Genomic DNA, 72,089 nt, shown 5'->3' on the forward strand with positions numbered 1-72,089 from the left:
TGAATGCTACAATGAACAAGGACCTTCTTATTCTCAGCATCACTTTATACAGTATGATTTTCAGATTCAATATTAGATTTTTTTTAATTAAAAAATCTATAACTTTTTAACGCTATTATAGCTAGTAATAGGCTTCAAAAATATTGACTAGTTTTAATTGCTAGTTATTTTCAATATCAATTCGGTCGTTGTATGTGATTGTTTAACAAATAATTTATATAAGCAATGAGACTAGTTTTTTTTACATTATTCGATTATCTTAGTAGACCCGTAGATCCGGCTTCGCATGGCCCAATATTTACTATACTTTTAAACTGTTCGATACTAATTATTTGTATAAGAATTAATATCATGTTTATAAATATAGCTTTACAAATAATGCATTATTTTCTAAGAAATTTGATTACCATAAAAAAGATTATAGTGAATGGACCCTAACACCTATGTTGTTGCGTTTTTTTTTAATTTTTAAATGAAAATAATTCCGTCATTAATGTTTACTCAACGCATGCACCTGAAACACTCAAAATGAAAATTTTGACACGTTTTTCATTGCTTCTCCACTTCTATTGGTCGTAGAGTAATGATATATAGGCTGTAGCACTCGGGGATATTATACATTTCTAATAGTGAAAGAATTTTTAAATCGGGTGAGCAAAACCAGAAATTACATAATAACAGAATAATTAATAAAGTAATATAATTACAGAACAAACAAACATACAAATTTTAGCTCTTTATAATTAAAAAAATATTATATGACTCTATGTGATTTCTAGATCCATTACGCACATAGGTAATTACTACTTCACTTTTATTTAACATTAATTTATTTAAATTTGATTTCATCAAATTTTTTACGATTGTGATGTCTCATGAGTTTCCATCATTTCCAAATTATTTCTTCTTCACTCTTGTCAGTGTGGTCGTGGCTTTCATGATCGTATATTTTGTGATATGGTATCGTTGTGGTTCTTGGCGAAAGAGATCCTTACAATTTGCCTCCACCTGGTACGGTTTTTGGCTGCACGAGAATATTGTACCATGGACTGCTGTGTAGCCGTTCTTATAATGTCAGTCCATCTCGTTGGTGATCGACCCCGAGGACGTCTGTCCTCAACCGTACCTTGGATAATTAGCCGCTCCATACAGTGTTCGTTCCGACTAATGTGACCAGGAGGAGGTGTTGAGGAGGTTATTGCTATATGTATACATATATGAAACAAATATAAATAATGGAAACAAAACATAGATTAGCTAAATGAACATACGTATTGTGAGTGATGGTAAGGTCTTCAAAATCATCCTGTATAGTAGAAACATTATTCACGGCCCTTTTCGCGTTATTGCCATAATAAAATCTGCGGAAATAAAAAGTGTAATTTGACACAAGCGTCTTGTGGTGTATTCCGTACTTATATGATTGCTATAAAAAACAAGTAGCATGTTATTTATTTATATCGACTACTTCAATAGTATCTTAAGGACTATAGGAAAAAATTTGAAAGTAGGTAATTATAAATTCTTAAGTAGGCAAAAGTATATTTCTTAAAGTGTCGAAAAACTTTATTTAGACTGTCCACAAAAACTTACACACAATACAACCAAATGGCAAGACGACTTCCGGTAAAGGATTTTAAAATGTTAAACCATCAAACCACTAAGGTTGTCTCAAAACGGAAAGTATTATATTTTATTTGCATAAAAATAATACCTTTATACTCTCTATAAAAGAATTCTAACACAACGTACGTTTCTAACGTGATATTGTGGTATAATAAGGTACATAAAATAAGTCTGATATTGACTAACATATAGTCTGAAATTGAATATATTACAATAATCCCAGTAGATATTTAGTGCAATAAAAAATCTGAATTGGTGAGAATTTCATATCTTCATCTCCATAGAATACGTGCTATAAGAATATTTTTGAGAGAAATTCAGTACTTTAGTCACAGTGGTGGAATACCGAAAGCATTAGTAATAAACCGAACACCTGCTCTCCTGGTTTTTTTACTAGTACCAGTTGTATAGTAATTTTGGTCGTTAGTCCTAATTAAACCCTTGCAATATCCAGCCAATAAGTAGATATTTAATAAATCGAAAGTCGAAAGCTACGCGTTATTTGATTTGCAATCTCTAGGATAGTTATTATCCATTTTTACGAGTTCTCCGTTAAATTTTTCCGTGCCTGCCAATTGCTGCATAAATACTTATCCATTTTATGATTTGTAAATAAACGTCACATTTTATTGCCAATCCATATCGAATACGGACTAGATTTATATATCTATTTGTAGCTTAGCATATCTACATATCTAAAGGGTGACAGTTGTTTGTACTAAACAGTTAAGTAGGTATTTGTAAAGTAAGATTTGTGAAAAATTCCACATTTTTAATAATAAGGAACGAGGGAATAAACACATTCACAAACAAAAAATATAGGTACATTCAAACAGATTTAAAATTGACAAGAATTACAAACTAAAAATAAAAAAGAAGTCATATATGCTGATATGCATATGACTGAAATAGTTGAGCAGAGCTTGTATTATGATTAATACTAAACAACTGATAGAATTTTTTTTATGAATATATACATACGTAACAAAACAAGCAGTCGTACTCATTAATAAAAATGTTTATATAGTGCGAGAATCGAGCCTGCGACTTAAGGCGGTGTGCTTGCTAAACCACTACACACCAAGGCCGTCTGCTTATTGCATAGAGGTCCAAATTAGTCTAGATAATTATGTATAGTTAAGTAATGTTAACAGTAAGTGTGTAACAGTAGCTAATTATGATTTCTGGTACAGCATCAGAATATCTCACAATAATTGGGTTGCCAAAATTCAAATATCATTCGGATATTTCAATTTTACAATAAATTGTTTTTGCCATTTGATAGTCATCACTTACGATAGAAAATGTAAAAAAATATTATTCATTATGTTTCCGTTCATTCATTATTATCGAAGGTACTGAATGCGGAAAGAAAAAACGGTTAATGAGAAATCATCGAAAATGCTTCACGTTGGTTGCAAGTTGTTTATAGAAAAAAATAATGTTTCTTTCTAAATAAACCAGCAATGAAAACCGATTCCAAAAACATTTTCATAGATTATTGAAATCGGTTTTCATTGATAGTATATTTAGAAATCGCCCTCGATTTCTTGTTTGTCAGTGTAGTTGGTGTCAACATCCATAATTCTTCACATAATGTCTTAAGTAGTGTGCTTCATTCATTCGAGCTGTTGTCCAAAAAGGTGGAAGCAAATTCTTACTACTATTATTTATACTACGGCCTGGGTGATCTAGCAATTTACCACATCGTTATACTTCCAATGGTCGCGGGTTCTATTCCTTGCACGTTATTTATAAAAAAAAGTATCAGAGTATTCATATCAATTGTCTGGTATCCAAAACATAAGCTCTGCGTACCGTGGGAATAGATAGCGTTGTGTTGTCCAGAGTTATTTATTATGTATGTGGAATTGTGCACTTGCACTAACGTTATACTAGAAACAGTGGAGAATGAAAACATGTAGTAAACCCAATGCAAAACCCAGGAGAGACTGTGTGTAGATCTATCTGACATATTACATTGTAATCAATGAGAGCACTAGTAGTATTACCAATAATTCACTCATGATTCTGTCATGATAGGAAATTGATTTATAATAACGGTATCATTGAATAGTTTGATACAACGATACGATACGATTAAAAGGACCGCGTCCATAACTTAAATGTGCAACAGAAAAAACAGTACATATAAAAATAGAATAGTTTTTACTAATAACCATTTTATGAACAACGAAAATAATAATGAGATATAATAAATATAAATGCAGAAAGTCTCAAATAGACAGTTATCAGAAGAGGCCTTCTCAGCCAGTTAGTCAGTGACCCGAGTAGGTAGAGCTATTTTATGTACTTACCATATGATAGAATAATATTATCAGTGGGTTTCGGACAATATTATTCTATCATTATCCGAAACCCACGGATTCGTTTAAGTAGAAAAATAATAAAAAGCTATTTAGGGAGATTACTCCCTAATGCTTAAATACCTTTTTATTCTTTTTACAGAGAGAGAAAGAAAACATATACTTCCTGTAAGTACATAGTATAAGGACGGTTTAAAGTATAGTCCAATAAATATAAATACTTGATTCATTAGACCACATATATTTTTAATGTAACAATTTCTTATAACAAGAATCAACAATCATTTAACATTATCATTCTTAAGTTGTAAAAAACATATTATTTATGGCATACATATTATTTACGCCTCATAAATCGAAACATGATCGAAAAGAACTATTTGTATTTAATTGAAATTATATCTTAATTAAAATTAGCAACACGTTTAAACAATAATTTACTTATTGAAACAAAATAAAACAATGGTCTGTTTCTTGGTCTGGGGCGTCTTATCCATATTAACATTAATGTTTGATGTCAATAATCCTAATTAGCTCCACCTACTCCGATCAATGATTATAATACTTATAATCATGCTTTAAAAATACATTTTCCAGTGTACTAGTGATACACCTTTTGGATCTAACGTTCAGATAAAAAACTAATTATAGCACAATGTTCTATTAAACCTTTAAGTTAATTTATTTGTAAAATGTGCCTATAGACATATAAATGTATTTGTTTACAACAATTTAAATATTTAGATTGAGTGAGTCAGTAATTTAAACATTGAAGTCATGTGCAAAAAACATGATAATTTTAATTTCGAAACATTTACTAATTAGCCTATTACAATCAGATCCAATCTAAAAACAATTGAACATCAAATTAAAACATAAATTTTCCACAGTTTATTTAATACAGGTAGTGCTACTTAAATCAATAAAATCACACATATACACATAAATTAATAGTTGTAACAAGGACTGATAATTATTTATCTTTTTCGTTATAACGAGTAATATATGAGTTTCATAATTCATACTAAACTATGCATATCCTGTAATTCATTTGATATTTTCTTAACTCTTCTTCTCTGGTACTTGATTAATTGGTACCGTATCTGATTCCATATTTTCGCACTTAGTCGTCGCTTTCTTTTCTTTGATTTCATTTTCTTCAGCTTCCATATTTTCTGTTTCTTTGGCGCCATTTTTATTTGAATTTGTTTCTAATGACTTAGTCTGAAATAAATCAAAACTCTATATATATATACTTCATTTGTTCGGACTACATACTGTTTATTTATTTTATATTTATATTCAGATCAGGCTACAAGTCTGTACAATTTAAATATTTTATTAGTCAGTATTTTTATTAAGGTAAGTCATTTCTTTAACCAGCTGGTAAATTAAAAGGGTTGCAGACTGCATTAAATTAAAATTAAAATAATAATATTTAAACCCATTCATTATATTTATTAGCTCACCCTATTAAACTACATTAACTGAAAATATGTTTTTGGGAAATGGACTGAATGTCAAACATCAACCTCTATTTTCTCTAGATTTAGTTAAGATAATATATAATGCTAGCTGTACACGCGACTTCGTCCGCGTGGAATTTAACTTTATTTTTCTAATATGAAAGGGTTTTTCTAAAATAAAAGTAGCCTAACTTACTCATTATTACCTGTCAAAAAAGTCCCGTCAAAATCGGTCCAGCCATTTCAGTGATTACCAGGAACAAGCAGACAGACAAAAATTGTAAAAAATGTTATTTTGGTGTATGTATCCTATTAATATTCATATGCATGTAGTAAAAAACGGTTATTTCAATATTCTTTATTCTTTATTGTACACACACACACATAATAGAAAAAAATATACAGAATAAATGTAATGTACAAGGGCGAGCTTATCTCTAAAAAGAGATTTCTTCCAGCAAACCTAGAAAATGTTATAGGATCGTGTATTAAATAGAATAGTCATACATACGTGTACGAAAAGAGGAGATATTAAAATATTGTTTTAATGATATTAACTATAAGTATAAATAGACATACATAAATATATATATATATATATATAGACATACTTAAATGGTACATAAATAAATTATAAGACATAAGTTAAAATGTAAATTATAATATATACCTAAATATATAAATATAAAAATACGTCAGCATTGTGAATGATAATACGCTTTTAATCGGCATTTGAATATTTCAATACTAGAACTGGCACGTATTTCGTGAGGTAAAGAGTTCCACAATCGAATAGCCGTCACCACAAAAGAGCTGGAATATGCCTGCCCAGAGTGTACTGGAGTCCGCAAGAGTAATTTATTCTGAGATCGAGTGTTCATTTCTGTCGGATAGAGAAAATTAAAACGTTCGCGGAGATAGGAAGGTGCAGAAGGATTATGCAGGATGTTGTACAGAAGACTGAGAGTGTGAACATTCAGTCGAAAATGAAAGGGCAACCATTTTAACTGATTACGGTATTGAGTTATATGGTCAAACTTACGCAAACCAAACACAAACCGAATGCACATGTTTTGGAGACGTTCCATTTAGTTGAGCAGTTCACCAGTGGCATCAAGAAAACAAACATCTGCATAATCTAGGAGAGGTAAAAGGAGTGTATGAGATAATTCGACCTTCGTTTTAAATGGAAGAAATCCCTGAAGACGCCGTAAGGAGTGAATGGTCCCATATATTTTCTTACTCACATGTTTAATGTGAGAAAACCAGGAGAGGTCACTATCAATGTAAAGACCCAAATCCTTTACTGTTTTAACGTAAGAAATTATATCCCCATTGTATATTATTGAAGGAATGTGCATTGAATCTAATAAATTAAGCATATATCTGCTGCCAATTATAATCGATTGTGATTTTTTGGTATTAACAAGCAGACCATATGCCTTAGCAAAGCCACAAATACACTCGAGTTCCGTATTGATCAAGGAGATAGCATTATCAACAGATGGTAGGTCAAAACTGCGGTACAGTTGTAGATCATCAGCATAGAGATGGAAGTTGCAAGAGATCACTTTCGTCAGTGAATTGATGAAGACAGAGAAAAGTAAGGGAGAGAGAACACCACCTTGAGGGACGCCGGCAGTCAGTTCGCACCAATCTGAAGTATTCCCATCCAGGTACACGCACTGCCTGCGGCCCCTCAAGTATGAATCAAACCATTCTAAAACCAGTGGAGATACGTTAAAAGAGTCAAGGATGCCAAGGAAAATATCGAAGTCAATAGAGTTGAAGGCGTTACTGAAGTCTAATAAAGTGAGGATTGTGAGCTGTTTATTATCTTTAGCAAGGTGAATGTCATCTAGTACTTTAATTAAAGCCGAAACTGTGCTATGGGCAGGACGAAACCCAGATTGAAAAGGAGATAGTAGGTTATTACTATATAGATAAAGGGATAATTGTTCATGAACAATATTTTCTAAAATTTTGGATAATACAGGTAGAATAGAAATGGGACGAAATTCGTTAAAAGAGCTAGGATTATTGGTTTTAGGAAGAGGAATCACGCGAGCATTTTTCCAGGCAGCCGGAAAAGAACAAGTGACCAAAGAATGATTGATTATGTGAGTAATTATGGGCACAAGTTCGTCAATTATTAGTCGAATCATTTGTATACAAATATTGTCATCACCGACTGCCTTGGAGGAAATGGTAAGGATACTCTTTTTAACGTCACACTGGCTAATGATTTTGAAGGAAAAAGGCTCGCAATTGGGTTTAGACTGGCGGCGAAGACTATCAAGTGTTAACGCTTTGATACTGTCAGCAACGGTGACAGGAGGCGAGGAGAAATGCTTATTAAGCGCATTATAGTCCAAATTAGAGGGACAAGTTGAAGAAGAAGATTTGCCAATACCCAATGATTTAAGAAGTCTCCAAATCTGAGCTGAATTATAGCTATGAATGGATTCATGAATATGGCGTCTCTTTGCATCTCTACACATCCGATTACACCGATTCCGCAGCTTTTTATAGTATAATAAATTATCTTCAGACGGAAAACGCTTATATTTCCGTTTAGCCTTATCCCGCCTCACCATCATATTTCTTATATTTTGGGATAACCATGGAGCAGGTAAATGCTTGACTTTAACTTTTCTGATAGGAGCATGCTTGTTGTATATTTGAAGTATGATTGAGTTAAAGTTTGCAATCATATCCTCCACTGAGTTACAATTTAATACGCAGGACCACTCAATGCCCGCAACGTCCTTCCTTAGCATTTCCAAATCAATTCCCTTAAAATTACGAAGGTCAAGAAGTTTAGGTTTGATTTTGGGAGACTGTAATCTGTACGATAAAAATATAAGGTCATGGTAAGAGAAAGGAGCCGTAAGCTGGCCGAAATTACAGACTTTATCAGAGTTTGAGACTATAATTAGGTCTAACAGAGTTGGTGTGCTGTTAGGGGGATAGTGAGTGGGTTTGAGAGGAAGTAAGTTAAGGTTTAATGAGGAAACAATAGAGGAAAGTTTATGAGCACGTGAATCGTTCTTGAGAAGACAGGTATTGAAATCACCAAGAATTAAACTGTGTTCATAAACAGGACAAAAGGACTCAAGGATGGATTCAAACTGCTGAAAATAGTCCACCCGAACAGAGGGTGAGTAGAACACACCTATTAAGAGCTTAATAGTATTCACAACTACCTCAATAAATAAATACTCCGCGGAGTCAATAACCGTGGCATCGGATTTTACTATTATGTTACTTGGTATGTTGTGACGCAAATAAATGGCTACCCCTCCACCTCCCCTGCCCATTCTGTCATTTCGAAGAAGGCGGTAACCAGGTAGACAGCACATTGTTGAAGGTAGTGACGGTTTCAGCCAAGATTCTGATACGAGAATAATGTCTATACACTGGTTATCAAAACTGTCTAACAAATCGTTATAATGAGCCATTATACTTTGTGCATTGATATGTGCTACTTTTAGAAATTTGTTGTGACGGCTAAAAGACAGGGAGAGTTGATCTCGAAGCTTTGGTGACTCTGTGTCGCTATTTGCACTAAAATATTCATCCGAGGATGTATTATAAAACGAATAATCACTACAAATATGTGACGTATCCATATATAAAAATAATAATATAAATAAAATATAATAAATGAATAAAAAAAAAAAATTTTATAACGTTTAAAAAGAAGACTACAGTTTAGTATGGGCCAACTCCGTACCCTATAACACCTCAAGCCAGCCGGGAAGAAACACATACCTAATATTACTACATTGCAATATATAATAAAATATACTACGAGTTACACTTTTCTTATTAAAATGCAAAATACAAAGAGACACTATCAGAATGATAACTTACAGTTTGTTGTTATACAGTGAAACAAGATAAAAAAAGGAACATGTTAATAATGTACTTGAATGATATTTTTCATTACAGGCAACATTACAAAATTATTAAATAAATACTACATAAAAGAATTAACATAGTGATTACCTACTCAGACGTGACAATAATGACAGCTGACAGCTTAGACAGCTGTCAACAGCATAGGTGACAGAATAACTCTAATCTATTCCATTCAGGTAAATGACAAGCACAATTTAAAACATTTCATACAAAGTTTTAGTATATATAAATTTAAGGATTGGCAAATAGTTCTATAATAAATCAGTATACTACCTACATAACAATATAAGTAAAAATAAGACAACAAAAAAAAAATGGCCTCACGTAATCATAACGGCCGAAAATAAGAAATAAATTACTAATAACTATAACTGAAATTTAACCTATAAAATTAAAGAAGCAAATAAGGTCACAGCAATTCTTATTTGTTGCTCGGTCCCTGGCGCCTAGTGGTCATCATTGCTGCTTTTTTGGTGGTTTTATCGGTACCTGCTGCAGGTTTACTTTGCGTCGAGTCTTTAACTGGGAACTTGGTGGTTAATGGATGCAACTCTGACTTCAGTTCAATCTTACGCCGCGACTGATCCGGTAGCAATATAACCACTTTTCCTTCAGATGTCCAACATTTATTAATGCCAAAATGCTTTCTAGCCTCAACAAATAGATCATGTCTAGATTTAATAAGAAATTCGGATATTGATATGCTGGTGCCCTTCAATGCAGTTTTTTTACTCCACACTTCATTACGAGCAGAATAATTATGAAAACGAACCAGTATTGGCCGAGCCTTTGCTTGTTTACTACCAAGACGATGGCTGACGGATATGTCTGCAGAACATTGATTCGTTACCTTTAACTGCTCATTTAGTATTTTAGCAATACTTTCTTTTAAATTCTCATTTGGAGACTCGGGAACACCATGTAACAATAGAACCTTCCTCCTGGAAGCTGTTTCGTGCCGATCTAAACCCAAGGAAAGGAGTTCAATCTGTGATTTTAGTAAGCTGACAGATTTCCAGATAAACGTCTTGAAGTCATGGTACTCACGGTTCAAAGCAGTGATATCCTGTTGTCTGGAAGGGGAGCTAGACATCTGATGTAGGCTTTTCTCCATATCTCCCATCCGCGATTGGAAAAGCTGGACAATATCTTCCATATTGGTGCTTAATTTTGAGTAGAGGTCCATTTCAATATATAACTTGATTATGTGTTTGATGATGTGTTTGATGTGCAATATAGTGAAAGTGAGAATAGGCTCAGAGTAGGGACGGAGTCTGGCTAACTTTTAACAGTAATTAATACATATAATAGTGAATAAATTATAAATTTTAAATAAATAATTTGGAGGAGCAAAATTTTTGTGTGCTATATGTATGACTACCCACAAACTACTCCAATATCACAAACAGACTCTCCAATTTTACTTATATGTATATCTATATTCAATAGTCAGCTCTATTATCTAATAGAGCTGACATCTAGGTGTCGCAGCGCTCATAAAAGTGATGCGTTCCATGTGTCGTGACACATAAAGGTGTCAGTGCCCTTCAAGAGACATCACGGAGCTCATAAGAATGTTGCGGCGTATATGCATAATGCCGCCACGGCGCTCATTGAAACCCAATAAAGTGTCTACACTAAAACGCCCGAAATAGCTATCAAAAGGATTAAGAAATGTTGTAACGTAAATGACAAATACTTTGACAGTATAGGAAGAATGAAAAATATAACAGACTTTCATTATAATATATAATTTACGTCTACACCAAATCTTTTTTTAAACCAAGACATTGACACTATAGGAAAAAAATATTCACCTGAGTATGATGACTGTCTGAAGTATCCATAGAATTTCTACAGAAGTATCGGCTTGTATTCTTCTTTTGATATTTTGCTTCAAATTTCTCTATGAAATCTGCTTGTTTTACATAACCCAGTGGTTTTTCTATTATGTATTTAATATTAACTGTTATTTCTGGAATACAATAAGCATAACAAATTAATATTGGAAGATGTACAGAAATATGTATTAAATATTATATAGAAAACACTACATATGCCACTGCACTGCATGTAACCAGATTATTTTTATTGATTATGTTAAACACCTATGAATTGAACAACCACAATATCATTAAAGTGTAGAAAACAATAAGTATTACAAATAATAAACCCTTGAACAAAATACATTTTAACAAGTAAAGAAATACACAAAACATAGATCATTGTAAATAATAACTATCTCTATAGTACAAACAGTGCTACAGACCATATAATATGCACTACAATGATAGTGGTAACACTTTGTTTTGATTACCATGATTTCATTGCCTTAGTTCACAATTCCAATCAAAACACATAAATACATACACCAAGACAATCTGAGACGACATGTCAGTTGACTGCAATGTTTTTGTTTTTATACTATAAAATCTCTATACAAAATATCCTTTACACTCATAGAACTATTAAGATTGAACATACCAGAACCCAACACTTCTTGCACCATGTAAGGAAATAGCCAACCAACCAATGGTGTTTCGCCAGCTACATAATGAGCTCTCTTGTGATAGAACAATAAGCCATCTATCGGCGGCGTATTATCAGGAAAGGCCGGGTAATTGTTCATAAAACTGACAAATGAAATTAATTTATTTGCAGAAAACAGCTGATGGTAATATATCCAAATAATAACTACTATTGGCAACTGTTTAATAACTCCAATTTATGGTCATGGAAATTTTAAATATGTTACAATTTAAAAATAATATTTACAATGATATTTTCTTAATATCTTGCAAATGTCACAATGATTATTATATATTATTACATAGCAATTATACAATATAAGAATGTTATCAATCATCAAATATATATATTTACCTAGATTTGCTGTGAATATAGTTTTAAGGAAAAATCTAAGTTAAGAGGATAAAAAGGACAACTTTGTTTATTTTTAATTGTAACAGTATTTATGGCAAGATTATTTATACAACGATCACTAAACAAGAGATGAAAACAGAAAATCCATCTAGGGGAACTAAGCATAGAAAATCAACAACAACAACACTATTTAATCCGCCTGATATATTCTTCTTTGTAAGCAGTACAATCTATCAACTATTTTGTCAATTTTTCTTAAAAAAATAGTGATAGTATAGTACTATTTATAATATGTTAACTCACTTATTAAATAAATCCGGAGTACATGGAACTTTAGGCAACAAACTAAAAAGAACTTTGTTTCTCTTATTTATCATATTTAGATCAGGCGTCTCAGCAAGTTTGGTCTCCAGCCAAAAATATCTGAATTCTGTCTGAAATAATGTAATATTTATAAAGTAAAGGTAATGTTACAAATAAAAAATTGCATGAGATAGTTTTTTGGGATGCTTACTTCACAATCAGTCATAGGTTGATTATTCCATGCAAGTAAATCCAATATATACATTGTATTATTCGGCTCATGGTAAAAACAGTCTAAAACACAGCATTTATTTCTAAAAGCATTACACCTGTTACCCCCAGGAAGTTCAGTCCGAAATTCATATCTAAACTGTCCATATTTTGAGTAACATTTTGTTGTACCCTGTAATAAAGAATTATAATAATTAATGAAGGATTGAAGACACCCAAAAATTAACTAGAGGTATTTTTTACTTTGTCTGGGTGTAAGTACATTCATAGAGAGCTAACTTTGTAATTCTTTATCTCTATTGTTTTAATAGAAAATAAATCATCAAGAGCATGATGTATATAAAGAAAAAAATCCTATTTTACTTCTTGAGCTATTTTTGTAAGATATTTAATAATATATATATAGTAAAACTTTGACCCTAATTATGCCACTCATTAAAAACAAACATAGTTTCCACCTGGTCATGGTTTTAACATTTTAACATATGTAATGAAAAATAAATAGACATATAACACTATTTACTCCTAAACTAAGCAGAGCTTATACAGTCACTAAAAGTTGTACATAAGGACACCAATGTTTTGTAATAGTGACAAAATAAATGATGGAATACAAAGTTTTTTGATTTTTTTACTGTAAAAGTAACACAAGCTAACAGCTTCCTTGATGGTAAGTGATAACAGTTGCCAATATACATGACCAGCAACACAGATATCACATTACCATGTGACACCCATGACCCACTCATTACCCTGAAGGCCTATGATATAGTGCCTCCATATCATATAATTTCACTGCTCTATATCCAATATAGTTTACAAAGCGATTTACTGGTCAGCTAAAATAGGTGAGTTAGAGGAATACATGTACATGTTTAAAAGTTCAAAAATAAGATGTTTCACATGTAAAGCAGTGTATGTTGTGGTACAGTTCTACATTATACTATAACTATGTCCAGGGTTGTCCTATTTTAATAAGTAGAGTATATCTCGAAGTTTAATTTAATTTCCATCTTTTATTAAGAATAGTTAGAAAATTGGGAATAAACTTTAACATTACCTGATGTGCAACAACTAGCATTCTGATTCCTTTGGGGCAGGGTGTCACATACCAGTTATCATTAAAGTCAACTGGTTTCTCTATTAACCACTCTGATAGCATTAAAACATTGCTGTATGACGGGGATGTCTGGTTAAATCCAGCAACATAGATATTGGGCCTATAGTATACCTGTAAATTATGAACCACTTAATAATTAGTCAGATTATTACTATAAAGATAATTACTAAAAAAAATGTTTATTAATAGTACATAGTTTTATGTACTTACTAGCTGTGCCTGCAGATTAACCCACATAAAAATTACAGGCTATATGTTTTTCTGATGTATAAGCTATATTGCAGTAAAGTTTCATAAAAATCCATTCAGTAGTTTTTGTATGAAAGAGTAACAAACATCCATCCACTCACAAACTTTCGTGTTTATAATATTAATAAGATTAAGATAGTACAAGCTTTGCAATAGCATTGTATGAATTAAATCTTTTATAGTCCTTGTACTAGGCAAAGTTCTCTAAAAGTACTGCAGAACTAACTGTAAATATAGATATCAGAAAAAGACTTGCAACTTACTCTACTAGTTTTAAAAATAGTTTCCTCTTCCACAGCATTTACAAGCTCCAAAATACCCCGAAATCTGTCCACTTTGTCATTCCGATTGCTGTGAATTTAATGTAGACTTAATTAAAAGACATTTCATTATTTTATATTAGAGGTTAATTTTACAGCTAAAGATTAATTATAAAATGTTTAAATCCAGGATAGGACTTATTTATGGGCCAAATAAAAATACGAATTGTTAATTTAAGAATTTGTTATGGAGTGACTATCATAATAATAGTAGTAACATCATAGTCCTCCGGACATTGCAAGATAAACAAACATTATAGTCAACAAAATAGTAAACTGTTTCTTCCAATACAATATACACAACAATTGCGAATTACATTGAAATAATAGAAATTGTAACAGATTTATATGATTGATGTAGAGTCAGCTCTGGTTTACCTTTTCTGAATTTCCAAAATTTCTTTTCGTCTTTCTTCTTGATTTCCCAATCTCCCAGAATATTTATATAGGTTTTCGAAATTAGTTTTGGTACCGTTTTTTTCATCTTCACTGATGAGTGTTGTCTCTAATCTTTCAAGTACTTCATCCATTTTGTAACTATTGAAATACGTTAAATTAAAATGTATTATTAATGAATATATATTATAGTACAATTATTTAAAAGATTATACTCAGTGTTTCTTTAAATCTTTAGCAAATGACATGTCGTTGTAAATTTGACAGGAGTGAAGCTGGTACTGTCAAAATGATAAAATTGACATCTTATGGTCTGTATCAGTCTGGCCCGTGTGAAAATAAACGTAGTGATTGCTTGCTCAGTGGGGTATAATGGTGTTCGAAAAAACTTTTTTACAAATTTTTTTTTCAGTATTATTAAAGGACAAATATTAATTAATTCAAAAGAAAAAGTCAAAGTGACGGAATTCAGTATAAAACTCTATTAACTAACTCTATTAAATCTAAAAACTGAAAGTATGTCATCTGTATAGAAAACATTAATAAATCCGATGTTTATTAATGTTTTCTATACAGATTCTTCTTCTATCCGATGATCGCTTAAAGTACATAAGTAGGAGCTTGTGTGGTAGGTTCTTTTTTAAGTTCATACTGTTATTCATTATTACGTTTGGTCTCTAACCATCCTTGGGTGCCCTTTATTGATTCCTGTGATTTTTCTTAATAATTACATTAAAAGAGCAATGCCTAAATCCAAAGAATAAGCTGAACAAAACTGTAGGGAGGTGTAACGAAATTAAAAGGAACATTAATCGAAACAAAACGGTCTACAACTCAGTGAAAGCAGGGAATCCACAAGCTCTTTATTCGTAAATTAATACAATAAAACGACAACTTATCCTATGCTATGCATTCAAGTTTTAATTGTCCTCTGTTGACAGATTAGGTAGGTACCTAATCTGTCAACAGAGGATAACCTTATTTTGTATAAATCACGAAAATTTGAATCAACATAATTTGGATCACCTACTGATCCTTTACAACCTGTTTGGCTTTACATATTGGTTTTATTTTTTGAACTTCATCATTATCGAATAACAGACTAGGGTATGTCACTTAAGACGTATCTTAGATTATCAGTAGATACCAGTTTCTATTTAGAAATGGCTGATTTTTAATATTATTTATATAGTAGCATAATTGTTAATGTTATTATTTTTTATACCTACTAAGGTAGTGTACTATAATACTACTTAAATACTATATTATTGTACAAAAAATAAGTTCAACCACAACTAACTCAATGAACTAAATGTTCCTATTTAATCAATATGTACGCAATGGATTTATATCTCTTGACATTTAATCTTATACTCATTTCGAACTACCTACATATATATATATATATATATTATATTAGCTGATCCAAATTAAAAAACCCCTCGAAAATTGCTATTTGATACGCAACTAACTATTACCCGATTTCGTCTGCTTTTTTGCTACAAAAGATATGTCCACCGTCGTGACACAATTTAACAAACATATATACATACTAACGTTTATAATATTTGTATAGATTTATCAGGCACCATTTCGGTTTACGTAATCTTAAATCAACCTGTAACTTTTTTTTGTCCAAATTAGTTTCAGACATAAAACTTTGTTACAAAGACAGTAATTACTTTTTTAGATCAACGCTTAGTTGCAAGTGCCTGTAACTCCTATTTATCTTGACATTTGCCCTTAGAAGCTTCGAACCCATAACTTAAAAAATGATTCTATTTTTAAATTTGCCGCCCTTTTACGATGCGCAATATAATTGTGATTGGAATATAGATTGTCTTAAAAAATAACTAAAGAATTCATGTCTGCATGTAGAATATATGTTTCAACATAAATTAAAGTAACTCACGTAGAAACTGTTTTCATTAATTAAAATGATATAATTAATAATGTGTTTTTTTAATATAACCATAGATAGAGATAATAGATAAAACATTTCAGTGTAGCTGGTTAAAATAATTTCCCTATTATAAAGTTAAAATTTATAGTACTACTTTAAAGAAATAAATAAAATAGTAATTTTATAAAGAATTATACAATATTACAACAGTATAGTATTAAAATACTTCACATTATTATAAATAATCCTTTCATATTCAATGAAGCTTAAAATAAGATTAATTATAAAAATATGATTTTATGGAAATATTTACCAAAGTGAAATATGCAGTATACCCTGAAATTATAACTGCGTCAGCTTTGAAATAACCTGAATTACGTTTATAATATTAGTGTCAGCATATAAATACAAATTGGAATCTAAAATAGGTAAAGGTATCTCTATTAAATTTAAGAAATATTAAAAATGATCAATGTACAGTCAATGATATGTCATTGCTGTTTGATATAATACAATAACCATTTATAATTTCAATAGGGTATGACATTAATGTGTTACTTACTTTTACTTCAGGAATTAATATTTTTTCCAGGGTGGTTCTTACTGTGATTATGGTAACATTATGGGTAGAATACGAGTTTTACCGAACGTTATACTATTGGTGGCCGAGAATAACCGAATGTATGATTAGGTCACGTGGTACTTTTGGAGTCTTCGTGGCGTAGCTTGTTCAGCTGCTCGTCGAAGCGGCTGTCGGACGGTCGTTTGTCAGCGAGCCTGTCTACGATGTAGCGGCCATTTTTGTTCTTAGTTCATAATAGCGTGCGCATATTTAATGTATTTAGAGGGATATTTAGGATTTTTTCACGATGACTATTATAGTCTTTTTAATAGATACATCTGCTTCCATGAATCAAAGAGCTTATTTGGGCGGACGCCCAACATTGCTCGATGTAGCCAAGGGCGCTGTGGAAACGTTCGTAAAGGTACGTGCAGTGTCATCGACTCGTCAACCGCCTAGTTTTTGTGATCGATTTGTTTATCGCGTGTGATCAACTGATAAATTGTATTTCCTAGGTACGTCAGCGTTCTCCTGAGAGCAGAGGGGACAGGTATATGCTTCTAACTTTCGAAGAGCCACCCGCGAACATCAAGGTTAGTATATCAGAGTGAACACGTTATTGGGGGATTTCTTGTTGTATGAACATATAATGACATATCCAAGCCGGTTCAGCGGTGTCCACCTGTAAACCACTGTAATCTGCAATCCAGAACATTTACATACTTTTAAATGTGCGAAATTTACTGAAATAGCACGACGTAAACAGGACAAACCGCCGCCACCGTAGCTTGCTGCTCTCCGCGATAGCGCTCGCGACTGCGTTCTCATCGCATTCCTATTGGTCACGCTGGTACACACAGCGAAATGGCGATTTGGGGGGGAAATTCAAACATCAGTATGACATTATTTAATAATAATATTCATAACATTTGTGTTCTAAAGAAAATTTCATTAGTGAGATGACTTATAGCCCTACATTATATGCAATTAAACATGAATGTGACTTATTAGTTGTCTAAGTAACTATTGAAATAATTTAATTAGTTGATAAAATAACCCTACTCTTACACCTTCTCATTATGATTCCAGGCAGGCTGGAAGGAGAATTTAGCAACATTCATAAATGAATTGAAAAATTTACAATGCCTAGGCCTGACAACTATGGGAGCAGCTTTGAAGCATGCATTTGATGTTTTGAATATTAACCGCATGCAAACTGGAATAGATACATATGGACAAGGCCGGTGTCCCTTCTACAATGAGCCCTCTGTTATAGTTGTTATTACTGATGGAGGAAAACTTTCATGCAATGCTGGCATTCAGGAAGAAGTGAGTATTACTGTGAAATAATAGAAAATTAGTTAAATTATGTCTTAAAATGAACAAGTTCATTGTAATAATTGATTTATAAATCATGAATGTGTGTATAATTATTCTTTTTTATTATTTTATATATTTAATTAATACAACTAATACAATAAAGATATAAATTTGTAAGTTCGATGTAGAAGGTAATGTCTGATTACAAAATTTCATTTACCTGGACATGGAATATTTGGATGACATAGGCTTTATATTTTGTAAGTATGTGCTATATTTGTGTATAGTTTGTAATTTACCAATTTAATTCTTATTATTATTTCATTATAATTCTATATTATATATCATTAGGTAAAGTTTATGTTGTGAACTATGCATGTTCCTCATATTGTTATCTTATCTAAAATTGGTTTTATGTTGTGCTTCATGATTTTTTAACTGGAATTGTTAAATGGAAGCAAACTTGTGATATCTTATTATAGGGGACAGTATGATGCTCACAATTTATCTTCCTAAACCACTGTCATTAAAGCCACCTATTAATATTCTACTTAGAAATTTTCCTCATATGAAGAATGTGGTCTAACTCTAAATCATTGAATAAATATATGGATTTTTAAAGTTATGTGAATATCCTTGCTATATAATACTATAAATGCGAAAGTAACTCTGTCTGTCTGTCTCACTTTCATGCCAAAACTACTGAACTGATTTAAATGAAATTTGATAAATGGATAGTAGAGACTATCCTTCAACCAAATTTCATTTGAATCAGTTCCTTTCATTTAAGTCACTGTCCTTTCTCAGGGTACTGACACATAGACTTACTACTACTTTTTACTTGGGAAAAAGGATTGTAAGGAAAGAAAGGGAGATGAAAGATTGCATCATTTTTAAGTTAGCCTGTAACTTATCTTTTGGCTGTTGATTAAAAAAAAGAACAATGAAATGTAATTATAAGAGATTGAAAGGGGGGATGAAAGGTTGTATATAATAGCGTAATTTTTAAAGCTAGAGAAGCTAGATCTCAAATAAAATAGGGGATGAAAGTGTATATGGTAATTAATCATTTTTAAATTTAGAATGTTGAGACTTTTCTTTGGTTTTTTATAACTTATAGCCTAAATAATTTAAAATGCTCTCTATGGTCAGTATTCAACGCCGAAGAAGTCACGGGCACAGCTAGTTTACATGTGTTTCAGTAATTATCATAACACATGATTACCTACTAAAACAGATTTTCAAAGAGCTTTCATTATTTACGAATTAATTATCAGAGAAATTAATTATATTATAAGTAATATTCTTACTACCAGTGTATGATATATGCTTGCGTATTTTCATATAAATACTGTTATCTTAATTACCTACTTATTATATATAAATACAACATGTATAGAGCATGAAACTTTGACACAGTCATAAATTTTGTAACTCTTACATAAATAATTATGTCCTGCATAATTATAGCCTTAGGCTTTTACTACTGTTTAGACTTTCGAAGAGATCTGAAAAGTAGCTTCAATCCCAAATACTACTGATTTCATACAAAACATGTAATAGACATATACTTGTTGTACTGTAACTATTTTGCTTTAATCTTACGATATTATGATAAAATGGTTAGATAGTTATGATTGTACATATTTTAAAAGGATGGAACCATTGTGACCAACATCCCTTAATAGATCAAATGAGATTGTAGGAAGTTACCTCTCGAGAGTTTTAATACGAGTAGGTAGTAGGTCTTGAGGCGTCGAGAGTTTGATATTAAGGAACTAGTAGTTTTGTAGTAGAACTGAAATTATAATATTATATATTAAAATTTCAGTAAATCTATTTTAGACCTCCTGGATAAGTTCCAAATAGTTACTTTCTCAAATTACGTAACGTATACCCGCCAAAAGTTACAAAAGTAGCACTTTTCCAAACGAATACTATAAATGGGATAGGGTCGCTTTGTTTCGTAACATTTCACAAGTAAAAGGCTGAAAGAAATTTAACGTGACCATAGAGCGTGTCCCGACACCTTAAAATGCTTTAAAAGTCTCGGTTTGAATCTATATTTTTTTGTTATAATATAATAATTATTTTGTTACCCTTGGTATCATATATGACTTTCACATATATAATGTATATGCCCTTGATATTTACTCGAAATTAGCAGTGTCAAATTATATGCTATAGCCAAATTTCATTATATGGTTGTGGCAACGTAAGCAAAGTATTAAATAAGTTTATCTTAATTAATGGACAGAATATCTGATTTTTATACTGTGTTATTTTTATTTGCTTAATATTTAACACCGTTGCTCTTGCTGTTGTTACTCATATTATAAAAATAATGTGCGATTTATTTTTTTTACGGATCTTTTAAGACTTCTTTTTTCATTTTAGATCTTTTTCTCAATAACTATAGCATAATGCATATCTTGCTTAATGTCCAAAAAAAAAAAAATGCTTGATTTAATCTATGTATATTAAATAAAATTAGTAAAGTACGAATCATATTTGCAGTCCAAATAAATAAGTTTTATTAAAGTTTTAGTGGCAGCAGTTTCATATCTATAAGACGTGGGATGCGGGACATAAAGTGATTCAATTTTATTGATTTTAATCCAATTGGTTTTTAATTTATTTGTAGTCGTACTTTAGTAGAATATGTTTTTGAAAGGCAGGGGTGTGTTAATTCTTCATCATAACGTAGAAAACCTGTTAGGCTTATTTTGAATATATCTTCCATTTTGGAAGATATATTCAAAATATTAAAAGTTTGCTATCTTAGCTAATGATAATAATATGAGGAAGTGTCTTCTATTTATTAAATTAAATACATTAATACTTTTTGATATAATACGCTATAGCAGAACACTCGGTGTTTTAACTTTTTGGTACGGAATCCTATATATATATATAAACTCCCCTCTAGGCTAGTAACTTACTAAAATAATAAGTAGAGTAATTGCCATAAGCTCTCAATATTGTCCCACTGCTGAGCACATGTATCTTATAAGATGATGAGAGTAGAATTGTCAATAATAAAGATTTTTGTACCCATTGCACTTTATTAGGTCTACTTTTATTCTGTCCCCTCTGGAAATCATCTATATTAATTAACATTGGCTCGTATACGTCATTTGTTGTACTACATATTGCTTGTACCTTTACTTGCGGGGAATGAAATTCTTAGTAATGTGGACTAACGAACTCATTGCTAGCAATGATATGTCAGGTTGACTTCCATGCGGTTCCCCCTGGAAACAACGCGATATGATCCTGATGAATTTGTCACGATGCGCTAACTGACTTGACTTCATGCTCATCTTGTCATCCTCCACTGGTGCCGCGGCAGCTGAAACCGTTAGCGTAGGCGGGTGCACATTATCCTCAATTAAAAAATAAACCTTCACTCTATTAGAATCTACATACCGACGCTACCAGTGCCTTATTAGATGTTTCTAATTATAAACCTATTGTATATTAGGACCAACTACTTCAATAGTCTTCATTATTATTTTGAATGAAAGTATGTACGTGCGAATGAAGGTGGTAAGTATATTATCAGAGATTTATTCAATCCATCCGTTATACTTAAGTTACTCTTAAGTTTTTTAGTTTATTCTAAATGTGTATGTGTCAATAAAAACCTTATCTGCATTAACATATACAATTTACGACACTATCGAACTAATCCACCTAAATTGCAATAACTTGTAATACCTATGCAAATATTTAAATGGTTTCATTGATTAGTATTTAAAGCAAACATTTACCTATTTCTATCCTTTTTTAGTGAGTTGCTTATTCACATTAAATAAAAATGTCCAAACATCCATACTCACAAACTTTCGCATTTATAATATTATTATTATTAGGATAAGATTAAGATCACAATAAATAATAAGTATGTATACTAAATATAATAGTACTATAGCATTTTCTGGTTTGTTGGTTTGCTTAGAATTATCTACGGAATACTTATTTTTGATATACAGTGTACGAAAAAATGTAGATTTCTGATAAGAGTAAGTTTTTTTTTCAGAATAATGTAATTTATCAAATAGCACACATTATTAAGACTAAGATATTACTATTATTTACAATTACAAAAGCAGGTTATAGGCTACAAGTACCACTTATTCACAAGTGTTACGGACAATCGATCCTATTGGATTGTCCCTTATTTTTAGGATCCAAAACCCGGGTCAGAGGAATTTAAATTTCTTAAGTTTTTATGTGTATGCATTTTTATTCTTTCAGTTTAATCTACCAATGAACTGCCCTATTCCTGGGTCTGAGCTGACCAGGGAGCCTTTCCGATGGGACCAAAGACTGTTCTCGTTGGTGCTGAGATTGGCCGGAACACCTGCTGTGGAGAGGGACACTGGCCTTGTGCCTTCAGACTCTTCACCTATTGATGCCATGTGTGAAGTGACGGGAGGTAGGTTTGTTATGATTTAATTAAATTAAATTTGATTTTAAATGTTATATTTCGGCAACACTTAGCTCTGTCTCTCAATTTAGCATTAGCAAAAAATAGCATAGCTTTAATTCTTTCTGCAATCCAATCCAATACTTATGGGAGACTGAATTTATTATTATCAACGTGACATGAAGGAGGTAGAGTACAATTCATTAAAAATAAATATTTTTATTAAAATTTGGCATTCTATTACTTTAAAATATTAAACACAGCTTAAATTGAATATATAAATATTATTATTGTAAAGTTTCTGTCTGTTATTGTTTTTATATAGATGTTTTCAATGAGATTGAAGTAATAATCTCTAACAGTATTTAAAATGTCAAATTGATATTAGTACTTTCTCATATATAGCGCGCTTTATTAAATAGACGAAAGAACAAAGTCGCGAACAATTTCAGAACCCAATAATTGACGCAATTGCCATACCAAAATTCCGACATTAAATTCTTTAATTTTATAAAAAAAGTAAAAAATAATGTTAGCTCTTATGTTCAAATTTTACGGGCTTTCACACTCTTTTCCATTTATTACATTCGCTTATCTGTTGTTTCCTATAAAATAATGAATCTACTATGCAATATTGATTGTCATAGCTTTAGCAGTTTCCGCTCAGCTATGATGCGTCACTCAGTCAATACTATATATAATATTAATGTAAATGTTATGGATGTCGTCATATATTGTACATATATACTTAATAATAATTTAAATATTGTCTGCACACTGATCACAAAACATAAACATTTTTATTAAACTGGTGTTCATATATGTTATTGTTTGTATAAAGCCCTATATAAAACTTGTCAATCTAGTTTTTGTGCGGTTCACTGTGTGTCAAGGTATGATCAGATATAGGTATCAACAATTTTAAGACATTGAAATATACTTATTCTTACGTATTTTATACAAATAATTTTATCCAACTGATTCTTACATATTTTATGCAAATAAAATGTATCTTATATCTAGGTGCTTCATTGTTCAATACTAGGTATTTTTAATATAGGCAAACTCTGTGACGTATGTGAAAAGTCATGGTTCAAATGATGTTTTATTGGCAGTAATCATCGATATTGATAACTAATATTCATTTAAGAATGACCTCAAATTGCTACTTATAACTAATGATAACGAGGTGAATAATTGTATTATTTATTGAGAACCATTTATTTATATGAAAACTAAGAGCGACATGACCTAATCAGAATATATTTATTATGTATTTAGATAACAGATAAAGAATTGTCGTTATTTTTAAATGATCTCTTACTAATATGTTGTTGTTTTTATGTAGTATAAATAGAATACAAAGAGATAAAATAGACTTCCGGCATATGGGATTAAACATGACGCCAGGTCTATACGAGGCTAAAGATTATTAGACTGACCGAACACCTATGTACTCAGTCTGTGCATTTTGTTTTAATTGTCATTAATGTTTTTAATTAGACATTATTTTTTACACTTCCAACCGAGTATAAATAAAGGAGACAATTGAGATATTTTTTATTATGCCTTTTGATAAAAAGAATTTATATAATGAGATATACAAAACAGTAGGAAACAAAAGGTAGATTTTAATGTTTTTTTTGTCTTTTGTTATAATTGTAATTGTTTTTTGTTTTCAGGTCGATCATACTGTATCACCTCCCATCGCATGCTCATGCAGTGCATTGACAGTTTAGTGCAGAAGGTGCAGAGTGGTGTAGTGATTAATTTTGAAAAGATAGGACCCGACCCACCGCCCATTGATGGTGGTAACAATAGGGAAGGTGGTGACCAAAGTGACGAGGTCAGTCATGATGCAGACAAGGATATGGAATGTGACGGTGATAGGAACGGGGTGAGTGTACAGCAATCCTTTTTTTATTATTGGTATTAAGTAGCAGATATCGAAACTATACTTATAATGTCTTGCCGATTTCCTCCTGTGATCTACGATATGCTGACAATCGAAGTCCACACAACAAATCGAGATGTGATATCGAGCGCTGCGTAAACACATACAGACTTACATAACCCCATTATTGTGATCTCGGATTAGTTAAAAGCATTAACAGTAGATTTTGTGAATACAATTTTTTTTACCAAGTAGTAGGCTAGGCCTAGCATTTTTCATAACCAGAGAATCAAACAGAATTTTGAAGTGACATCCCACGTTTTTGGTGACTGATCTCATTACTTTTAGGGCGTAAGGTAACAAAGGCGACGTTCTCAATCGATAGGCAAATTAATGTATCAGATTTAAGAGTAAGTGACTACTTAGAACACTTTAATCAATAAGAGTTTATTTTAACAATAGTATTTTTCTACAGCGTTGGAATGGTGGTCCGTATCAAACGGGCCTTACCCCCAACCAGGGTTCGAGTGCGCCTCAAGCATGGCACTCGTGTCGTCGCCTTATTTACGTACCAAGGACAGTTGCACAGAAGGGCTTCGCTGTAGGGTTTTGGCCCATACCGGAGTCTTTTCGACCGGATCCCAATGCTCCTACACTGGTGAGTGACGTTTCTAATAAAGTAATAAAAAGAAATAAGCTTTTTTCACTGAACCATTTTGTTTGTGATAACCACAACATTTCGCAGTCATCCAATTATTAAAGTATTTATTATTATAAAATTTTATTATAAAACCCCATATTATAAAATTTTATATTACAATGAATTTTGCATTTTATTAAGTGTGTTTTTAAGATTTAAAATACTACTGTAATAATAATAGATTCATATCAAAATAAAAAAAAGAAGGAAAAGTGACATCGACCATTGTTTACTTTGTTATCGAACTGTACAAAGAAAGAAATACCCTAAGTATTTAGTTTTTCATATAATTTTTATCGTGATATGACTCACCTTATTGTACTGTAATCAAATAATAAGATGATAGCACTGGATACTATATTGTTTATATTACGAACTTAGAAAACTGTATGCAATTTGTTTTGTCCCGGTTTTGTTGATTACTTAAAATCTACTTGTCTCAATTATCTATATAATAATGTATATTTCACATACATAAATAAAAACGACAAATACCTAATAAATTCTACCTAAAGAAAATGGGAAAACGGTGTTATTATATAAACATTTTGTTTTTAAATACCTTCTTAATTTGATAAAGAATGTGTAACTATTTAGTTATAATTATTTTGTTGTTAACCACAACAAAATAGGTTTTAGTTTTTATGTATTTATTTCCATATTAGTGGTTGTATCAATGATGTCATAAAAAAAGTTGAGCTTGGTTTGATTGATTTCTAATAAAATAATTCAGACTTTTACACTAACTCTGTAATTTTTACAATTAACAGTAACTTTTATAATTATGGATGTACTGGCACGATATTGTATAATTTTGTTGTTACAATAAAATAGAAAAGCAAAATGTTTTTAGACACTTCTAAACTACGGTAGAAACGGCACAATTCTACCAATCTCATAATATTGATCATCATCATCATCATCAGCCCACTGCAGTCCACTGCTGGACATAGGCCTCTCCCAAGGCACGCCACTGAGCACGATCTTCAGCCCTTCTCTTCCAGTTACTACCCGCAATCCTACGTATGTCGTCGCTCCGCTAGGTGGAGCGTCCTGCGGGGCGTCCTACACTACGTTTGCCAATTCGCGGTCTCCACTCTACAATACGCCTACTCCAGCGAGCATCGGTTCTACGACAGATATGACCAGCCCACTGCCACTTCAACTTGCAAATACGAAGAGCTATTTCGGTGACCCTAGTTCTCTGGCGAATTATTTCGTTACGGATTTGATCCCTCAGAGAAACTCCAAGCATAGCCCTTTCCATAGCTCGTTGAGCGACTTTGAGTTGGTGGACCAGTCGTATCGTCAGTGTCCACGTTTCGGCACCGTAAGTCATAACGGGTAGGACGCACTGGTTATAAACCTTGGTCTTAAGGCTTTGTGGTAGCGACGACGAAAAGACTTGACGAAGTTTCCCAAAAGCCGCCCAGCCTAGCTGTATTCGCCTCTTGGCCTCCCTCTCAAAGTTGTTTCTACCTAAATGGAGTGTTTGCCCTAGATAAATATACTCCTGAACAACTTCGAGAGGAACTCCATTAATGGCAACCGGTTCCGGACGAATGCGATCATTGAACATGATCTTGGTTTTGTCCAAATTCATCCGAAGACCGATGCGTTGAGACGACTCAGCCAGGCCATTCAGCATCTGCTGTAAGTCCTGCAGCGATTCAGCCATGATAATGTCGTCAGCAAATCGTAAGTGAGAGATGTTCTCGCCGTTAACATTAATGCCGTAATTTTTCCAGTCCAGCATTCTAAACATATCCTCCAACGCAGTTGTAAACAACTTCGGGGATATAACATCCCCCTGTCTTACACCACGTTTCAGGTGGATATGCTTAGTCTGCTGCTTTTGTACTTGGACGGTCATTGTTTCAGCGTTATAGAGACATCTCAGCACTTCGATGTTTCGCCAGTCGACTTGGCATGGCTGCAGAGTATAATATTGATGGAATAGTGTAATTCCACCGTAATATAATTAAGGTGAATTTAAAAAGAATCTAATGTACTGCACGAAAGGTGCGAATTTCTTAAATATGTTGTTTTTATAGACAAACATTGCGTCCCATTCTTTTTGTTTGATATAAAAATTGAGTCCCAATATTGATGTTTAAAAAATAAATTCTATTTTGATTCAGCGTAGAAGTGATTAGATTGTAATTAAAATTATAAACTTATAGTCTAAAATACTTCTCGTCGTAAGAGAGAGAGATTTATCCTCGTTTAACTTTTACTTCTTAGTTAATGTATTGTATTGTTGACTTATAAACCGTATTTGTCGGTCCAAATTCTTTAATCAGGACTATGTTAAAACAGCATGAAGTAAGAAGTAAAAAAAACAATTTTGCAATATAAGAAATAAACTTTGGACATTACCACTATCGCCAACATGTACATTCATTTTGTATGAAGCCATTAAACTTGTGAGAAATATCAAATAAAATAATGTAAATCACTTGTATTACGAAATTATAACTTGTACCGTTCTTGTTGAGGTATCATTTATTAGTTCACATTGCGTAAATGATAACGCTACTGATATTTAGGAATATTATTGTAGATTCAGAAATAAAATTGCGTATATATTTTCATATTTATATATTTTTTAATTTGTGTTTGTGCATAAATAGTGATAAAATGCTTTAATAACAATCGCTACACTTAAACGCATATTTATTACGCATATATTTTTATGAACCATTCATTATCGCTTTTTAATCATTGTGTGTTTTTAAATTCTTTGTCTAATATTTTGTCGACTTTGATGATTAACAAATGAGGCAAGATAATAAAACAAAAATATTACGTGTATTTCATTGGACACATTAGGCCAAGGATTTGGCGCTTCAACCTATATACGATTTCTAAATCTACATATTATCTAACATATAAACGTTGTTATTATCGAATAATATAGATGAGGGGTATATCTCCCTTAGAACATGTCCCTACTTTCATATCACAAGCTATGTGGTAACCAGCTTGTGATATGAAACAAGCTAACCTGGGAATGTGGAAAGTATCACCACAGATGCATAATGATACTGATTTATAACACGAAGTGCCTCTGTGGTATTCATAAACTATATTTGTTTATCTAAATTATATTTCAGCCACCACGTTCAGCACATCCAGTAGTCAAGTTTACTTGCTCCAGTCAAGAGCCCATGGTGATTGACAATTTACCTTTTGACAAATATGAACTGGAACCTAGCCCTTTGACGCAATTCATTCTGGCCAGGAAACAGCCGACTATATGCTGGCAGGTTGGTACATTATGCATTAATATGTTGACTGTAATGAGTACATACATTGTTCTAGGAAATATTTTTCATACTGACATCTTAAACATATGAATAAATTATACAAATTAACTTTCCTTTTGTTTTTCATAATTGCATTTGTTTTACTTATATATAAGTTGTTTAAATTATATAAACTAGTAAAATAAATCCAATGTTGTTTACAATAAGTGTGTAATGCTTAATGCTGTAAAATTGAAGTTGCATTGCTTTTATATATTGAACGGACACTATTGAAGTTTGAGTGAATATGCATTAAATTGTAAACTCGTATGAATTTATAATATCTTAGTCCTATGAAATGGCAACGCACGAGGGGTATCACGGGCGTCATAGATGATATTTATTGATCTGTGTTCGTTTGGTCGGTCAGCTTGTCTATCATTAGATTACTATGTCTAAATATAATAATTTAGATACTTAATTTATAATAATTCTTTAATGCTTAATACTATGAGTAGCGATTTGTAAGTGTAGATATGTTAAATATTATAATAATATGTTCTTGTAAACCGCTTACAGGTGTTCGTTGCGAATAGTGGCTGTAAGAATTCAGAAGTCAGTCATCCATTTGGCTATTTAAAAGCATCGACAAACTTAACTTGTGTCAATCTATTTGTGTTGCCGTACAATTATCCAGTATTACTACCTCTACTTGACGACCTGTTTAAACAGCATCGTTGCAAGCCCACTCCAGAATGGAAACAAGCGTTTCAGCAATATTTAGACAGGATGCCTTCATATTATGTTGCAGTAAGTTGTGTTCTTTCTATAGATCTTATTACCTGTCATTTTTTAAAATTTTATTTAGACTTATTAACATGTACCTAACTATAAAGTATAATTATCGAATATTAATATTTTATAATCTCATTCAATTTAAAAATGACAATTTATAAAGCAAATTTGTTACATTTGTATCTTATAAATTATTTAACATATTTAAGTATTCATATTTTATTCAGATATGAACAATGAAAAAATATTATTATATATATCGTTTTTACATTACAACAAAGTGAGAATCATATATGTTTCTGCAATTACTGAAGTCTCTATAATTTATGTTAGCAGTATACAAGAATATTATTGTTTTTGATGTGTAAATCAAATGAATAATCTGTCAATATTCTGAGATTACATAAAATATATTTTTTAATATATAATTTCAGCCTTTACGTAGAGCCCTCACAAAGATGGGTGCCTCAACACCGCTACTGCAGAGTTTGATTCCTGATATGCAAGACAACTCGCTCAGCTTTTCTGTATTGAACTATTTGAAAAGACTGAAAAATCAAGCTAAGATTGAATTTGATAAGCTGTGTGCTGATGTCATCAATAAAGCTTCTAGTAGTAATAATCAGAAGGTAATTTTGTTTTATTATTTTTTTGCGAAGTTTTGCGTACTAGGTAAAAACTATGCTAGAGCATAATGGGTTATGACCTAGCAGAATCATAATCAATCACTTTTTAAACACAATTGTCTCATATGTTAAGTTATTGCACCATGATATGAGACAACTGTGTTGATTTACATTATTATTAAATTATAAAAAGAGAATATCAACAAAATGTGAAATTGACGTAATCTTAGTAGGATTTAATATCTACCACCAAACATTTTCATTTCGAGAACTTTGTCTAATTTAAAAGATGATATAGACACCTTAATTCTCTGGCATGGCCACATATGAGAAGCGTTACTATGGAAAGATCGTCATATATATAAACGATTTTTATCACTTCATTACATAGCATAAAATAAAGTCGCTTTCGCTGTCTGTCCCTATATTAAACTACGCAACGGATTTTGAAGCGGTTTTTTTATGATTCTAGAAGAAGGTTTATATATATAATACTTATTAAAATAAATTTATGCTTATCCAAATTTTCATACTAATATTGTAAGTGCGACAGTATGTACATTAATCGCCCAAGAGTATGTGTTTTACTTTAAAAAAGCAGGCAAAGTCGTGGCTAAAACCTAGTGTTGTCATAAATTGAATTAATTAATGACACTTATTATTTTAATCTTTATAGATAGCGGAAAGCGTGCGTGTGATGCCTCGTTCTCCTCTGAAGAAGGAGCTAACAACGCACCCGTGCCTGCAGGACAAGTTCTTAGCACTGCGTGATCAACTTAACGAGTTTGGTGGTTTCGTCGTGGGCCTGTCGCGCGGCCGCCACAAGACACAGGCGCATACATATCGAAATCCCTTTGACATTCAGAGGAGGGATCTATTAGACCAGGTAAATAAGATGTATGATTATAACCTTTTTTAAATAATTTAATTAGGAATTGTATACAGTAAATTATTTTCAACAAACTTCAAAATGAAATAATTTTAGTCTGAATAGTCCTTTAATAAAAAAAATACTTTATGATGTCTCTTCTTTATTCTTCTTTTTACCATAAAGTAATACTCTATAAAGTTTTTGTTTATGAGAAAATGTTACAATAAGTGACAATGCACATATAGCAGATTTATACAAGTATCATGTAGCTACATGATAGAGAGAGAGCTCTCTTGATATATAGTTGTTGATGGGTGTTCTTATGGATGATAATGGAATGGTGTACCCGCCTGCGCTAATGGTTTACTCTGGTGGGGCACTAGTGGAAGATGATAAGATTAGCATTAGATCAGGTCAATAAGCTTATCATGGTAAATTTACCATGAATTTATCACGATTAGGAACCACTTGATGGTATGTTGGTGGTGACATAGTATGTTTTTAGCAATTGTGTTATTAGCCCACATGTGGGTTAAAAGGTTTACATGATGTACATTTTGCCATATTTTATTACAGGTAGTACGCATGCGTGCGAATTTCCTGCAGCCGTCGCTGGCGCACACACGGCTTGTGGACGAGGATAGCGTGCACTCGATGCCGGTCGCGCAGATGGGCAACTACCAGGAGTATCTCAAGCGGATGACGCCGCAGTTGCGCGAGATTGAGTCCCAGCCAGTGCGACAGCACATGTTCGGAAACCCATTTAAGATTGATAAGGTTGGTCTCAACAGTATCGTTATCATAACTGTGAAGGAGAAGTGTATTAAAATGAGTAAAGACATGTTCCAGGGTAAACGTATGGGTATATTAAGTATAAGAAAAGAAACATATTAATGTACTACTACTAATATTATAATTTATTAATGATCAGCTCACTGATTCAAGCTAGTAAAATTTCAATATTTCTTAAAATTACATAGAGATAATATGTCTTTTTGGTTGCACACAACACAGTGCCATATGTAATAGTAATTAGAGCAAGTAATAATAGTGTCGAAAACTAAGAATGTGATAATTACAAATTCTACCAATAACTGAATCTGGACAGTGGTTTTAAATAAAAATATGAATAATTTTGTAAACAGTGACATATATAAACTTAATTTAAATTATATTCACAGCGAATGATGGTCGACGAAGCGGACGTGGATCCCGTAGGCGCGGTGCGCAGTGGCGGCGGCGGTGTAGGCGCGGGCGGCAAGCGTGGCGCTGAAAGTCCTCGAGCGGCGCCGCCGAAACGCAAGGCCGGTCCGCTGCCGCAGCACGTGGTGGCGCGGCGTCCGTCTTCGCCGGCGCCCCCGTCGCCGCTGCCGCCGGCGCCGCACAGTCCGCCGACGCCGCCGCCCGCGCCCGCGCCGCCGCCGCCGGCGCCGCTGGCGCCGCTGTCGCCGGTGTCCTTGCGGCGGCCGGCGTCGCCCCTCGCCCCCGTTCCGTCGGACCTGCCTTCTGGTCGCCCGCCTGAGGTATGTCAAACTTTAATAGTAGTTTATTTATTTTTCAGACTATGGTATGGTACCATTGGACATACGTATTCCACAATTATATAAAAAGGTTTTCATCGCATTCTGCTGTTACCAGCGTACGAATATTCATTTCAGTAATCAAAGCATAAAAAATACATTATAAATTCTGAACATTAATCATTATGTATTATAGTCATAATATAATTCTCAATATAACTATTCTAAACGATAAAATTGATATCATTTTGAAATACATCACAATCTCATTACTAGCAGCCATTTCTTATTATTCATTACTTGAATAATAACACTTTTCAAGAACCCATGAACTTACACGGTTTCTAAATAAAGAACGTGTATTGAGACCTTTAAAATTGTCTGATAATTATTATTATAAATACAGATTGCCATGCAATAGACATTGTTGGAATAAATAGTTAATTTCTGTCTAAGCCTTTGGATTTTATAATAACTACTAAGAATTAGAAACAATAGATATCGACGTAAAAACTCCACAATGGTCGTGAATTTTGGGCCGTAATAAATGTTGCACTAATTTTGAAGTTTCTGTCTCTTTTAAATGTTTGATAACAAAGAAAATTAGTATAGTAGTATGAGATAGTGGTATGCGCTAGTTCACCCCAGCGCATTGGATTGAAATATTTTTTAATCTTGTTTATTTTATCGTAAACATGCGTGTTCTGCAGGAGCCGCCTAATGTAGAGTCAAGCGGAGCGCCGCCACCGCCACCACCTGTGGTCGCGGCGCCTACGAACCTACCGCCTGTTATCAAACCATTCCTGAATGGAGGTAAGTACGCGTTTATTAACGATATGTTTGTTGCAATATGTCATTTTAAGTATGGCGACGACATTTATTAATGTACTCGCAATACGCTAATGATATTAACAGCTAATGTTACTATAAGTAATTAATGAAATTAAATAATAAAAACTATTTCGTCTTCTGAAAAGAAAGTAAATAATGCTTCGACATGAGGCAAAATTTATAGGTTAGGATTTGAGCAAAGCTTTTTTTTTGTGACAGACGCTTACACTACGATGGGGAGCAAGGTGTCACGGTCTCCGTCCCCGCCTGATCAGGATTCGCAGGAGTTGCAGATAAACGCCATTCTGCAAGGCATAGCCGCGGAGAATGCATACCCGAGACCGAAGAAGCGGAAACGGAAGGTATGCGGTGACAGCTTCATATTTGGAAACTTCAGTATATGTAATTTACCTAGTTCTATTCATATCTGCTTAGTTTGGTAATAGATCGCGCTGTGTAAATTGTGCTGCATAATTATTATTAATAATTAAAGATTTTATAAATTCAAACATTACAGTTGTTAATTAAGTTTGTTCTATTACTAGAGCGACAAGCCGACAGCACCGCCATTGGTCGCCCAACTTTCCCGAAAGGAGCTGGCGGATATCAAAAAGCATAATATGGACGTACGAGCAGAAGTATATCGCGCAGTCCGACGTCCAGGCAGAGGCGAGTACCATATGTATTACATTGAATCACTTCAAAATTTCTGTACATTTCTTTTCGTATGAACGTAGTAGTTTTGTCTATATTAAGGGCGTATATACAAAACAGACGTGACACACATATAGCGATATTGTTTCTTTAAATCTATACAATTTTAAAATAAATACAATTAATTATAATATTGTGTGTAAATGTATAGCGTGGATGTTGATACATAGAATATATAAATACAATAAATAAGTGTATGTGTGCCACACACATATCAAAATCACAAAACGTACAATCTCGCAATCTCGATAAGTCTATAACCGAATAGTTAACTAGTAAAAATATTTGTGATATTAGATTTCCTGATCACAAATTCTTCTTTGTTTCAAGTGACACCTATCTTAATTTCATTTTTTTTTCAATAAATCAACATCATGTCGTACCAACACTTGCATATTTATTCTAGTTTTAATTACGAGATTACGTATCTTGTTAATATCAAAATGTTTCTTATTAAAATGACATCATATAATACAATTATTATTTCTTCATTACAGATTTCTCGAAACTGTTCGAAAATTTAAAGCAATTAAAAGGTAGTGTAGATATTAAGAAGGAGGTGATACGGGACATTATAAATGAATCGTTAAGGTTTAAACGGAAGGCTCTCGCTAAATTATTAGAAGACTTCGTGGTGGGCCTCGAAAAGAATGGTAACAGTGCCTCAGTCAACATGAAGACATTTACAAATGCTTTATATAGCAACGCCAAACATAGCTAGTGAAGATGATCAGAGACATCTGTTAGTAGTTATTGGAGTCAGGAATATCAGTCTCGGTACAGGAATGTGTGGCGGTCACAACTTCAACAACTAATAGAACCAGTGCTTATGTACACAAGTGGTATACGATTCCATTTTTAAATTAGTAATCAGTAGTTTTTTATAGCTAAAAATCGGAGTTAATTTAATACAAATGAAGTAAATTTTTTGTTGTTACACGTTGTCAAATTTGCTATGCCAAAATCTGCTATCAACACGGTGGCGATGGTTGGTGCCAAAAACTTCGAGGCATAAGGGGCCATTAATATTTTAATTACGTCGCACGTTAAAAGAAATATTGTTATTGTGTTATTAGATGTGGCATGGGTCCTAAATTTCATGACGTCTTATTTCCTAATCTAATAGAATAAGTATAAAACACGAAATTCGAACTATATTCAAAGGAAACTTGAATAATATTTTCATAATATTTAAATATGGTGTGTCACAAATGCGACCAGATGAGACTAGCACGATTAAAAACATGAAATTCGTATGACGTAATTTATAAATGGCCCCTAATGTGGCATTCATTATCCGTCTACTATTTGGTGAGTGATGATGCTACCGCGATGAATTGGTGTGGAATGTACTCACTAGTTCTTTTCGTGTCCAGTGTTGGTATGAAGAATTTGGCTCAGCATATGTGTTACCTGTAATAAACTATACCGCGAGTCTTGCAACGTATTACTGAAAAAAAGACGAAATAATTAAAAAAAAAAAAGATTTAGAAGTTATTACATTATTTTAACTTGATCACAAAATTGTCTGAGTTTATCTGAAAACTAGAAAATTGATATTAAGTAATATAATATTAGGAGAAATTAAAATATTAAATAATAGTGGTAGAATTTGAGCTGAATATTGTAAATTTGTTTACAATTATAATGATTAGCAGGGTGCGCAATGCTACCTTATTTTATAAACGCTCAAGGATGTATGTATAAATATATTTTTTAATTATACATAAGAAAAACATTACACAAACTACCATTATTTGACACACACACGCAAATACACTTTTGTTTATTGTTAGTCTGTGGTCAAATTGAGAATAGATTAGTATTGTTTGTCTTTAAAATTATTTGTCTTCAGTTTTACTGAATGTTAAATTAATTATGGTCGAAATTCGACCACTAGTACGTATAAAATGGCACGCGTATTTTTTTCACAAAAATTGACAAATAGATAAGCTTATGATCCGCCTAATAGTAGTAACACATACAGTACGTTCATTTTCTAGTTGTGAGAAGGAAGGTTTTACTTTGCTAAGATGAAGGGGTATAAAAATATTTTGGAAATGGAATTATGTGCTACTTGTTTATGCGCCTTTATGAGAATTAAATGTCGAATTGTTTCGTTGATATTGGAGTGCCAACTATTTTAATCATGAGTGTTCCAGAAATAGAAATGAATCCTGTTTGGATAATAAATCTACACGGTTACCTGTTAAATAATGTGTATGGATTAGCCTTTTTATTTATGGATTTAAAAAAAAATGTCTATGTTTAAAGAATATTGCGATTTTTATAAGGATAACTACTTTTAAAAATCATTTTATTAACTATGGTTGGTATGGTGGTTTTATTGTATAAAATAAATAGTAACTGTAATTGTAAATTAGTTTACAGATTGTGGGTTATAATATCATTTGTTTTATATCTAGTCAAGTTGTGTGGTAAAAATTAATTGAAAATCTTTTGAGCTTTTTCAATAGATTATTATGTTCTTCATACTAATTAGATGTTGAAACAAATGTAGATTTTTATACGAATGTACTATTGTAAATGGTAATAATATTTTAAAAACATTTAATTTGTAAAAGTTAAACTGTTATCTAATTACAGTTACAATTTTAAATTATTTCATACTTTGTAATTCAAGGTGGATTTATATGTATGCAAAATGTTACATTAATGACATAACCATAAAAATCACTGTACATTAAATGTGAAGTAAACTATTTCAGTGTTTATAGTAGTTTGCACTCCAAAAGGATATAAAATTAATTTTATTTGAAATACTTTAATTTATGTACTTACTGTTTTTCTCGCTTATTTTATAGACTGGTACATCACGATAAGTTTTATAACACTTACTTGTATTCGTTGTATTGTTTAATCACTAATAAAGAAAATTGCAAACAAACAAAAGTTTTCCAGTATTATCAAATAGTAATTCCAACTCTTGCACTCACAATCGCATTGTTAAAGTCAGTATTTTATATTGACTGGTATGCTTTTAGATTTTTTGTAGTTCATATTTTGGGTGTAGATTAAATTGAATAGGACTGCCTGGTGTGAATTATGAATTCAAGACACTTGATATACTCGAATATAATTTATTACACACATTTTGTAGTTCTGGATTATTGACTGGTATGTTTTTTAGTATTTTTTTGTTCGCGTCTATTTATATTCTGGATTATAAATTACTAAATAGGGTTCCAATGTATTAATTATTAAATTCAAAAAGCTTAATATACACGAACGTAATTTATTGCACAAGTTCCATAATTCTTGATTAGGTTATAATCCATTTGCTCGTACATAAATCCCATATCAGAGCTTATTTCTATCCATTGTGAATAATATAATACCACGTTACCAATCAAGTTTTGCACACATCGATATAACTATATTTGCATGCAATTATCCTTATATTATTATTTCTCATTCAAATTAAGTTTATTACTGTAACGTTTGAGTTTATTGTAATATTTTGCATCAAGCCTGCTCGTGAGTTCGTCAAAAATTCCAGTGTATTTATTATTATTTTTATTTATTGACGATAACAGGCGTCGAACGGCCGCCTCTTTCCGTGTGTATGTCATTGCTTAGTGATAATTTAAAAAGAAACATAACTGTCAATAAATAAGTTTTCATGAAGTGCAATAGAATAAATCTTGTGACCTAAACGATCTTACTATATTAGTATTTGGTTGCGAGATTCGTGATTAACATTCATATCACAAAGACGAAAATATCAATGCATTTATTTATAAAATCCCTGCATTGAATTGTAATAATACATAATTTATTAATAAAACGTAAATTTTGTAATTTTTAAGGATGAGTGTGTTGATCAACACAACTAATATTTTCTGTCATTTTGGGTTACAAAGGAAATTGTGATGAAATACTTATATAAAGCAATATGAATTTATAAAAATGTTTACGAGGTGTCTTAATTTATGCAAAATGGCAGTAAAATTGTGTTTCAGATTGTATATATGCATTGTACATATTAGATGTATTATTACCAATGGAAAGTGTATGTGTAGGATGCTTTCACGCATCGGTCATTAAATAGTTAATGTTGCCGGGCCACAAGGTACGAGAACATTTGGCTATTCTTAATTGTTTAATTCCATTTAAATAATTATTTGCCATAAGCAAATAATACCAAAGTTTCGCAATATTTAAGCTATGGCCCGACCAGATTAACAGACGCTCGGTCAATTGTAAAGTGTATTATATCATTTTCTAAATAAATTATGATCCTTATTGGATTTTTATTATGTGTTTTTTTAAATCCATTATTTTGTCATTATGGTTTTTTATATTCTTGATTAATTTACTTTATACGCTCTCAATACTGTAGTTAGCAATAAGAAGTTCAATAAATAATACGTTAGTTTTGAGCACATACTGTCTGGATTCTATCTGAGTTAAACTTAGGCTGTTAATACTTTAATACCCATATGATTGCACGTTAGTCCTGTTACATGATAGGCTGTAAGTCTTGTCAGTTAAACAAACTTCCCAAACTTCAAAAGTGTAGGTAAAAGGATTCAAGTATACAAACGTGACTTAACAAGATTTAAAACGACAAGCTTTATAAGGATATTTCAAAGAACATGCTTCCAGACAAGAACCCGTAAATTTCCGAGTGTCCGGTTATCGCCAACACCATTGTCTAATATGCCGGCAGCGATTGTTCTTTTCTGGTACGTCGAATAGTGTTCTGTATATTTTTTAACTTCGGAGACTAAATTGACTAAAGATGTAGCGATACTGGTTTGTGAATCAAATTATTAATTATGCGTTGAACGCAGAACCTCAATTAAGAAAACAATAAAAATATTGGTCTGTAAATCATGTTATTTCTATTAATTTCTAAATATAGGGTAGACTTTTCTTAAATTTACATGGATAAAAAAATAACATGCAAATAGTCGGTTAAATAAATGGTCAAATAGTCGGTTTACCCATACTGCATTTTTAATATTAATTTAAAAATGCAAAATACTTTATAGTATAATAGTGAAGCTGTAAAGGCCAGCTGCGGCCCACAGCATTAGAGAAAAAAAAACCGGCGGTTAAATGCTTCATACCCAACCAGAATACCTTCTGTAATTCACGTATTAATAATGTTTTGCAATGTAAATGGTACGTACGGTATTGTATCTATGTTCTGGCGTGACCCGCACGCGATACATCGCTGCGTAAAAGTACATTGCGCGGCGTTAAAACTAAGAAGCGTCAATTATATGGCTGTGGTGCATTTTCGGTGGGAAAATAATTCGCCATCTGAATCAGCTGTTTAACTAAAATAAATGGCATTTACAAAATAGAGTCATGGCTCTCTTTTCGTTAGTCTTGTTTATAACATTATTTTAAGTGAGTTTTATTATTACCTATTAATTAATAATATGACCGAATATTGAGCATAAGGTGCAATGTTATTAGACGTTTTTGTTCGACTCGGCATTGTATCTCTATCTCATATTAAATACCTAAAATAAATAAAAATATCTGAGGTTTGGTCAAAAACTCAAAAGGTATTTTATTTTGAAAATACCTACCTATTTTGCATTTAGTATTTGAAATACAAAACACAAAACTATTTTGTATTTTGCATTTGAAATAGTAAATATGTAAAGTATTTTGCATTTTGTATTTAAATGCTTTTTTAAAACTATTTTGCCCATCTATGATTATTATATAGAAGAAAATCTTTGGTTGACAACTAATCTTAATAATGGAAAAAATAATAATTAGGTATACATTACATGGGTAACGTAAAATTAGATTTCTTTCCGATCTGAGACCACATTTTTTTTAAGATTACTATTTTTGTTGATTAAATGTTAAATAAAACGGAAATATAACCAGTATATATTAACAGCAAATACCCAATATGAATGCGTGTACTGTATTAAAAACGTATTTTACTTAATTACTACTAACTTAACCTTATCTACTAGTAATTCATTCGTTTAAAATCAATTGGTTATCGGTGTCATATTGCTCAGCTCACTGATTTATAATGAACATATTCTATGCAATACAATAACATATTTAAAAGTAACTCTTTTCATGCCTGTATTTTTCGTAAAACTGTCTGTGAACAAGTATTGGTCCGTAAATCACTAATATATATATTTATTTCATGTATAAATTATTTAATGTTGAGTTTAAAATAATAATTTAACGCGACCTATCGATGTTTATTATTATTTTTAAAATGGATATATTACTTTTTTTATGGATTTTATAGTAAATAATAATTATAGCAAGTGCATTTTCAGACAGAAGAATTAAACGATAAATAATTTCCTAAATGTAAACTTATAAAAGACCACCGTTTATTATTATTGCTATGCATTAGTTTTTTCAGTAAGAGGCACAAAAAATACTTTTTCAATTATTCATTATATCTTAGAGATTCATTTTTGATTATTTGTATATTTTGACAAAATTCAAAGTATATTAGTTTCATGCTCTAGAAATTGAAGACGATGCAAGACTGCAACAACAAAGATAATGCAAAATGCAAAATTGGATGCGGCGACGAGCACGAATTACTTACGTACTTGCGATATACACAATATCGTTAGAATGTTGTATGTTGACAATAGTTAGTTAGCTGTAGATATATGTATGTTGATCCTCTTTGAGAAACTCGTAAGTGGAATATATAAGTCGATTACCATTGCCAGGCAATGTGTAGATGGTGCCGATGACCAGTTAACAATATGAAACACGACACAATTTTATTCACGGTCTAGAAAAGAAGACGCTCATAAAGGTCATATATAGAAACAATGTAACGGCTTTTGCGAACGATTGTAAAGCTGGCGTGGATTTACGGCTCGTTTTATTTATATCTATAATTTTCTAAAGGCCAATATTGTAACTACAATTACTCAGTACAACAGCTTTACAGTTCACAGTGTCTCATTTATTTATCTTAATTAGTAAAGACCTTAACAGATATATCTTCCAATCCGTTCATATGCCACCTCATCGGAAAAATCATCGAAAATTCCTTTAATAGCGCTAACCTTGGCCTGGTCATTTTTAGTAGTCGTCAAATTATAATAATGTGTTGTATCCGACTTTTCCATTCGGCTTTCACGCAAAAATGTATTTAGTAACAAGTCTTATAAGGTTAGCTATGATTGAAGTTAAATTGCGTTCCCTAGTCTTCGCTATTTGTTACCTTTGATAGCCAACACCCTCGTATAGTTCTAGTAATTTAAAATATTACTCGCAGATAAAATGCCTACCTCATATATTATATATACCGACTTATCCATCCAGACTAATTATATTATAAAGGCAAGAATGCGTCTGTTTTTCTTTTCGTGACTTTTTACATCTAAACGGCTGATAAGATCTTAAAGAAGTTTGACGTGAAGGTAGAATGTATCACGAAGATGACATGGGGTCTTTTTTGTTTAAAAAAAAAACAGCTAGTTTTATGGATATTATTCATATAATACTTTTTTATTTCAAGTTTTCTTAATGGATTTCTTAGGTCGGATTTCACCAAAGAAACTGATCTCGTTCAGTTTGAACTGAACGTCATTAAAACGTTTAAACGTGTTTATTAATAGTTAATTTAGATAAACGATATGTAGATACCCACCTACCAGATGTAGTCGTTTGATCCCATTTTCTTAATCGCCAGGTAGATGCACCAAAACATAAATAATATTTCGTTAGTCAAATTGAAATACTGGTCTTGAAATTAACAGTAAATTAAGACTGTTCTCATAGCACCAGCTGTCGTTCCATGGTCACTGTTATTTATTGCTGGCGGGAGATTTATTTACATTTGTATCCATTCCCCTATCTAAATTACGTGCTTTATCGCTATTTGTCCAGTTAATGCGATTTTTACTGCTGGTAATGATATAAGGGTTCTACAGCATAGATGATTCGGATTTAGGACATGGTATTGCGTATACCTATTATAAAATTTTACTATTGCCTATTTCTTTTCTTTATGACTTATTTCGTTACAAGTTATTATTTACAGATTAGTATACAACTGGACAGATATAAATCAGACAGGGGTTTCCAATTCGCTAATTTGTACGTATCTATATATTAGGCGTTGTATATTTGTATACATTCCAAAACTAACCAGCCAATTAATGGAAAGCGCTTAATTACTTGCGGTAATTAATTCACAGATGTTGTTTTCAACTGACTTCAAAGAGGTGAAATTGTAATTGGAATATATTGGATTTTGTCATTAAAATAATGTAAATTAATAAAAATAATGTTCAATCTATTGTTATTTAGATGTTTTGTTTGTTTGTAACACTTTAATGTACAGTAAATATATTTTAATTAACTAAGGATACAATAATCTTAAATTCGAATTAAGATTAATAAGAATTAAGATGTATTAGATGTTACCGACATTGATAAACTAAATATTAAATATGAGGTCTTTAATATCTAAAAAACCGTAACTTAAACAGATCAACCCTCACAAGCAGCACCCGTTTACGTATATTACGGATGTGCTAGCCATCATTGCACTCACCATATTTTTGGCTCGTTTGCCCACCACGACGCCACCAGTTAGAACTTTATAGCGAGCTTGACTATTCCAAGTTACTCCACGATGTCACTTATAGTATAGTATTTGGATCATAGGCTGTATCAATTACAGTGTTCATCTAGTAGAATATTTAATTTATAGTATTTATAACAACAATTTTGCAATAAATTGTCTGTATCAGACGAGAGTAATGAATTCTACAGAGCGACTACAATATACCTTAAAAAGAAAGACGCAGTACCACAGATTCTAAACACATGACAATAACCCAAATACTTTAATAAATAAAAAAGATATGCTTAAACTATACATGCTGAGTAAATAGTTACTTAACGAGTAGGTACTTCCGACAAAAGTCTTCACTCACTACAGCATCTACTCGTATAACTCATAACTGGTGGAAAAATAATAAATAAGAAAGTATACACATATGACGACTATGAAGAGAATATTCATAGAGAGAGTAGATTATAATCCCAGATTATGACTGTCTGTCGAAGCGAACCAAATACCGAAGGTGACGCGCACCCTCGCTTTTATCAAATTTATGAGCACACGTCCTGAAAAATCCGCCGCTATTTGTACTTATCTACGGCATTTTTAAATCCACGAAATATTTATTTGTTAAACCGTTGCTAATACCTACCTGTGCGGAGTATCTGGCTATTATTAATTGTTTTTTTGCAAGCATTCCAGGTATAAGTAGCAAGCCCAGGTGATGGTAAGTGGTAACCATAGCCTATTAATAGTATATAAAGAACGCCATGGACTTTGGGATAAGACATAAGCCTTACCTTTTAACGCACTACCATGTTACCATATATACTAATATCAGAAGTAACAAAATAAGCTTTGCAGCTGGTAGAAATGAGTGAAATAGAGGTACCAAATTAGATTTTAATCTAATTTGGCTGTTACAATAGGTAGGCACATAAATAATATATTTACATATTACATTAAATTTCATCATACAAGTTAAGTATGTACATGTACCAAACACCAGCTGTATATCGCGGTTTTGTCTGTGCTTTTCTTGTTATTTTCAATTTTCATCGAAATTTCTGAAAATACTCTCGTAGAAGTAGGTCGTATGTATGAGTCAGGTCAATTCTCTTGATATCTACATAAATTTAATTACTATATTTGAACGAGACAATAATAAATAAAGAAGTACAGTACATTATATTGTCACATTAAAATGATGTTGAGTCACACACAAGTCAGCCTTCATGAATCCAAGTGTATCGGGGGTGGTTTGGCTCAGTATATTAACACGCCCACAATTTATGTTTCATGGGAGTCGCCTATGAAAATTTTACGGTATTCGTTAACTGCTGCACTGAAAAATTGCCCGTAAAGATTTTTTGGTTCACTCTGGTTATATTTTGTAGAAAGTATTTTCCAATTATGTTGTTTTAGTCATTGTATAGTATTTCTATTTTTACTAATTAGTAAGTATTTTTAATAATTATTTTGTAAGGAAAAAATCTCAACTATGGAAATCTTTTGACCATAAAACGAGGAATTTACGGTAAGATCTTTAAGATATTTCTTTTCTGTGTAAATAATTAAATCAAAATATAAAATTTTATTGATATAACATTTTTATTTTATTTTCTTATTTTCTCACTGACGATAGTATGTGATTTCACCAAGAATGAGTGCGTAGCCATTTCTATGTTGATTATCATATACATTATCATATATATCATATCATTACATTATATATATACATATAAATAAAATTGGAGTGTCTGTTTGTAATATTGAAATAACCGTTTTTTACTACATGCATATGAATATATATACGGTACATATACGAAAATAATATTTTTTATAATTTTTATCTGTCTGTCTGTCGGTCTGTTTGTGGCTGGACCGATTTTGACGGGACTTAAGCTACTTTTATTTTAGAAAAATAAAGTTATATTCCACGCGGACGAAGTCGCGGGCTACACAGCTAGTTATATATATATATATAAAACATGTATTCAGAAGAGCAAGAGGTTTGCTCTTTCTTCTTGTGATGATTCTGCATTCCGAATGAGTGGTAGAATAGAAATATGACTATTCAATTTATGGTGGTTATATCTATATTATTACAATCACTAATTTCGTCACATAAACAAAAACTTACTTAATAACATAGAGATACAAACAGGTAGATATTTAAATTTAATAAAGTCGGTTGCCTTGGTGTGAAATTAGTTTTTGTATTGAGCACGTTCGATAGATTTAGAGATTTCTATTTGAAATAAGATAAGATATAAATTTCAATAAATTTGAATGAGATAAATCGATTTTAGATCTAAATAGCATATTGTTTTGAACTTAAATCTCCTGAAGTCTAGCGGGCAATGAAGGTTATGTATTTCGGTAGTATCATAAATAAATTTAAATTCACCTCTTAATCGATAATATTGTAAAAATATATTTGTATGTAATATTATTACAACTATATCTCTGAGCGGTTGGTCTGAGGCACTGTCAACTGTCGATGCACTAATATGATTAGATCTATACATATGCCCTCGGTGGTAAGTTAAAGTCTAAAATTTTGGGTTTTTAATAAGATATCTACGAACTATTGCTTTAAATTATTATAGGTACCACATACCTAAATAGTGTAGTTATTTCATTATTATATTATTTTTGGATTGTAATGCATTGATTGATTGGATTTTTTATTTTTAGGTTAAAAATTAAACAATTAGGAACACTGTAGGCTAATATTTTGAAGCAGACAAATGATTTGACTAAATCCTAAATCATGGATCTATTAAAATACGTTATTTATGTGCGGCTTTGTTTATGTTCTTAAACACATGTGACACTCTTAAAACCGTGACATTAAAAATTCTTCTATTTGCTGACGGAAGAATCAATGTTGTAATTCAATTAAAAGTTCATATTTCTTAAATAGTTTTAATTAGGAATAATTTATACACAACAATTATTTTTATGCAAGTTTTTTGTACAAAATAAACGTAATTGTAATGAGGAAATAATATAACTTTGAGGAGTTCTTGGTCTTTTCCCCTTTGACGAAATGCCACGTGACTAATTTTGAGCGCGCGACCGAAAATGAGTCAGTTCGAACTTAGACAAGCGGCAAATTGCTTTTCCTTTTTGTGAACTGAACGAACGTCATATTTCAAAATACGTAGCGCGTACACGGATTTGGTGAGAACATATGATGACAAAATGTTCTTATTAGAATAAGAATATGTGGTTTAGATAGGTATGTAGTAAATCAAATAGTTGTAACATATTTGCATACTGATTTAAGTTTATTATTTTAATGGCGGTATTTTCTTTTTCTTTTACCAGAATATCTTTCTCCCTTTTTTTATGGATGCATATGATGCGTCTGTGCTAAGGGAATACGCTAGTTGGGTTCAGTGGACGATGATAGGTTGAGCATGAAGTCAGGGTCAATTAGCTTATCATCAGATCGCGTGGAGGTCGACCACTAGATTCCGTTACTGCATAACTTAACAAGGTATGTAGTAACGGAAACTAGGTAAATGTATTAATATATTATAAATAAAGAAGTAGGTACATTTTCTACTTTTTCTAAATACTTAAGCACAATTTTTTTCACTAATCATCTGAATGGAATTGAAGTGTGGAGGTACAGAACTATCAGGTGACATCATGGACAAAGCATTAGCAGTGTATCAAACAGTACTCCGCAGACGTAAGTCTATAATGAGGTTCATATCCTTATATGACATTTACTATCACTTTCCATCTAGTAGAAGCTCATCACATTTGTACATTACAGAAAAATAATTTCATTCTTCAGCATTGATATTTTATAAGTAATCTCGAGATAACATAATGTGGTTTTAATATTAAACTTTGTTTGTTTGTTTTGCATTATTGCAATTTCTGAAGCTCTTAGCTACATTGCTACGTTTAACAGGTACAAAGGAATAATCTGTTGTGATAGCAAGAGTACAATACTATGTGTTGTTACTTAGAATTATAGGCGTAGATATAAATAATCCTGAACATTTGCACATGTAAAATGAAGGTGTAATTGCAATTAAAATGACGCGATGTAACTATATATTACGAGATAGTGAAGTTAGATAGTGAAGAAGAATAAGTACATATAATAAAACAGAAATAATCAATATTACAAGTAATTGATTTTGCCACATTACAATCACTTAAATAACGTATACAATAATAGATACATATTTCTTAGCCCGAGTAGTTAAGGAATTTGATTTTTAGAAGAGATATATTAGATTATATAATCTGGTAATAATCTAATGAAGGCTTATTGATAAATGGTAGGTGTCCGATCATAAAAATGTTAAACGAAATTTAAGTATTCAATACTGTTGTTAATTAGAATTTATCATTCAAACTTTGACATTAATATTACGACTCGTTGCTTTTATTGCTTTATTTGAATAGAGCGTGAATACAATACAGTATAAGACGTATTCGGCATTGTTTTCATATCTATATATAGGAGGTCAATGGAACTACAGATCAGAGGCGTCGTAAATCGAGAGTGCCGAATTTCACGTTTGAGTTATTCAGTGGCAAGGAATAATGTCTAGAGGTCGGGCCATGGAAGTGCATTTCGCCGAGATCAGTAAGGTAACGTGAATCGTATGTCTTGAACACGTCAACAATAAAAAACCCGGATTTAGTTTAGACATTTGCTTTTTAGTATAAAATTAGCTTGTTTTTGCTGGCCATGGAGTCCGTATAAGCATGCAATGTATTCTATGTTATAATTAATATTATATTAGGCGGTGTAGTTACGGTTTATTCTTGAATTAAGTAAATAAATAGGTACCTTTGCCACTTTGGATACGCAAAAAATCTCAGTCTTACCACAAATAACATAATATGTACTGTATGGGAACTCAACAAAAATAAAACGTGGTAATTATACTTGTAAACAGTGGACTGTGTTCTGAGGAATTGTTCGACATGATGCCTACGGCCGTCCTTTTACCATCAGGGACATCGAGAATTCATTCCCAAGCTGGAACCTAAGTGGTGGCGGTTTCAGAGGAGCTTCCTCCCGCGTACACTTAGGTTGTGGAATGAACTTCCTGCCGAGGTTTTCTCACGAGACTACAGCATGAGGTTTTTCAAGAAGGGTATATTAAGGTTTCTTAAGGGTCGGCAACGCGCACGTGACACCCCTGGTGCTTCAGGCGTCCATAGGCTACGGTAACCATTTACCATCAGATGGGCCGTATGCTTGTTTGCCACCATAGTAGTATAAAAAAAAACAATATATATTACTAAATGACCACTTTCTTGAAGTTCTTTAAGAATTATGTTATATACACACACTATAATACACTTGTATATTTATAAATGGTAAAATATTAAATACAACTTAGGTGTAGGTATATCTATAGTTTTATTTTAATGGAAGTATATGTAAAAGTTATAGCTTAAATTTAATACTACATTTCTATATGCCTTTGTCATTATGATTATTAAAATTTATCTGAAAATTATTGTGCCCTTACTGTAAAAGTTACCAACTATCCATGAACCCATGTTGTGTTAGATACCTAATTATTTGTATTTGTTACAAAGTCCACAGTAAATAGGACATCGATGTCGTAAGTAAACATTTCAAGGGGCAGCGCAAGTCACCCTTGAAATTCTGTGGGATATTTGATGGATCCCTGATTTTGGAGCGATCATATCTTTCAATTTTATTGACCGTTAGATTCGATATTGCCTCGCGATCGACCCCGGTCAACGTTATTTTCGTTGACGTAACATTATTCACTGGCTATTCGCGAGCTTTGAACCGAAGTCTAATAACTTAATTTTGAAACAATATGGATAAGGATGGATTACACATTTTATCGTATAAACAATTTTAGATATCCAACTTCATTGCTTTACTCTGTAGTAAGTTTCAAATATTTTTTGTTCTATATATAAAATGATTATATTTATATTTACATTACAGTTTTTCATGTTAAAGACATATTCATACATTGCTAACTCTTACATTTGCTTATTCGGTCTAGCATAGGGAAACTGTCATTAAATACTCTCTGTAAATGACCCACAATGAGGAACATACCTCTAAACTGTTGGAACAAAAGAGGTGAGTGATATGTTTCTTAGAGTTCAGTAGAGTTCACTGAAGACTTTGTTTAACGTTGGATTATAAATAAATACGTCCTATAAGAACATATAGCAGGTATCTTAATCAGTTTGTCTTTTGGTTGGATGTGTAAAGTTTCAACGAGTGTTACCTTATACGGCCTCTACAATCGGTTCTAGACTATGTTGCAATTGAATTAAGATCGAAAATTCAATGATGTATAGTAGTCTATTTATGCAAGTAACATAGAAGATTGAATGAGTGTAGTTTTATCTGTGTCCTCCCAGGACATGTTCATATTGGGTATCTGCTTAGAGGAAATATTGTATAGAATATTACCTAAGTGCATTTTAAAGCCTTAAATTATGTGTTAATAGTAGCAATATCAACTTACTCTTTCTAATTACACCCGGGGATTTCTTCCATGTGTTACATGCATTATTTAAATATGAAAATTTATTACAAATATTTAATAAAAAATGAAATTGTATGCGTAGTTTCGTTAATTAATATAATAATTTCTATATCTAATGTATATGAGAGGCCAACAGCCCTTATACTTACACTACACTTACGAGAGGACTACATTTTTAAAATAAAAGAGTGAATTTTTATTTTAATTTCCTACTCGGTATCTATCAATTTATGGAAAACTATTGTGTTCTTAAATATGTTTAAAAACAGTTTTACTATTTCATCACATTCGAGAACATTCTTAAAGTGCAATGTAGCACTAATTACTTAGCTACATAGAATTAGTCAATTAAAATCTTCCTTGAAATTGTCACAGAAACGAGCGACTGAGACAATCTTGTGCGATGTAAATGCGGGTACATCGTATAATATTTATTCCTGCGACACGTTTCAATTAGTGAAGATGCTCAAAATTAGTTCCTGTCTATCTACATTTAGAACAACATTCGCTTAGCGATGTTCGACCCTATTTATATACCAAGTATTCGAAACTTATACATAACAAAAAAATACTGTACTATATTTGGATTATATATTCGTGTCAAATATTATTATTGTGTGTAGTGTACAATATTTTTTTAACTTTAAATTATCCAAGCACTTTAATTCGTAATCGAATCGCCATAGCCGATCATTTTTGCTCGTAAATTGTCTCCTTATATAAATAACAAACCTACATATATATATTTTTTGCTGTATAGCAATTATTATAAACCATTTATTTGTAGAAATATAATATCATCTCCAGAAAATAATTTATAATTAAATGACCAATGAGGAAAGTAGCAACATGAACGTAATGTAATCCGCTAAGATTTCAGAGGGAATGAAATTCTTATTACGTTTTCTGCGTTCATTGTTAAACCAATAGGCACCTATACACGTAATAGAGATAATGCGAGTAAGTTTCGTATTCTAGAGGATTTAGTATTATTTATTAATAATAATATTATATAGCGTATGGTATAGGTACATAATTTTCATATAAGAATACACAATGTATACCCATGGCATTTTGTAGATATCATCATCTTCAACTCATTATAATCCCACTGACGTTTTCCATTAAGAGCAGAATTTCGCTTCATTCCCCCGCTGGTTTTGCAGCTTGATATAAGATTTTATTTCTAGTTATCCATCCCTTGTACTTATGTATGTATTTGCATTTTGTTTCGACATTTGTGATAGAGGAAGAAAAGGAGTAGAGACATATTGTTTACTTAAACGCGTTTCAAAAACGGATTAGTAGTAGGTAGGCTGTCCTAGATCACGTGTGTGGACAAATCATTACCATTTTTATTCTATCTGACTCTGACAATTTGCCCTCACACTATGCAATCTAGAAGGCGATTTAGGGCGCTGTCCGCCACAGATGCTCTTTCCAATTACCTACATGAATTATATATACGATATAACTGATAATCGTATATCATTAATTAAATAATTTGTTATGAACATAAGTACATAACAAAAGAGTAATTTAAAAAGTTACGAGATAACAAACTATATACGTCATCATATTTAATTTCTGGGTCATCTTCATAAAATTTTATTATTATTATACTATGGCGAGAACAGTTTGAATTTATCCCTATCTACCGAAAATGCAAATAATTCGATGACCATATCTTTATTGATATTTTTGCCATCAGTTAGTTAGTTTCACTTCGTATTAAAATCCTTAATATATATCATTACAGTCCTTAAGAAAGCTTAGTCCTTAAAACTGTATATATAGTAAAGAAAAAGAGAATATGATAATGTGATTAAATGTTATTACTTTTTAATTTCAAATCAAATAATGATTATAGTGTTACAGTGTGTGTAGTGTACTACCTCCACTATGAAGGTAGGATGATAAAGAGCCCGTGCACAATTTATATTTCGCCGGGGCGGCTTGTCTAGCGAAGCTTTCGATGAAGTTCTACACTATCTACGAGCTGCAGGCGTGAAAATAAAATTAGACCGCTTCGGGATTTCAAAAATACCACTATCGAGCCGATGTTGGGCATAGTTTCTCACAATGTTTCATTGTTATTGTACGCATAAGGCACCAGAGATTTGGGTTTGAACCAATCTCATTCCAGAAGTCGTATATTATAAATATGACAATTATTGAAATGTAATTTAATTGACAAGTATTCAGTAAGGTTTTGAACTGAAGAAAACAATTATTTTATGAAACTATAATTTCAGTAATTATCAGCTGAATTTACATTTGTGTAGCTATATTTATTTAATTTTGATTATTATATGTACTTGTGTACTTATAGGTTTATGAGTATGGATTGCATACATTTATTTATTTATACTTCATAAATTGATTTATTTAGTTACTCATTTAATTATCAGTAATTCCCAAAATAGGTCAGACTTGTATGTTGGGGGTTGAGAGCGTGGTCTTACTCTTTACGTTTTATAATGTATTTATTTTCAGTGTTATAATTGAATCTAAATATTATCATATACGATGCAAAGTAATTTAGTTTCAGTGACAGTATATTTAGCGGGGTACCATATTTTTACCAGTGTCTCAGAATGGGAGAGTCCATTTTACAAGCAATTGCCATCAGTACACTGTTGGAATTTGCCCGCACTCTGAGTAATAGTGACGTTACTCGTTTACGCCGATACGGCATAGAAATTGTCGGTACTCTCTTGCGCAAAATGAACAATATGTTTTAAAGAAATCTTACAGTACACCGATGGGGCTGGCATATTCTCCGGAATGAACCCTCAATATTTAATAGAATAAAAAAGTCTTACAGATATGCCCCTAACGTGGGTGAATTGTATATTTTCGTATTAATTTTAAATCCACTACAGCCAATTAATTTAATTGTGAAATTATATATTTTTTTAATTCTGTGTTTTGATTACCATTAATAGATGGCATATATATAAATATAAATACTTATGAGACGTGACTACTAATGTGTATATTAATATTTAAAACTAACAATAATCGTAATAGGCAATTTTTCTCTGCATCATTCAGAAAAGTACCTATCTGTTTTACGGCTTCATAAATAACATGGAACTGTAATTTGAAATATGATGGACAAACGCTGATAATTGGAAAGTCACAAAAATCTCAACATCGCAGCATATTTACGAAATTGACGAAATAAATATTACAGTGGGCTCACGTTTTTTAGTAATTTTAAGGTACATCAATAAAATACGAATTCAATTATTGATTGATACAAATGGACTATATGTATGGATGTTACTTTGTATATCATTATTATTTGTAGGTAGAGCTATGAGTTTTCGTGTTTGGATTGATTTTTTTTATATAACTGGAATGGCAACCACACTGACGGCCCATCTGATGGTAAATGGTAACTGTCGCCCAAATATTTAAACAGCACCACGAACATTACATAATCACGTAATGCCATTAATTTCACTCATAGATTGTTAACAACATGTTGGGCCTCTATATCATGCAATTTCAGTCAGTCAGTTGGAGTGCCAACTGAAGCACAGTTTACAGCAGCATGCTGCTTGGCCTACCTGGGTTGAAATAAAAATAAAGACATTATCAAACTATCTACTTCATAACGATTCCATAATTACAAATTACTATTATTGGTAAAGTACTCACTTATTACTGGTAATAGAGAAATTACTTTAAGTAAGTGAGTAGTTGCGTAATATCTAAAGGTTGCAGTGCTAAAAGCTTGAGCCGCCTGATTTTAACCAATACTATCATTACAATAAAAAAGCAGATGATTAAGATTGCTATTATTTGAAAACATTTAAATATCTTCGAAGTGTAGAAGAATTGGAATGAAAATATTAGACACAAGTCACTAAGTATCAATGTCTCAACGTCTTAATACCTCGGAGGTTCCGAGCATTGTTTTCCAAGAAAAAAAATGTGTTAGGCGAGGTGCCGTCATCTCATTTTTATCAGAGCTCTTTCGCATGGGTGCTTCGTCTGAATGAGATGAATTTATTGCGTTGTATAGCCTTCAGACGAACACGAAGAATTAGCAACAATCAAGGGAAACTTGTAAAAAGTACGCACACCTATATAATTTGTATATCTATAAGTACTTATTTATATTTTCATTGCAAATTATTGAACTTACTAAACAACAAAAGATTTCAAAAATTATTGTAAATTATAATAATTATTTAATGACAATATAATATATTCTGTGTATTGTGATTTTATCTACTAGTGCATTATGGAGAATAATGTCATGGAAAACGTAGTGGTTATTTTTTGCTTACTGACCGGATGTCATTTCCATCGTTAATTTATTTATTGATTCCCGGCTAGAGTATGTCTACGATCAGGTAGATTACTTCCTCGTCTAGAGCTTTAGCACACCGACTGCCTTACATCTGATGGTCACGGGCTAGGGTCCTCGCACCATACAGATATTTTGTATTCATAAGTATAACTATTTATATATCTATACATACCGAAAAAAATATATATGTATATTTTTTGCGGTCTGATTGTTTTCTATGTAAATATTTAAATATTTAAAGTATTGTATGTAAGTTGGTTAGTAACCAGAGTACAAACTTGGCTTAGACTAGTACGTGAATTGTCCTGGGTTTATTTATTTAATTATTATTACTATTTTCCTCATTATTAACAGCGAAATTCTAGTTAATACAATTTCATATTAATCATATTACATGGATGTAAAGAAAATAAATAACTTGATGATATTATGTCATAATGATAACACTAAAGTATATCCATATTCATATTCACTGTAATAATACTCTTTTATGTACTATTTGCCGTTCTCTTATTTCACGGTGGTCGCTCCTTCACGTGTGTGTATGAATATTATTATAATTTTTCTGTAAGTACCTTGTCACTAAGAACAATTACCTATTTCTAAAGAGATTAAAATAAATGACTTGACTTAGGTTCATTTATCTACATCATAGCTACATTAAGGTATAGGCACTAATAACATATATTGTTGAATAAAAAAACACATTTTGCCCTTATTTAGTCGAGCATATTAAAATTCAACAATGGCCGTGATATGCCATTATTATTATAAGCTCACGTATTTTGCGCATCGTATCCTGGATTTATTAGGTTTGTTAGCGGCGTTCTCCCACCATGGAAATGTAGAGTCAGATATCTAATTATTTTTTATGGGACCATTAAAATCGGTTCACAATTGGCGAAGATATCGCGTAACATTGTACAATAAAATGTATCCGAATTAAGATTATTCCTATTTTAAAGTTGAATAAAAATTCCAATCGTCTATACTATTGTATATGTATAGGTATATTTATATATATATAGGTGTTAAATAAAATACAGTTTAGACTCCGTCATTCAGGGTTAAGAAGTACATGATATGATATTATTGTACGGAAAATGTTATACATACGTCCTAATTAAGAACAAAACTTTTCCTAAAGGCTAATGGTGAGGTAGCATAAAAGGCAATGATGAAGCCATGTTTATGTATTAACATCTTCGTCTAGTATTGTAGAAATTATATGTCGTTATAGTAGAAAGCAGGAGGTCGCAAGTCGCAGGTGTAATAAAATCCATAAATAATTATTATATCATAGACTTTGAACAAGATTAAATTGATAGTTTTAATTATGTAAAAATCGGATATTATCAGTACTACAATATGTTATCTAATTATATTAAAATTCTTATTAAATTCATAATAAGTGATTATGATAGATCTATATATATGTTAATACGTGAAGCATAAACATTGTACACCTTTATACGAAAATTGCGCGGACGGAGAAATATGAAATTTCGCCAGCTTTATATTGAGAAGGGGTACAGAATGGTTATATATTTTTTAATATTATGCATAAAAGATACATTAAATCAATAAATAAAATGTTACCCAAACTACTATTATATTACACAACTGAAACAAACCGTCAATTAAAAAAAATGTTAATATTGATAATTGACGAATCGAGGTTTGTTTCTGCGCTTTTATCGAAGTAAGATTACTTAATTTATTTTGCAATTCCACACTTTAAGTTTTAATATATAGATAAATATTAATAAGCATGAATTGTTGCACATTTTCTAAAAGAAGAGTCTCATAAATGTATCCTGTGTAAAAAGTTTCACTCGAATAATTAATTGAATATAGTCCAAATTAATTTTGACCACTGGGACATGATAAGTGTTTAAAAGTTACTTGTATAATTAGCAGCTAGAGGCTAATAATTATAATGTCATAGCGATCATATAACATATACATTTTATATATCATAATGACTTCTTATTATCACTCATTGAATATCCAATTTATTAGTGCATCTGTTTTAGGATTAATTTATTAATGTAATTTATCAAACCATCTATCCACTGTACCCGTAACTAATTACGCTAAAATAGATTCCCTGGAGTGGGTTCTAAGCAATACTCCAGTTATATTTGTCTTTGTGTGTCTAAATAAAATTCTATTTATGGAATTGTAATTGTAATAAAAGCTACTGTAGCAAAAATGTATTTAAAATAAAACAATATATTACAAGTGCTATTAATTAAGTAATATTTCATATAAATTTAATATTATATATTATATTTTGATGATAGTTATATTCTTAAACTTTCCTATTTAGTCATAATATGTAGACATTATTCATATATAGTTAATCGGGTCTTAACAAGAATAATTTTGTGATAATTAAACTAATTGTCTTAACGTTTGAAAATGTCTGCAGTTATGGCAGCTCACATATTGGTCAAATAGAACATTCGACAGCTGAAAGCTGACCACGTAAGTTTGTGTTTGCCCATAATTTACTGAATGTTGGAAAAGACATCACTGAATTGAGTTGCATGCGTTTAAAAACTTCTTTATTGATTACTAATATATTATCCATTAACGGTACAGTATGCAATAGATAAGAAAAAAATATCCCAATTTCAACCGGTAAGATTTATCGTCTGGAATCCAGTACTAAAGAGTTCCAGTTTAAACAAAGTTCGGTAGCATCACTCAATGTATGTTCGGATACCGTGAGTGCACTTTGATTTTTGATTTGGTTTGATTTGTTGCGTTCTTTTGTTGATCAATTTAATGACGATTGCTAAAAAACTTCATGCTCCTACCGACATTCACATTGCTGTACTCTAGTTAGCTTGTGACCACGGATAGTGCAATGTAGTAGAAACATAAAGAGAGTTAAATACCTTTATTTATTTGTAAGCTTTCTATATGGTGTTTTATTTGTATAAAGTTAAACAAAATTATTGTTCAGATATAATATGGGAATAAATACGGATTTAATGCTACTAAATATAAAAATAATCTAATTCTGTTATCTCCCAGTCAACCTTTGGTATGATTAGTAATTTACTTGATTGCGGTACTTAATTAATTAAGTAAATGTCAAGATGATATGGATTTTTCATCTTCAAAAACATCTTTATCGAAATTCTCAAATATTGTGCAATTTTTGAGAGTGACAGTTCGAGTTGAAACTTCTGCAAATAGGTACATATTTAAGTGTAGTAGCATTCATAACAAGGTATAATTACTGCCAGATACAAAAAAAATTACCTGCACTAAATCTTAAATCATCTATAACATGCTGTAAACTCATACACATAGTCAAACTATATAAATAAATAAACCACCAAGAAAGTAAATTTCGCCGCCGCTTAACTATAGTCAAATATAAAATTTATTTAATAGAAAACTATATTACATTATGATTCCTAAGTCTTGTAACAAATTTTAGTGTTATACTTTAGCCTTCCAATTGTATTTTAGATATTCTGTGATACTGTGTGTAATATTTCGTATATACGTAACATGAAATGAAGATACGTTTTACATTCTGATTTTATAGACGCCATTATATTACAGGTACTGTAGGTACCCTTAACCCTAGTTATATTTCACAGCGGACGTTTACAAAGGATTTAATATCTCCGTTTCGAAACCAATCCCTGTATTTATTCGTTCTGAATCAGACAAAGGCATCTTACTAATATTATGAGAGATATGGCGTCTGTTTGTCATCTTCTATTTACTTATAGGCAAAGACGGTTATTGTGACAGACTTATAATATTACTTGGTATTTTTATAACCTATATATGAGTGTTTAAATGCAAACAGAGTCGATGTCTAACTATTGTAATATTGTTATTGAAATATCTGCAAACATTCAAGACTGAATAAACAAAAAGATATTTTGGTAGTTTATTTGAACATTTTGTTATTAAACAACTTTGAATAGAAGTTGAGAAGCAGTCAAATATGTGCATTATAGGAACCTTTTGAGTTTATTAAATATGTACGCTGTAAATGAAGGGATATAACAATTCAAAATTGGTAATAGCATTTACGAAACTGAGCAACTTTTACCATTCGTGAAACTCGAAAAGGGTCGAAATATGAAAACAATTTTTGGTCCTTTTACTCTAAAACATTTAGGTAACCAGTGCAATATTCTATGAAGCATATTTTTAAAAATATTTTCACTTGTCATTGAATAAAAAAAATATATACAGCATTTGGACAAGTTTCTTTTGTTCATTACGCTTTTTTATTAAAGTAATTCTTCTGAGCACGCGTTTGTCTATTCTAGCAGAGCGTACTCCATGTCTACGAATTATTTAAAGACAATTTACATACTACAGATAGATAGATACGTAATCTTTTAAATATCTTTATAACGCTGTGTTGTACTTATCTGCTTGTTTGGATGTCAGATGAAACTTTTGCATTGAACTTTGTTATTTTATTCAAATTTATATAATAGTATCGTATCCATATTGTATTTGTGTAGTTTAGATTATATTCGCCGTATTTTTAAAAGTTTGGATTTCGACAGGAACCTACGTCAAAATGTCGATTGGTTGGGTGTTTGCGGTGATGAATGGGCGGAAACCTTTTATGCTTAATGTGAATATTATGTTTCCGTAAAACCTGGAACGTACTGTGCAGAATTAAAACAGTTAAAGCAAGATAAGTTTTGTGATTTTGACTTTGAAATATATATACAGCCTGAAATATATGAATATTAGTTAGAACTTATTTTTTATTATTTGTGCTATTGTTTCAATTATTTGTTTAAGATTGAAGACCAAGCAAAATTTTAGTAACATAAACATATTTCGTTTTTAATACAATTTTACTTAAGGCATCTTTATGGTAATATTTCATAGAAAATATGATATAATAAACATTTTTGAATAAATTAAACAACGGAAATAAATCTGATGTGCGTTTCACAGACCATTAGTGAAATAAAATATGCTATCGTGTACTATTGAACTAGCAAGCTAATGCGTTCTTAGGATTCAGATATTGTCATTGGTCATAGTATTTTTTTATGTAGAAATTAATGCTGAATACAGTGGATCAATTATCCATCTACAATTTACCGTAATACAAAAAAGTCAAAAGCAGGGATTGGATTCCAAAGCTGACCCGGAGCAAGTGAGGTAATTAATTACGCGTGGCCGTTTTTGCAGTGGCTACGAGGAAGAAAATGGCAAGATTTATTGTTTGCGCCACTTCACTTCGGCGTCGCTAGACGGGGAATTACTAATCTTTTCTTTAATTCTGATCCCTTGTTTTCTTCAGACGGTAATAGAGCCGTAAGCCGGATTAAAGGGAATGCTCATTTCAGCCTCGTTTATATTGCATAGTCCGGGAAAAATAATAAAAGCAAAATAACAACGGTGGGCTGACTTTGTTAGCTTGTACTGTACAAGATTGAAAATTAGGGTTATTGCTAGTTAATTCTTGACACATGGGTCACATAATGATTTTATTAGTTTGTTATACGACATATCAAATAAGTTATACATGAATGGTAATATATGAATATTATTAATATAGTGAGTAACTATCTACCGAGATAGTTATATATATATATATACATACATATATATATATATATATATATATATATATATATATATATATATATATATATATATATATGTTGTAAAACTATAGTTGGATGGATTGAGGAATTATATTTCTCTCAACCAATCAATAGCCAAGCAGCTTGCTCTGTAGCAGGTGTTTCAGTTAAAGGGTGAGATAAGGCAGTAAGTAACATTACAGACTAAAAGACATGACATTTTAGTCCTATGGAATGGCAACGCATGTGTGGTATTATGGTCTTCCATTTATATGAATGATACTGTTCTCGTACGTTGGCCTAACATTACCCTATACTTAACTAGTACAAGTAAGAATAATCCATTTGAAAATCAGAATATTATACTATGACTACTAAATAAATATACATATAGGTACTTTTATCTTTATCTTCACACTAAATTTCATTTCGATCCATGTAGTCGTTTAGTCGTGAAGGTAACAAATTATATATTATATACTGAAAATTAATAATTTTCACGTAAACCAAATTACTTTATGTGTCTATTGAATACAAGGTATCCGTATTGCAACGCTGTCAGCAAGGTTTACTCAAGTTACTATAGCAACTTTTGACTACATTTTATTCTGAATAAAATAAGCAAATGAAATTCTATTCAACCAATTTTAAATGGCTTTATTTTAATTACACATATATTTCTTACATAGATAGTATAATATATTGTAAATATTTTAATGGGTGAGAACTATGATTCTTACAGCCTATGCTGTAAATTATATAAATGACGTAGTGGAGCAAATTGAAACATTCATGATCGCTATAAAGTTCAAATTTGTGGCGGCGTTATGTGCCGAGTCAATGTGGTTGAGTGTAATGATGGTTGCCATATAATGGTCATCCGTCATACACGTGAACGGGTGCTGCTTGTGGGGACTGGTCTGTTCGGGTTACGAAAACAGATTAGACTATTTGATTTTGCAATAGAATATGTTGGTAGACCACCAACATATGCTCCATTCTCTCAAAATTTAATTAAAAATGAATCTGTATTATTGTAAACATGTACAACATTTATTTGAAAAGAATACGAACTGAGTTTCTTGTCAGTTCTTCTCATCTCGAAATCATTCCGAACTGTAGATTGATTAGACATATCATGAGCGTCTGTAATAGACCTAAATGAATGAAAATATTTGGAATTTGAAATGATAGAGATAAAAATAGAAATAGAAAATCATTTATTCAAATAAACTTATATTGAAGCACTTTTAAATAGTCATTACATTTTTTTAATCTACCGCTTGTTCGGAAAGCTGTCTCATCACAAGAAGAACGAGCAAGAAACTTGCGTGTTGCTCTTTTAAATAATTTTATTATTACTTTACATTTTAAGTTTAAGTATTTTATCTATAGTAGCTTTGACGTGGTCTAGTGTTTTGAGTAGTCATGCTCACTAAAATGTCCAGACTTGTGGCGGCGTGGTGGGCCGGGTCATTGGGCTCCCTAAAATATGGTCGAGCGCAGTGATGGCTGGAGATTATTTAGATCTTCCAGTTTCTTTATTTATAATGCTCCAGATGGTTTTAATTTTGTCAGAAGACTGCTTAATTTGTTTATTAAAATAATTAGACTTAGCCAAAATACAAACTTTTTTTAAAATTTTAGAACAATTTTTCACATAAGTGGTGAATTTGTCATCAAATCGATATTTTTTTTGATCGTATAAATCAAACAAAATATTTCTACTTTTAAGTATTCCTACTGTTGCCCATTCCCTGAATTTAGATTTAACATGAACTTCTTTTTTCTTGAAAAATTGTTCACATTCTCCTGATAAAATATTTATTAGCTTGGTGTAAAGATAATCAGGATTATTACTAGATTGTAACAGCAAATCCAATTTATTTTTAATCGCGCTTTTGTATTTATTAATATTGTAAACATTTATTTGTCTTTATGATTTTTTATTATTGTTGATTTTATTGATTTGACTGCTAAACTGCGAAAGAAAGAAAAATTGATAATAAATAAACTTCCTTCAGATCACTGTGGTCAAGTTAACAACAAGTTTATTTATTATCAATTTTTCTGTATACTCGCAGTTACAAAAAACATTGTCAAGACAAGTAGCAGACGTGACAGTTACACGAGTGGGTTCATGAAAGACATGACTTAAATCAAATGACTGAAATAAACTAATAAATTTTGTACATGTGGGTGTGTTACAAAGAATATCAACGTTAAAATCTCCACATATAATAATTTTTTTAATACTATTAAATACTTTTTTTAAAATATCTATCCTCCATCACCCCTTCAAACACATTGTAATCACTATTAGGAGGCCTGTACACACATATAAGGATATAATTTTCTAGTTCTATACAAGATAACTCTATACAACACTCAATAGAAAGTCTAATAATGTCAGCACGTTACTTTACTTTAATATTATTTCTTGCAATTATCATAGACCCACCTCTGTTAACTGACTTTCTATTGAAGCAGCTGATAACGTTATAATTATTTAAATTGAACATCATATTACTCTCTTTAAGCCAATGTTCTGTGAAACAGACAATATCAATATTATACTTTTCTAAAAATAATTGTATAATTAACTCGCTGCCGGGAAAACTTTGTATGTTCTGATTCTATTGATATAATATAATATGTATAATCTAAGCTGTTTACAGTGACTTAGCTTTGTTGATATATACATAAGTATGTATGATAATCTACTATTATCCAAATGTCATATTTCATTCGCTTACTTTCAAAGGTTAGTAGTGAAGAGGAAACAGAGGTAAATTCAGGATTTATATTTATATGGATGGATACATTCCATCCATATATGGATAAATACATTCCATCCATATAAAGGTAAACAAAAATATAGATAGTTGTCTAGTTGTGCTCACGATTCCACTCATATAACCGGGAAATTTTCGTTTTTAATGAAAATACTATAATATTGTGAATATTATTTATGATTTATAGTTCATATCATAGGTAGTATAATAATATACAATTATCACTAATCTTTGACAGTATCGTAGCCCAATGGTTTTTACTTAAACTTTGAATATAAAGGTTGTGAGTTCCGATCTAAGTGACATAAAAGACTGTATATAAACTTTTTGGACTTTTCGATAACAGATAAAACTAATAACAATGCAAAATAATACGAGATCTGACGATAGATTCGCCACCTGTCACTTTCCATTCAAATATAGCAGGCGAATATTCTTATGTTTGTCCTCCAATCCTGTCCTGTTTCGGACTATATTTGTCACTGAGTTGGCGGGAATTTTTAGTGAAAGGTACTAGTGGTATCATTGCAAGCAATGTACTAGGTAAGATCGAGATCTAGAAGCGGTCCTCTCGGGAAACTATTGTACTTAAATCTTTGTGAATTCACCACGACAGATTTCATACTTGTTCTATCATTCTCCACTGATGCCATGTCAGCTTATACCATTAGCGCAGGTGATATCATTCCATATTCATCCATACATCTGCATATTCTGACTATAATAAAACCGTAAAAACGAGCTTTGACATTAAATTTAAAATTAACTGTTTAAAACATTTTTTGTCGGTTGGATACTTTATCATAAAATGGAAAATTATTCCTTGTTAGAACAGTAAAAATTATATAGTAATATTAATTTAAACTTACGGAAGTATTTCACGTTAAATATTAAGCAGTGAAGTAATACTTCTTTCTTTATAATTAAAACATCTATTTGACCAACTTAGCAAAATTTCAATACAACGGGAAGGTCGCGAATTTGTCCTTCCATTTATTATAATGCCCAACGGACAGATACCCAAATAAACTTGTACACAACTAAATTGGGTTGTTCCCGTTAGGGTTTACCTTGTTATGTGATTGAGATTGCTTGCCTAATGCCACAGAGGCTTCGCTTTAAACAAATTATAGTGAAATTTCAAATTAGAACGCGTTGTGTTCATTAAGGGCCAAAATTAATCTGTCCATACGGTACAATGGTATGTGCTTGACATTCTTATTTGAAGTTTTATTTAATATAAATACCATAATTGCTATATTTTTGACGATTCCTATTTATTGTTGTCTTCATCCCAAATGTGTCACCGTCAGACTACCGAGATCGTATAAATTATTTATTATTTCTGATGTTCAAATAACTTCACATTTCAGAATATATAGCTCAGTGCATGAAAATGAGCGTGTCGGTTCCAATAGGAGGTCATAGTAATCATGGCAGTTATGTCTGCAAGCAAGAGTTGTTACTCTCGCATGTATTACGTAGGTTACGAGTAGGTTAACTAATACTAGGTATTACTGTATATTACCACTATATATACAACTTCATTCTTTGGCTAGTACACATTTACAGCAGTATTCTAATCATTGAGTAATTAATACCACGTGTTATAAAAGTGGCCATAACCCTTCCGAGAATCATACAAAAATATAATGAATATAAGAATAAGAAAGTTTTAAAAACTTGAACAAATTCACACAATGTATGTTTTCGTCTAAGTGTAAAAGGAGTGTATTGAAAATGAATTTATTCACACATTAGTTAGGAAATTTGTTAAACAGTTTTATACTAAAAATAAAGTGATTTTGATTTAGCATTAATTTACTTTTGTCTTAGATCGAATATATAAAGTATTTGATTTTATAAGAAATTTGTGTCTAATTCGTAGCAGACAGAAAATATAGAAAGTACTGATATAATTTTTGAAATAACGATTATTATAATTTCTGAAAATCTTGTATAAAAAAGACATGCGGTCTATTTGTGTCAGAAATAGCTGTAAGCAGATTTAGGAGTTTCTCTTGTTAATGGAGTAAAAGAAAGACGACAAAAAGTTATTTACGTTTTGACACTTGATTCCTAGTACGTTTCACGTCATTATAGACTTTCACGCGGTTTCCCTTGGAAACCATCATGGTTAATTCTTCGTGTATTTACCACGATGGGCTAACTGACTCGTCTTGATATATAATGCACAAAATAAATTAATTCGATATAGTTACGATGAATAGGTACTTATATCTATTTACGATATTCATAACTCATACGTTGATTACAATTGTGGCATTTTTCAGAAATGAGAAGCATGTGGCGTAGTTATAATGAGATGTGCTTGCCGCTCGCTGCTTTGCTAACTTCGTCAGTTAATTAGGAATCCCGCGCAAGTTGGACGATCTCAGGTGGGACGTCCTTGTATCCCGCGTACTTACATATTGAGAACATGCATGTAGCCTAACTGAATCGCACAGAGTAATGACGAGTAAGTGTACCTCTCCTGTTGATACTAAGTCAATTATAATATTTATTACTTGAAAGATGCTCATACAAAAATATATTTTCAACATATGTTTTTCTTTAGCTAACTTGCTAACTGGGAACTCTATTAGTAAAATGGCAAGGATATTTAAGTATCTAAGGCTACACCTGAAATAATATTGGAATAAAAATATTTTATATTAAATAAATAACAATTTAAGCTAATAAAAATCCTTATTCTTTTCATGTCACGGTCACAGTAGTTTACAACAGGACATTACAACATACATATTTATTCTATTATATTTTTTTTCATTTTCATTGATATATTCATGTATATGTTTTATTTTATAGTTTTTATTAAAATTGTAAATTGGGTATTATGATAGTAAATATATGTACCCATTCTAGCTTAAAATATGTCAATTAACTAGTTGTGTGCCACTATAAATTCGAGTGAAAAAAAATATATTAAACTTATTATTTAATTTGGATTGATTAAGTACCTTTTAGAAAGAGTAACATCCATCTCTTAAACTTTCATATTTATACAAAGGTAAAGATTAATTAAGTAGTTTGTCGAATTGAATTCCAAAAGGAAACTCAGTAATCTCGTCCAAGGGAATCTATTAACTACCGTTACTCTGGATTTTAGAAGAGTCTGCTCAATAGCCAGTTGATGTTAACTATAGCTAAGGCATGGTTTTGCAATAATCTATGACAACATTTATTGACAAGTTTTTATATTTTAATATTTAACTGTGAAAAAATCATATATGTAGACTTTATTTCCACATTGGCGCCATACTACGAAGCTCAATTTTCCGATCTCAGATTGGAAAATCTAAAATAATATACCTAATGTTTAAATTTATTATTCATTAAATACAATACCATAAAGTATTTTAAGAACCCAGTATTCTCTTCCTAGAAATCTTAATTTATTCATTTTATTCAAATAGCTAGTAACCATCTGTATTTATAAATGAAGTTTGAGCGTTTTCAAAATAGAAACCAACCTCTGCGGATGTCTTGAGCGTAAGATCTCAAACAATTATCGGGTTTACAATACCGCTTTCGAGAATAGTTGTCTATAGGCTGACGTCTTGCAGATCCCTGTGAGCTTCGAATGGAGGCTAATGGTCCGTTAATAATGCCGCCAGTCGCTCTGTTAGCGACCTACACCGCCACGAATTACGACTTCGGCTTTCTGCTAAACTGCCGACAAGCCACCCCGGAAATTTTAATGGTATGTAAATGATTAGAACTTTTATAAAAATATACAATTATAATATAATATAATTTGCTAATGGGGACAATACCTACTTTTTAAATAATAATAATATTGCAATAAGAGCATTTTGTGTTAAAGTATATATTTTTTTAAGAGTAATAAAACAGCAATTTTATTTTTTTAGAGAAATATATAATGATATTTCTACGTCTTGTTCTCGCTATTTAATACACTGTTATTTGAGGAAGAATTTGAACATTTTAATATAGTCACTCAAATATTAATTAATGGGAAGAACTACAGAAGAAGAAATAAATAATTTATAAATATTATATTTTCTTATATCTACTGATTAAATCAGTAAACAGTGAATAAATAAATAATAAGTAATTCTGTAGCATTTCATATGTTTATATTTTGTACTCAAATAAAGAACAAGTTTAAGGTGTAGGTAGAAATAAAATATAACGCTAAAATTACAATTATGAAACATGTTTGCGAACTCTGTGAGGGTCTAAAGAATGTACGAACGTAGTTGTTTCTTTGCTCGTTCTGCAAATGTTTGTGTTGGCTAGAGCTACATGCTGCCACATTATTATCACCAAAGCTAAGCGTACCTACAAGTGTAATTAATGAGGAACCAAAACAAATATGCTTTGAAACATCTATGTGTATCCGAGTATAACATTAATATTAAAAATATCAGTCGAAGTAGTATCGTTACTTAACCGAATGGGATATAAAAGGGGAATCCTTAAAGATAAATGACATCATTGTGTTTGATGTAGGAAGCGTCTGATTATTTCGAGCCTTCCAATTTGGCAATTCTGTCTTTGTATGCTCTTTCCTGACCTTCCGCTAACTCCACAGGTTTTTCTTCGTGGCAATAATTTTCTTCACTCACGAGACTCGTCCATGCGAAAAGTAAGATAAAAAAGGTGGTCTCAGCTCTTTTGTCGCTCCACTGTAAGTTGGAGTGCGATTTGTAAAAGATACGAGTGTTACACTAGCGTGGGTATTACGGAAGGGTTAAGGTATCATGTACTTTGTCTAACGTATGTTTCAGGATGTCCATTTTATTGTTCAATTCGTTAGCCAACCCTTTCTTTGTTAACATGATGTTTTATTCTTTACTTTGTAATATAACTTCTTGATATTATAATTGCGTATTTGTTATTGATGTTCGGTTTTATCAATACAATATTATTTATAAATCAGTATATTTACTTACCGATTAAAATAAAAATTAGTTTATCCAGGTATGTAAATCTATTAATTAAATTATATCTTACGAAATAAATCTGCTTTTATATTGATAAGGGATTCTTATATTTAAATGATGATAATTGCTGCTTCTCTCTCTCAATCTTTGTATTTATATATGAATCGTTTTGATTACGTAATTTAGTTACTATAGTTAGATTTTAAAGATTATTCTTTAAATTGTATATATATTTGCTTGCTCACATCTCATACGTAGACTGTTACCATATAAGGCAACTGTCAACTAAAATGTATTTTAGAACATACATTTTTTTATTTTTGAATGCAGTATGTATAATATATTTTAGACACTAACATACTGTCATAGCCGTAATTAGGTATATATTATAATAAATGTACGTTACTTAATTTAATACTTGTATAGATTTTTTCCTTATGAAAGTCGTTAATTTTCAAACATTACGTAATATGGAGTATTCCTTTCCCAAAATGAGTCTTTTAATTAGAAAACGTTTAATTACAACCACGACATACCTCGGTATATTCGCATGATGAACAGTCTAGCCTTAGGGATTACTAAACCAATAGTAGCTACTTATTGTTCTTCAAAGAATCTTTAATAACTATGTACTTATTGTTTGCTCTTTCATAAAGTGAGGAGCCTTTTTTTCTAACAAATTATTTAAATATAAATTTTAATACGAATGGAATGATTTCGAATAATATTTTTCTATTGACTTTAATGGTTCATTTGATGTGAATGTAATTTGATGCCACGCGATCCCGGAATCCTTTCTTGATTTTATTGGACAAAACAGTGTCCTTCGAACAAATCGCCAGGGATCGTATTATTTCGTGCGTAGATTTATCGGTGCAGCCGGATCGAGAGCCCTTTGTTGGGCTTTTCCATAAATCTCTCTGCTATTTAAACGGTTATTACGACACGAGCGATTGATGTTCACCAAACCGTCGTGTGTGTCACAATGAATTCTCTGGAAGACGTCTTGCTTTTTGCCTGTACCTATCATATATTATTAGATTCATATACAGAAAATATTTTTATCCACAATACAATGTTTATTCTGGGAAGAAACCGTTTTTGAAAACGACCTTAAATTTCATTAGTTAGGATTTGTACTTACTATAGATCTCTGACAAGAAAATTTGTTCTTCTGCCAAACATATTTCAATACTAGACTTTTTCTCTTTACATTGCTTCGAAATGTTCATTCTTTAGATTTCAGTTAATTTAATTCATATCTTTAGTCTATTATATGTCTATTATATGTATATTGAATTTATTGTACGTCCCCAATCTTTATATTTTGTTATTAATTTTGTTCCAAGTCCAGATTTCTGCAATTGTTTTTGGGATCACTTTGTTCACCGACGGATATAATTTTATTCTACTAGCATCTATTTTATCTTATCTTTTACTAGGATAGATATCAACTGCAAACTTATTATATTACTTATAGACCCGTCCGGATTTTTTTGGGTATTTAATGTAATTATTATTAGATCACAAAAATACCCTTAAATGCGTTAATATGTAAATTTATCGGACATGTGTTTATATTATGTTGTCAATGTTCTACATGCCAATCGGTAAGATATTTGAGGTTATATAGTGAAATAAAATTCCCGGTAAAAAGATCATGTGGTTTCATAGGGAATTTATCAGCTTAATAATAATGTAATTAATGAACAAAATATAAAGGAATAGATATTTAAAGCCAGATTTTGAAAATAATTCGATCAGAATAGAAATCATCTTTATCCAAATTAAGTTTATGCTAAGTACTTATGAATATATTTTTTTATTCTGTCGCCATACTGTATTGCAGTTTCGTAGTTGCTGATCTTTAAACATATGTATAAATAATAAATATGCATATAATAATAAATAAGAGAATCAACAATTAGAATTAAATTTTTAATTAAAACTACTCTAAAGTGATATTGTAGTGTTATAACACACGGTTTCGTTGAAATGTGACAGGTTATTAAATACTCGTGAGTCTGCTATAAAATCCAGTTTCAATCTCGAGGACGGACAACTTATTGCAGGTGTAAAATGCAGTCAACATATGAATTGCAGATTTAAAATGAATATATGTGTACCGAATAAATAAGTCAACTTCTCTCCAATTTAACTTAAATAAGAAAAAGTTGACATATTAATTAACTCATAGTCATCAAAATAGTCATAAAATTGCGTAATTATAGATACAATAATATTTAATATATACCTTGAAAATGATTAAATGAATCAGACGTACAGTTTGAAATCTGCCTTGAAATGTACTGTTTGTTTCCAAATAATATTTGCATGGAATAAATTATTAATACGTAGTACGTGAACGAAGTCGCGGACGTGCCTAATAGGTAGGTACTACAATTTCTGCTGTTCGCACGAACGGGGAACCTTGGGAAGATATTTTTTTATTATAAGAATACTCTTAGGATTATGATTTTATAGAAAATATTAAGAATTACTTTCATTTTTACAGAATTTGTTAAATACCGAGACTTCTCACGCACACCTATTTCAATGCGCCCACAGAGCTTCGGTGAAAGAACAATTTTTATTATTAGAATGAAAAAAAAATTAGCGAAACACGATAAAGAACGAATACCTGAGTATTCCTCAAGAATATCTGTCGTGCTGAGAGCACTCTGTTGTAATAAATTTACTCTCAATTTATCTTTTTGTGGATTGCTTTGGTTGTAATAGCGGCCGGGGCGTGGGAAATTCTACAAAAAGCCCACTGCTCTCTCTACTTTGCTGAGCACACCATTACACAAAGCATTATTCCAAATTACATTGGGCGCGTTACGATAATGTTATTGTTCATTTGATAAAAGACAAAATGTTATTTTTCAATTAAACTAAAGCAAAATTAAACATACCAAGTTTTTTTAATAATATTAGTTTCATGACTATTAAAAGTAATTACAACAATGTCCCACTGTTAAGTAAATAAATATCATCGTACTCACGGCGGTTATTGATATACTACTTGTATTAAATGATAGTTTGATTTAAATTTACTATTTAATGTTTAATGTATTTTTTGTTTTCTTCTATTATTTTGGTATTCAGGTTGGTATTTTACTTATATTTTTTTAATTCACAAAGAAAAAAGTGCTAAATTTTCAAAAAGATAAAAGTGTCAGATGCAGGACTTCGTCAATTCTACAACGATTATGATATTTTTATGGAAGTTTGTTGAATTATTACACAGTTTCAATTACACAGAACATAATTCCAATTGCTATATCTATATCTATTATAATTACGAGTGTATAAACTTATTACTTATTAGATTTCAAATTTAAATTAAGAAAACACATTTTTGTAACACTAAAAAAATATAATATTTCCTAAATAATGACACAATTTTTACTAAAATTTACCTTAATTTGCGTATGAATATTTGCTTTAAGGTACTGCGTGTATCTAATTTGCTTTATCCATTTTAGATTATTTTCCTTTATAACCTTATTCTACTGAAACAGGTATATTGTTTTGGTTCTCGAAATTAGAGTGGAAATGTCAGATGATATTATTACGCGCATATATTATGTTTGGTCTCTACAAACATCATGTCATATTTTCATGTGTAATTGGTTTTGAAATGTTATACAAAAAGCTCGTGTAGTAGATTAGATTATCTTTAATATAATATAGACAATATTATGATTTTTATTTTGTCTTAGGATCTTTGGTCGGGAAAAATATAAATTTTACAATGTCTACGGATATTAAGCACTATATTACGGATTACGGATAGTATCACATGTATATAAGATGATAGTATATATCATTAACATTATAAGTTTGACTTTACAATTAAAATGTATTTACTATATGTGATAGTAAGATAAACTCAAATTCAACGAATATTCACACGTTTCGGCCTCTTGTACTCGTTATATTTTTAATCATTATCCCTATCGACCTGTTCGGCTAGATACCTACTTATGTTGAGAAGAGCTGGTAAGAAAATCAACTGGTACATTTTATTAAGTATAACAATTTGTTATAAAAAGTTTTCATTTACAGGAATTGTGGATTGCTTTGGTTGTAACAGCGATATGAGCTGACTGTTACAAAAAACCACATTCACTCCTGTACAGAAGGAAAAATAGAAATAAAATCCTGAACTAAACCGCCTTTGTAGCTTGCTATAAAGAGGTTAAATCTTTTTCTTATGAACAGAGGCCTGTACTAAACAGTGGGACTCTAATGAGTTGTCATGATCATGATTTACCACATTAAGTTACTATTTACAAAATAAAATAGAATTCTAATAATATATATATTGTATATTGATATATTAATATTCATCAATGTAAGTTATTCCATTCGTCTATGTATTACATAAAAAATAGAAAAAAAATAAAATATTCTATATATTTTGTTTCTCTGTAAGTAGTGTCTGCCATTAAATATTTTATGTTCTTACAACCTGTTACAATACGAGCCTCTCGGGTAAACATTTGGGGGCTTTTATGGACTGCATCTACTCTAAACCTTATGTAAACTGAGGATAATATAATAGTTAAGCGATTAAAATGAAAAACGATATCTAATGGGTAACACCAAGTTGTGAACATAAAATTGAATTAATATTTAGAATCTCATTTTATGACGATGACTCATTTATAAATATCGACACTTAATCTCAGAATGTTACATTAAAACTATCTTGGAAATCCTAGATGATTTATATTGTTTTATCAAAAGTTACAACAATGCTCAATGAAACTAGAACCGACAGGTAATTGTGAAATTAAATCGTAATTTTCTTTGAACAAATAGTTATAAAAAAACAAATATAATAAAAGATTGAATATAGTTTTTGTCAATGTATAAATTATTCGTACCGTTTTTGTACTAAGGTTTATACTAAGGGCCGAACCTTTCATGCAAGTCATAATTTTTTATCACTGTCCCTATCGTCGATACCGATATATTAACATACCAACTCTGAAGGTCAATCTTCTGGAAAACAATATCCAGATAAATAATATCTCGTTGTATATAACTTGAGTTGCTATATAATTTATAGTTTATTTTCAA

The 72,089-nt window shown here is 31.2% G+C and overlaps 2 protein-coding genes across 3 annotated transcripts; one reads left to right on the plus strand and one right to left on the minus strand.

Annotated features, from left to right (window-relative positions):
- Window positions 1-3,091: 3,091 nt before the first annotated feature.
- Window positions 3,092-15,099, minus strand: LOC131842078 (snurportin-1). Of its 2 annotated transcripts, XM_059190919.1 has the most exons (9): window positions 15,061-15,099; window positions 14,828-14,986; window positions 14,393-14,480; window positions 13,821-13,991; window positions 12,741-12,932; window positions 12,530-12,660; window positions 11,828-11,976; window positions 11,161-11,318; window positions 3,093-5,177 (listed from the first exon to the last, which is right to left on the minus strand). In XM_059190919.1, the coding sequence occupies exons 2-9, from the start codon at window positions 14,977-14,979 to the stop codon at window positions 5,016-5,018; spliced, it is 1,203 nt and encodes a 400-aa protein (XP_059046902.1). In that variant the 5' UTR covers window positions 14,980-14,986; window positions 15,061-15,099; the 3' UTR covers window positions 3,093-5,015. The 2 variants fall into 2 exon arrangements, with proteins under 2 accessions (XP_059047575.1, XP_059046902.1); XM_059191592.1 differs by lacking the exon at window positions 12,741-12,932 and having other exon boundaries at window positions 3,092-5,177; window positions 14,828-15,085.
- A 2,379-nt stretch (window positions 15,100-17,478) lies between these two features.
- LOC131854738 (integrator complex subunit 6) lies at window positions 17,479-38,004 on the plus strand. The gene is made up of 16 exons (XM_059205913.1): window positions 17,479-17,734; window positions 17,826-17,903; window positions 18,400-18,639; window positions 22,891-23,071; window positions 24,745-24,959; window positions 25,432-25,614; window positions 28,773-28,925; window positions 29,484-29,714; window positions 30,134-30,328; window positions 31,002-31,211; window positions 31,773-31,973; window positions 32,378-32,719; window positions 33,427-33,529; window positions 33,767-33,909; window positions 34,093-34,216; window positions 34,759-38,004. Exons 1-16 carry the CDS (start codon window positions 17,618-17,620, stop codon window positions 34,980-34,982), a joined length of 2,940 nt encoding a protein of 979 aa, XP_059061896.1. The 5' UTR covers window positions 17,479-17,617; the 3' UTR covers window positions 34,983-38,004.
- The last annotated feature ends 34,085 nt before the right edge of the window (window positions 38,005-72,089 follow it).

Source organism: Achroia grisella, unplaced genomic scaffold, assembly GCF_030625045.1.
Source record: "Achroia grisella isolate CSIRO2021 unplaced genomic scaffold, CSIRO_AGI_Agris_v1 utg1023, whole genome shotgun sequence".
Taxonomy (NCBI): Eukaryota; Metazoa; Arthropoda; class Insecta; order Lepidoptera; family Pyralidae; genus Achroia; species Achroia grisella.

What these genes read in the sequence shown, in the direction of transcription:
- LOC131842078 (XM_059190919.1), bottom strand. Translation starts at nt 14,979, where the DNA reads ATGGATGAAGTACTTGAAAGATTAGAGACAACACTCATCAGTGAAGAT. An exon ending in CTATTTTTAAAACTAGTAGA is followed by an intron (nt 13,992 to 14,392) that starts GTAAGTTGCAAG and finishes CATAATTTACAG; the next exon opens with GTATACTATAGGCCCAATAT. An exon ending in AACCTATGACTGATTGTGAA is followed by an intron (nt 12,661 to 12,740) that starts GTAAGCATCCCA and finishes ACATTATTTCAG; the next exon opens with ACAGAATTCAGATATTTTTG.
- LOC131854738 (XM_059205913.1), top strand. Translation starts at nt 17,618, where the DNA reads ATGACTATTATAGTCTTTTTAATAGATACATCTGCTTCCATGAATCAA. An exon ending in AGCCACCCGCGAACATCAAG is followed by an intron (nt 17,904 to 18,399) that starts GTTAGTATATCA and finishes TTATGATTCCAG; the next exon opens with GCAGGCTGGAAGGAGAATTT. An exon ending in TGCCTTCATATTATGTTGCA is followed by an intron (nt 29,715 to 30,133) that starts GTAAGTTGTGTT and finishes ATATAATTTCAG; the next exon opens with CCTTTACGTAGAGCCCTCAC.